Below are 54,139 nucleotides of genomic sequence, written 5' to 3'. Positions count from 1 at the left end.
TCCTGCTTCTGTAAGAAAATCATCTGCAACCAGTCTTTCATGTTTAATCACCAACAATTACAAATTCCAACATGCTGTCTGTTCAAGGGAAACGTGTTCAGAACTACATAACATCTGCACATGCCAGCTGAGGTTCACAGCATGCAGGACCAATCTCATGTACTTTATTGTTGTATTGTCCATGTGTATGTACTGGTGCATACAGCCTCTGTTTATCATGTTTATTTTCTTTTCTTTCTCTTTTACAGAGATGGACTGTAACTAATTGCATTGCAATTGCCTGCTGAATCACAGCCAAAGTAATGCATTTAAAATTCATTTAGGCCAGTAGTCAGTTGACACCATAGAAATATAGGTAGCCTAGAATTTTCTTTTCCATGTAGTTGTATTACTTCAGCAAGACTTTTACACATATTGTAAAATTTTAGCACAATATATTTACTTTAACTCAGGTATGACTTTTGAGTATGGTATACAACACTGCTCTTTTAAATGTTTTTAATATTTAAACTGTTTGAATAGTCTGGGTTTTGTTCTTTGTAAATATTATCCTAAAATGATTTTGTATAAAAGGCATTTCCACAAGCCAGAAACATTCAATTTTATGCTTTTATTTTATATACAATACAAACATTGCAAAGTCACAACTTCAAAAAGTTTTAAAAAATGAATCTTTGATGAGTGCAGCGACAGCTGTTGAGACTAAAAACAGGAGCAATAAGCAAAGCCCATTCACACAAACTTATTACAGAACAAGTCAAACAAATACAAAAGCTATCAACAGCTGCTGCTGTATGTACGTCAGCAAGATCATTGGCAATCGGAGCTTAAGGAATCAGTTTGCGGTGATTTAGGTACAATTTCATTCCGGCACTTGATTAAAACAGAGGAGTGTCCAAAGGTTTTGTCACGTTATTATAAATAAGGCACAAATACATGATAATAATGAACACAGATCTCTTCTCAGGTGCCAGATGTTTAACCTATATGGTTTCAGCTTCACAGTAACAAGTGATGCAAGACTTGTCCACTGTGATTGTGATATCTGATTTCTAGTCAGTACATTCAAACTGTTTCCCAAACACAACTGTACAAGTTAGCATGAAGCATTTGACATATAGTGCTTTACAGGTGTCAACTACGTGGATAGTATACAACACAGTATACAAAACAGTAGGCACTGACTGTAGTGTCACCAGGGCAAGGTCAACAAGCTCTTTAAGTAAACAGCTGTTATTTAAAACTTTAATAATTAATTTGGTAAAATAATATTACAGTAACATCATAGTGGGGCCCTGAAGAAACTAAAATATACAATAAAAAAAATAATAAAAACAGGTACGAATCGTCTCCTGGGATACATGTTTTCAATGCCTCAGTCTCGGAGTAGGACTAGCATGAATGTCAAAGTGTTCCTTCAGCCTCTAACACCGACTCCTGTCCTGTTCAAACGTATTCCTTGCTGCTGGGGGGTCTAGAGATGGGGTACTTCGGCGAGGGTTTCCCCCTTGGGCAGGATGCTGCCAGCATGCCACCTCCAATTACAGCCAGGAAAGCTCCAGCCCATGCGATGAAGATGGCGGAGCCAAACTCATACCTTCAGGAAGAGAAGTTACAGTAGGTCAGAGCAGAGAACATAAAACAAACATGCACGATACATTCATCGGCACTGACAGAACGGCTGGACTCATGCAAATGTCTGGAGGGCAGGACGAGCTTAAATCCAGTATCTTAAATAAACAAGCACATCTAACGTGTTGGAGATATTGTATTCTGCTCGTGTACTTACTTGGTATTGACGGGGGTGAATGGGTCGTAGAAGGCCCGGATGATGTCGTGTGCGTACCAAGAGCAGGCGATAATGGAGCACAAAGCTGTGGGAAAGCAAAGCAGAACGTCACTGAGACTGTCTCGGGGAAAAGAAACAGACAATCGTAAACAAAAACAAGTTTAAGCGGTGTCTTACATCCAATCAGGATAATAATGCCTCCGGTCATTGCAATGCGAGACTTGCGCGTCTTGTCATCTCCTCCACAGTTGGTGCACTTCATTCCCATGCAGGCTACGCCCAGGCCTGCCACCGTTACAATAATGCTGACAATCATGAGGGCGCGGGTTGCCTGGAGGGCACCTGGGTAAGAGGACAAGAAACGGTTAATCCATCAGTTATTGTGACAAGTATTTAAATACTTGTAATAATAAAAATACAGGTAAAGGGTGTGGCAAAACTTGAAAGGCTGCACCAGTTTGGCACAAAAAAAAAAACATTATTTATATTTGAATGATTTATGTGATAACACTTCTATTAAAAGCCTAAACTTATATTGGCTTTAAGCATTGAGAAGTCACAAATTTGAGACAAACAAAGCACTGTAAACAAGCACTGTTCATGCACAACACAGTGGCCTCTGTCTCCTGTGGCTCATCGCCGCTCCCTATAACAACGCACCACAGAAACTGGCTCCAACCGGAAGCCTGAAGGAAAACTAAAGGGGGGTTGGGGAGTAGGTGTGTGGGCTTGTGTGCTTGCATGCAAGTCAGAAACAGGTCTAACCAGGTTTCAAGTTTCATTATAAAAAGAAAGGCACTCCCACTTTCAGGTGTACACAGCCCGCTTTTCAGCAGGTGGACATTTCGTAGCTTCAAACTGCTACCTATAAAAGAAACAACCATCTTTAAAATGTTAACAATGCTCAATGTGGCTTCGACTTAAGAGTAGGACTCAATTGTTCCTAAACTTGAAGTGTGTAAGCAGGTTTTTGAGCAGGTATTTCTGAATAATGAGCCACTATTTGTCTACTTGCTCCATATCTAACCACAGCTTTAATCACACAATGTTTATCAAAGTTGGTTTGTGTTCATGTTTGAAGAGGCGATAAGGCACAATGTGCTGCAGATATTTAATCAGATGTTTTGATAAGCAACTAGGGAGGAAAAAATAAAAAGGAAGAAAATAAGCCATTTTGGAGGAAATGGCCGGTTTGTGAATTTTTAACTCAAAGTTAACAAGTAACTTGCAGCTTGTGAACTCTTTTGAGTGAATAAGGCGAGTCAGGATAAACACACAGGGAGGGGACTTCATAGGAAACATATCCCTGTGTGACATTCTGGCAGTTTGTGCCTGAGGGCAGACTATCAATCAGTTGATTTCCAGACATGCACAGTGAATGAATCCAACCGTCATGCCACCATTGACCCATTTAGCCACTGCTTGATGAGAAGAGATAAGAGCCATAAAGACAGATATAGTGCAAGGACTTTCCTGACAAGGAAGCATAACAACTGTTCCAACTTCTTCATTTAGCTTTAGGCGTTCTTTTTCGAACATTGAGTAACCTCGTCATTTTATTGCATTTCTCTGAACGGCAAATGGCCCTTGACTGCCACATACAATACCCAGGAAGTGGGGCCTATTGTAATTGTGAAGCTCATAGTGCGTTTAATCTTTTTTTGTGAAAGAGTCAACAATTATGGGCCAGAAACTTAGCAAAGTAGTTAATTTGAGGCCTTACACAGGCCAACAGTTTGTGGGGCTGTTGGTATCCAGTTCTGTTGACTAAACAGTGGGTCATACAGGTGTTGTTTAACCTGTAACTACATATGCTGTGTAATGGAAGTCCGACACCTTGGGTCCTTTCCACACATGCAGGAAGAGGGGGGGTAGCCATGCTGAGGACAAGGGCTAATCATTGTCCAAGAAGCCTAAAAGCCATGCACACACTCCCTCCTGGGTTTTTTTTTGTTTTTTTAGTTAATTAAATTAATTCTGGCAGTTAAACATCAAACTACTCTGCTGTACAATTCAGGTGAGGCCTCACAGCTTGCCTTAAACCAAATACCTGCATTGGGGAGAGGTTAATGAGTGACATAAACCGGTTAGGCCGGAGGGGTGGGGGGTTCTGGGAACAGCCAAGAAGTGAGAAAATGGCCGAAAGAGAGAGAAGTTACTTCTTGCTCTCCCAACAGGTGCATGTCTTTTTTTTGTTACATCATTTCCCGCATCGCGTTTTATAGGTCAGTTAAATTAACTGAAACCAGTTTAATTACCAAGAAATAAACGTTTAAGAAATTAACAAATAGGCCCATATGTGATATGTTTAAGGGCCTACTTATTCGGCAGGAAACAAATGTGAGACATTAAAGGCATCACAGCTTTTCAAGGTCTCTCAACCCAACAGGCCTCATTAAATATGACTTAAAAAAATGGAAAAAACAAGAACTTCGACGACACACGCTGTGAGTTACTTACTGTTGAGCTGCAGGATTGAGTCGTAGACTTTGCACTGGATTTGTCCTGTGCTCTGGAAGGCGCAGGACATCCACAGTCCCTCGTACATGGCTATAGCTGTGATGATGTTGTCCCCGACATACGCAGACATCTTCCACTGGGGCAAAATTGTGCCAATTATCAATCCAATTAAACCCAGGAGGGCCAGGGCGAATCCCAAAATCTGCAGACCCTTGTTGGCCATTTCTTCTTCTTCTTCTTCTTCTTTTGTTCTTGAACCGACAAAGACGACGTCCAAATCCCACTCCTCTCAACCTGAAGGCTTTTTAGCTGAAGTTTGCTTTGTTGCTGGTAAAGTCAGCTCCTCTTGCTGTTATATATTTGTTTTCCTGTGCTTTCTGAGAATGAGCTCGCACACAGCGCTGATGGGACACTAAATGAGGTGTCTCGGTGATTCTTCACGCACCTGTTCCTCAGCCGCACCTTGAGTGGGGAGGGAGCGGCGGGAGCGAGCTTTTCTAGGCGGTTTCTGTTGCAGGTGGGCGGGGACGCGCACGCAGTATCGACTCATCAGGCGTCGCGGCAAACACCTGAAGTTTCATGATGTCAGGACTTCCGGGAGCAGGAACAGACCCCCATTAAGTCATATATCTCAGCATGAGAGCTGCAGATAGATAGACATGTGATTTTTTGATAAATCTGAGAATATCATGTGAAGTTAATTTGGTGTATAATGATTTGGTTTGTGTTGTTTATAATACATTATGATACATAAAAAGCATCTGGGGTTAATATTGTAAATGTCCCATTTATAACAAACCAATAAGTATCTTTAAATGTCATATTATTTGATTAAAAAACAAAGTAAAAGTGGACCTTGGGAGTCAGCATTTGTCATATTCCTGGATGTTTAACCACAGGAGAGGCTTGGTAAGCAGATAAAACACAGGAGGATTCAAAACCACAAGACATTCAGCAACAGCTGATCATTGTAATCTCTCTCTGCCACAATCTTATTCACTATTCATGATTTTTAAAACATTGGTAATCAACCTTTTTTTCTTTTTAATATGTCATGCATTTGTGTATACAGTACTACTTTATTTACTTTACATTATTAGATTGTAGACTGCACATTTCTTTCTGAAGTTATTGTTGTTGTTTTTTTACTTTCTAGTTATTATGTAGGCCTAATTCCATATTCCTTTTCTGTTTACTGATCAATTATATATTTGTTTATGTATATATAAATAAATAATAGGGCTGCAACTAATGATTATTTTAATTTCTGATGAATCTGTTGATTATTTTCACACTCAATTGATTAATCTTTCAGTTACCAACAGTCCAAAACCCAAAGAAAGGCAGCAAATCCTCACATTTAAGAAGCTGGAACCAGGAAAAGTTTTAAATTTTATTAATCGATTGTCAAAATAGTCGGCGACTAATTTCCTTTTGGTAGACTAGTTGATTAATCAATCATAGCAGCTCTATTAAGCAATACTGTCATAATATTTTACATTTAAAATAATTATAATGAGAAATGGCTACAAGACAGCACAGTACCATACATTTTGGGCTAATAGATTAGATCAGAACTCAAGCCTGATGTTTAAGTTGACTTCTTGCATTCGTAATTATCCTTAATGTTTGTTGTACACTTTTTTCATGAATAGGTAAAGCAAAAAGGAGATGTTTCCGAAACTTTGTATTAAAGCCAAGACATGAAGCCACTACACCGGCCTACAGTCTGTGAAGGGCTTAACAATATGAGTGTCAAAATGGGAAGTTGAAGTTGTAAGTGGAAGTTGAGTGAAAAATTAAGTTCCATACAACTGAAATAGTATTAATATGAAACAAATAAGGCTGTGTATCACAAGACATTTCACCATCTATTTTCAGGACAATATGAATTTCATAAACATATCTGTGAGTAAGTTGTTGTACTCATTTGAACTGCAGAGTTCGGGGAGGTTTAACCTCACATAAACTTTAAAGGTTTTAACTGAACAATCATCACCTGAACATGGCAGCTAGGAGACGTGAGCCAGGGTACCAGAAGGGATCTGACTTTTTATGGAAATAAGGAAGCCATTTTGATCATTAACTTCTTGTCAGACACATGATTTACATGGTTGCCTTTAGTCAAGTATAACTTCCTGTAAAAGAAAAAAAGTGGTTACTATGTATTTTGTCTTCATCTTGATTTACACGTTTCATGCAAATATCCCATATCATGTTTACATGTGTATGTCTGTCTATTCAAAGCCCAAAGCGGATTCTAAAATTAAACACTAGTCTGATATCACAATCTTATATACCATATATCATTTTGTTGCCATTGTAGTTTTTATATTCAGCATGTACTTGTGTGTGGGGGGCTGCCATGTGCCTGCCTGAGTTACAGGAGACATTAAATGGCTCTCTGTACACTGCGGCTTGGAAAGCAGAGTATGAGTCATCGATGCCTGATACTGTACTGAGTCTAGTGTGAGACTCAAAATGTAAACACACATTGTCCTTTATCATGGCTCATTCCAATACATCTCACTGGTAAACAGATTGGGTTTGTCAGCTCCGGCTCATGATAATTATCTGTAACCCTCACTTCCCCTTTAGATGCTCTTCTGGGCTGGTGTGTTAGACAATGGAAAAAAACAGAACTTCTTTTTTGTCTTTCCTGTAAATAATTATAAACAAATCTTTTCCCTTAAGTTCATATCCTATCTTTATGTATATTATGTCAGCGTGAATAGTAATACAACTATTTAAAAGAAAAACACTTCCCTTGATCCTTTACTATAGTAAACACCTCGAAAGGTGGAGCTCTGAGTAGTAATCCAGGAGGCAGAGACACTGAGTTTTGTTTTCAGAGCACTGCACCCTGAGGGAGAACAGTTTTCAGATGACTTTTTGCTCTGAGTTGTTCACACTCACATCTTTGTTACAAACCATACATGCGTGTCTAATGGCGAAAACTACCTGACTGACCGGTGTCTGTAAGAATCAATTTCGCTTTTGCCTTCATTTTGTCTTGTACAGTCATGTTGTGCACCGGTAACAGCGGCTCCACAGTCACAGTTTGACCTGGTTCAGTGGCCTCACCAGTCAAACAGGTTTTATTGAGCAGCTGGTGGTATCCAAGCAGTTCTTAAGAAATGAAAAAATCTAAACAAGCAATTTACATGCACAAGCACATCTAAACAGGCACAGGCACGTAAATGTCTAAATATATATAAAGTGGTTGTCAGGTTGCGTAAGCACTACGATACTTGCGCAACACTGAGAATTTTTACATTGATACCCACTCTGTGAGTCATCACCGTATACTCTAGGTAAGGCACGGTGAGCGAGGAGTAAATATTTTTATCTTGTCACAATTTTCTCAGCATGTCAAATGAGTCATCTGAAGAGAAACAGATGACACTGAATGGAACAATTTGGATGTGTTTGTTGTGCTTCAGAGGGTGTGTCTACTCTTGGTCAGCTGTCTCAGTTTTTGTATCCACAAAGCTCTTTTACAGAAGCCCTGACAGGCAAACATTTAATGCTTCCCTGTGTTTATGTCTTACAATAAGGTGAATAAAGGTTTTTCAGTCATGTTCCTAAAAAACATTTTCATCTGGGAAACTTTGGGGAAAGTTTTGTAAGGGGAAAGAAAGAGAAATGTTAAAACAAATGTCTGACAAAGGATTTCACCTGGTAAAGATAAAATAAACAAATAAACAAACAAATAAATAAATAAGTAAATAAATAAACTAGGATCTTAGAAAGTTCATCCTGGCAAACCTTTTTTTCATATGTGTTTTTTGAGTCATAAACACAAGAGAGAAAACAATTAAGATCAGACTTAGAAAATAGATCACATTATTTTGTTCCTCCCTCAGTACCTTTCCATATAAATCCCAAGTCAATGACAAAAAATATTTTTAAAGTTTGACTTTATGGCTTACACTGTATTGTTGACCTTAGAGCTGACTAAACCTCTAAAAACAAAGGACCACTTAGAAAATGACAACTTAAAGTTACATTTCACTAAACAAAATAAGTTATTACCTGAAAAAAAAACTTTCCTTTGATATTCTGAGTCCTAATTTTTTGGTGGTTAACCAATTTTTTTTTTCTCTCTGTCTCTGATCAGATGTTTTCCAATTAGGATTTAACCTCGCCATCTGACACATGTGCACTGATGTTACCCTAATGCCTCACTCTAATCCGTTTACCCTCAGTGTGCATGTTGTACCATCATTCCAGGGAGCAGGCTGTAGGAGGAAAGGTTAAATGAGGTTTCATGAAACAAACAGAACTTTGAGGCGCAAGACTGTCATCTGGTGGTTGATGTGAATATAAAGAAAAGCTGACAACACATGCCCATTTTAGCTCTTACTCAGTAAATAAAGCACCATATTTACATGATGTGTATAATTCTGTATGAAAGAACTAGACAGCCGTGTTTGAGGAAAAAGTTTAATTTCAGAAATGATCAAATGAACTCTGAGCTTCAAATTTGTCATGGTCTCAAGGCATTCCTGTGGTTATTTAAGAATCACCAGTTGGTTTATATATAAAGTGTTTGTGAGCTTTACTTACCTGAACATATTTTAAGTATTCTCTTATACCAACAGTGTATGACTGCTGCAATGTTCAAGAATAAAGATTTAACTGGACATCATGTGACTGCATTTGGGGCAGCCTTATGTTTTCCATATTTTCAACCTGGGAAGTGAAATATATCAGATTACGTCAAATAAAAAAGAATAGAATAAAAAAATACACCACTCAATTTAGTACAATTGGTATACAATAGTTCCCAGGTTTTGTTTTGTTTTTGTTTTTTGTTCAGGAGCAACATAAGAAAGAAATCAATTCACGAGTTACAAAAATAACAAAAAAATACAAGCTTTTAATTTAAAAAAAAAGGCCACAAGAAGCAAACGCTGTATACGAGAATTAATAAAGTTTTTCCTTCCTAATTCAATTGTGTTTTTCTGTTCTTTTTTCTCGCCCATTTCTATTGCATTTGCAAATTTGATAAATGTAATTGCAAATGGACACGTGAGAAGAGTGAACACATACTTTTCTTCTGCAGTTCTGAGAGACAGTGGTGGATAAAACTGTTGTCACATGTCAGAAACTATAAATGTAAACTGTCAGCTATGAGACATAATCGACAATGATCTTCCAGTTAGAAGTGTTTGAATTATATCCAAACTGACAAACATTTAATTCCTTGCAGTTTCATTGTTTTTGTATAGAATGGCATGATTATAGCTGCAACTGTTAAATGCTTGAAATGATGCACTTAAAGGGGCAACATGTAGGACCTATAGATGAAAACATACATGAAATAAAATGATCAACAGAATGTGATGAAATAACAGTTTTGACATTTCAACGTATCTATAAAAGTTTGCATGCTAACCTGCTAGCCCCAATCCAAAGCTTCCACTCTGGATCCCTTGGTGCATGGCTAACTGAGCTAACTAGCTAACAGCAGGTGCAGTCAGTAGCAGTTAGTGGTTACTCTGGTAATTTGCTGCCTCCTCTTTGTTTTAAGTATGAATTTGACAGGTGGCCAATTCTTACATATTGCACCTTAAAATCGCAGTTAAGCAGAAAAATTGGCATCTTTGTTTTGTGATGAAGAGATCCATTGAAGCTAACATGCTAACCAGCTAGCCCCAGGCCTACAAAAACCTCTTTCTGCCAGTGGTCCAAAGCTCCTGCACCAGTGGCATAAACACCAACACTCTCCTTGTAGTCTGGCTAGCTGCGTAGCTAACCGAGCTAATAAGCTAACAGTAGCGACAGTCATGGCTGTACAAAAAGAATACAGTTAGCATCAGTTAGCAGTTACTCTGATGATATGCTGTCCCTATGTGTTGGGAGTATGAATTATGGTGATTAGCTCTTGCGTATGGTACATTTGAGATAGAGGTGTTCCAGGTTCAATCAGTCGAGTGATGAGTTATAAATGTCGACATTTGTTTCTGTAATTTCTTTTGTTTGATGAAATATTGAATGGCTTTTGTTAGGCATCATTTTCATATTTGTTACCCACTATAATGTGCACTTCTGGTGACCTTGTTCATCATTTAATCATTGGTTGTACATCCACCTCATCCCGCGTTATTGACATAAACGATTATATAACATATTATATTATCATTTGATTGTAATGAATATATAATTAATGGTGAAAAAACAGTTGAAGCGTGTGTAGTCTGAAGAACATTGGCAGCCAGTGCTTGAGAAACATAATTAAATGCAACACATGCACATAAAACCTCCAAGGTTGTGATTTTCCCACGTTTGTTCAAATTTAGCATGTAGAGGCCTATAATGGAAACATGCGCAGGCTGAGGGTAATTGGTTCCTCCAGCTATCGTGAGAACTATATTTGGTTTAATGCCTTAATCCTTATTTGCTGCATTAAGAAATATAAAGCTCCATTCAGTCTGAGCGCAGACAGCTCATCTCTGTGTGGGTTTACTGAGAATAATCTTATATAAATGCACGAGTCATGCTTCCATGAGATTTTAGATGGCCCAGTAAAGCACAGGGAGGATCAGAGGAGGAAAGAGGGCTGGGTGACCCCGGCTGAGGTTACGTCTCAAAGGGGAACTCGTTGTGAAAGTCAGTGACAGCCCAGGGCACACAATAATCTGCTCAGATCAGATGCTGCTCAACTTCAGCTTGTTCTGGAGGATGACTTGTAGCTTAATTATCCCAGTCTGTGGGACATGAGCCATCATCCATTTACCACGGCTATCACGGAGAGATTGTAATGTCTAATTGACTTCTGGGTAGTGAACTAGAAGTAATTGCTGCTATTCATCCATCTGATACATTTTGGTTAAATAAGCCTGGTTCTTTGAAAAGACAGATGAGTCTTCAGCAGATCAGACAGATGTTAGCTTGTTAATCTAAAACCAGATGATATTGTATAGTGTCTGGGCTGGATATATATATATATTTTTTTCTACATTCATATTTCAGCTTATAATCAGTTCTGCAGATTTACATGAACTTTTTCATACATCATGCTACATTTGGTGGATATGCTGCAAATGTAAAGTTGAGCTGTCACTGTTACTCCGTCATGCTTAACATGAAAATATGTGACAGCTGACCTATCTGTATTTGTGTTCAGAGGGTTTTATTACGACTATAAAGCTTTACTGTCATGGCTGATAGCTAGAGGAGAGATGTGAGGAGGAGTGACAGTACGGCTTTTGTGAAAGGTCATGAGACACATTTGAGTCTAGTTTTAATAAAGGATGACAAAATTAAGATAAGATTACAGCATGTGCAATTACCAACAGAAACTGAATATGACGGAGCAAGAGTTATTGTAGCTACAGGCGTTATAGTGAGATTTGTCTCTAGACAGGCAAGCTTGGTTTATGTGCCCTGTTAACCAAGAGTCAGACAAGTCACGGGATTGGGACTATTTCGAGTCGATATTTTTTGATAAGAAGTTGGGACATCAGAACGCAGGGCGATCTGCAGCTGCGTTTGTGGCAGCCAAACGTGACGCTTCTCTGACCCTAACCAAGTGGTTTTGGTGCCTAAACCTATTCAGAGCATACACACAGCATTGTGACAAGAGAAAAATTGAAAATTGAACCAAAACAAAGTGTCTCTGCATGACACTTGAAAACCTTCTACAATAAAAGCCCCACTGTTTTCACAAATACTGACAGTATACACTGCACTCACTACACATAAATACACCGGTGAGGAGGGGAAAAACAATAATCTGTTCAAACATTAATTTTATTGCACAAGTATTACACAATAATGTGTAATAGGGTACTGCAGAACACTTGGGGGCAGGTCAACACCAATAACCTCCTCTGCAGATCTTCTTCTCATGACTGTCTATTATAGTCTGTTCTTTTCCTCCTCGGTGGCCAACTCAGACTGCGATGGGCCCAAAGAGAACAGACCAAGAGCTGCTGGTGTCTCACATCCCATTAGTCCAATCATAGATCCCAGACACCTGTATGATTCCCGAGCTCACACGGTGCTGTTGAGTGTGATGATGCAGCTGTCTTCCATCATCTCCATGGTTTTTAGCATGTTAATGGGGGGGAAAATGGAAGAATCCTCACAGGAGGGGATCCCCCTCTGGGGCTGATAACTGCCAGTAGGCAGCATGACTAAAAAGCCCATCAGCCCATATTAATTGGACATGACATGACATAATGATAATCATTACAAATGATTGCCTTCAGTACAGAGATAAGGATGTGTTTAGTCTAACTTGGCTTAAAGACTGGAAGCAGAGGGAAACTGCAAGTCCGGCTTTGGTAGAACTGAATAACTACCAAATTGTTCATTTCGCCCCTGTTTACAATGTTGGAGCGCCGGCACTGACTTTGTTGTGTATATTGCATATTTAGTACAGCAAGGTGGGACTGTGAAATGCTTGACGCCGACAGCAGCAGTGATAGGTGGGAATAGCTTGCCCAGTTTTGTTTTTCAATCCTGATCCTGTTTCCCTGCCCAACACACCTGATTCAAACGAATGGCTCGTTATCAGGCCTCAGCAGAGCTTGATGACGAGTCGATCATTTGCCTATTTAGCACAAAAAGCCCACACTGATGTGTCACCTTGGCAGATAACTTAATAGTCTGCTTGTTAAAACACGGTATGAATTTCATACAGGCTGCTAGTGTTGAGTGTCGTAGGGCATCCACTGTGTGTGTGTGTGTGTACAGAGAGATGAAGCTAACATTAGAAAAGCTGCAGTTTTTGTGTTTCTGCTGTAATGTTAGCTGTGTGCTAAAGTACTGTAAAGTACTGTAGGCCATTCCAAGGTTTACATTGGACAAAGTGGATTGATTGATTGGTTTTATTGTATTATTATCAGTAGTAAAAGCTTCATGTGATAATAGACAATCCTAAGAAATTAGCTTTTGTGTTAGTGTTAAAGGTGCAATATGTAAGAAATGAGCACATGTCGAATTCATACGCCAAACAAAGGGGAGCAGCATATCAACGGAGTAGTAAATGTAATTTAAACTTTTTTTTAAAGAACATTTGTAACACAGCATTTGAGTTGTAAGTTTGACTTTGTTTGAACATGATTATTGACTTAGATGTCCAAGTGACTGGAAGAATTTATGGAGATGTATGCACTCCAGATAGCCAACCTTTCTGTTGGCTGCTGCAGTCAAAACATCTCAAAACCAGCACTGCTAAACCCACTATTAAAACTGCTCACATGAAAAGGCACAGCTTATTTGACTACGATTCCTCACACACAGAAAGAAAAAAAAGAGCATCAGGGCAGGTGAGGTCAGCTGGATCAGCCTGCCCGGCTGGGACCTGTGGAGCCACCACCTGTCACCTGTCTCAGCAGGGGCCTCCACTTATTTTAAAAAAACACTGACTTACTTTCTAGAAGTAATCATACTTAAAAATATTTTTTAATTATATCGAGACTACTCATTTATTAAATCCTACACCTCAAAAAGGGAAGAAAAATATGCAAATAACTTGCAGCACCTTGATTCAAGAGGAAACTAATGCTCTGATTATCAACCTGGCTGATTACTGGATCTGATATTCAGCATTTTTCTGATCATCAGAATAGTTTTTTTAGTCAATTGCCAATTAAATAAATGAAATGAGGAAAAAATGCACTGCTGTGACTGCTGCAACCGCCTCTCTGTTTGTAGTCGGTAATAATTGTTGATGCATTAATGTGTTCATCACTTGAATGTTGCCACTGGTAAAGGTAGGTATGATTGTTTAGAATAATTTATTTTATTTTGTATTGGTAATCTAAATCTGCAAAGTAACTAGTAACTAAAGTTGTCAAATAAATCTAGTGGATATTTACCTCCACAATGTAGTGCAGTGGAAGTATGTATGCAAATACAGGTCAGTTCCACATAAAGGTTATCAGTCGATTAGAAATCAAAAATCACATCGGTCCATCCTTTACTAATACAGTATCAGAGACTCTAAAGGACAAGGGGAAAAAGAAGACAACACACCAAAGGGCACTTGCTTACAATCATACAAATATATGTTATTTTATTGAATAATATTCCATAATAAGACATCTCCTTTCAATCCATGTAGGAGTTATTGTAGAAATGTACACAGGTCTGATGACACACATGGAGAGAGGGTGAATCGAGGGCTTGTGTCTCTAGATACTGAGAGGGAGTCATCCCAAATGAGCCATGCGACGTATGCATGCTTTGCAAAAAAAATTCCCACGTCAGTCAAGACAAGTAGCAGTTATTATTGCAGACCACTGGTTCCCTTTGTAGTCCTGCTAATCCTGATTGTAGTTTGTTGACTTTGTTTCCTTTCTTTGCGTGCAGGCTGGTAGTTCTCGTTGCATATTGCTGGTCTTTCCCTGTTTGCTGCTTCCTGAAGTGGTCAAAAAAGCCAGTACCTCGCTGCCACTTGCTTTGGCTCTTATTGTAAGGAGTCCAAATCCCTGCTAACACTCGGGAGGTGCTTGAGGATGCAGGCCTTCTTCTCTGTGGCTCATCGGTGCCAAGGCCCATTTTTATTTATGGCTTTTTTTTTTTGGTCCTTTTTAATTTTTTTTTTTTGTCAGTTTTTCGGAAGACAAGAAGATTGGAGTTAAACCAATGAGAGTAGGAGAGAGAGCGAGAGGTTGTGGGAACTTTCTGGAAGACTTGCGTGACCGTAACTCTGAGACCAGCAAGGTCATTGCTGTGTATGACAGGACACATGTTGGCTTTAGGAGCTGTTGTCCCGCTGTTTTCACTTGAATACGCTGCATCTTTCACAAACACACAACTCAGTCGCACACTGGGATTCAGTTTGGGTGAAGTTCACTCGGGGGGACACATCAGTGTGGATACAGCAGTGCAGACCAAAAGACAAAAACACATCGAGTAAGGAGGAACATTCGGAGAGCAACAACAATTCTTCCTCCGCACGAGGAGTTTGCATTAGAAAGGAAACATGACAAGATAGAACAACTGAAAGACAATAAACAAAATCATCAACACTGACTATTTAAGTACATATCTGAAAAAAAAAATCAACCTGACATAGCACATCAGATACACTATTTGTAGTATTGACAGTAACATACATGTAAACTGGCAGCATTCCCTACATTTCGGCCGTCCAGACGGGTTTTGTTGTCTGGTGGCTTGCTGCTTCGTTGTCGAGAGATCAAGGGAGACATTTTACATCCTTCACATTTTTAGCATTCCTCAAAGAGGCCACCCACTTGAACAGAAAAGAAATGATGCTGCAGCAGCAAAAATACTCTATAAACTACAAAATAAATGGCTTCTGGGTTGTGATGCTTCATATTGGATTTGGAATAATCAAACACAGTGTTGCAGCTGAGACTCAACCTTCCCGAAGTTTCATCCTTTCAATATTTAGTACATGAGAAAAGTGAGTGTGGCACACCATATTGTATTATAATTTAAGGACTGTTTTTTTTTTTTGTTTATTCAATTTATTGTTACATATTTACTGGATAAAATTCAGAAGAATGATCCAATACGAAATATTATCATGTTGGAATTTTGGTTGTGATACATAAAATAATTCAATAGGAAAGCACCAATCAAGTGAAAAAAGTTGCTGCACTTTTACGTGTTGCACATAAAGTATAACAAGGAGTCACAACTACATTTGGAAGCCATTTGGCATGCGTTACCCACAAATCACAGCATGATGTAAACAACTGAACCTCTTAAGAAACTGTAGGAATTCAAACAATAAAGCGGTACACTGTTAAGTTATATGTGAAAATGTGGGCATTGCATCTCAGCACAGTTAATCAGCTTCAAGTGTGATTGGATTGATGATTAGAATTTCTGCCTACAAACCAGACAGCGTTTCTTTGCAGCCCTCATTAGCAACATTACCTTTTAGCAACCACATGCTTCCATTAGAGGGAGCCAGTTATACACAGATTTTCCCCACAAATTGACAAACTGCACGGTGCACATTTCAGTATGCATGTTGGCCGGCACAGCACGTTGTGCCGACTAATATGCAACACGTTGGCACAGCAGTACTTGGAACAAAATACTGACACGGGCTGCAAAGAAGAGCAGCATGTTATATTATACCACTGGAGCGAACTGTGATTTTGGACAGCGATGAGGTTTTGTTTGATCACGAGCATCTGATATGAAGTTGGATCACTCTCTTGATTTTGTGGTAATTCACAAAAGGACCAGAGCATCATTTGAAATTTCTCCATTTTAAACACTTTGATTAAAAAGACAACAGTTGTCAACTATTAAATTAATTGACCACTGTTTTGATAATAATTAAATCGGTTAGGGTAGTTTTTTATGAAAGAAATGTCAAAATTCTCTCATTCTGGCTTCTTAAATGTGAATATTTTCTAGTTTCTTTACTCCTCTGTCATTTTTGGGTTGTAGACGAACAAGACATTTGAGGGAGTCATCTTGGGCTTTTGACATTTTATACACAAAATAGCAAATCCATGAATCGAGAAGATAATCCACAGATTACTCTGCGATGAAAATATTAGTTATCTGCAGTCCAATGCTTAAACAAAACGTAACAAAATCCTAAATACAGATTTTCAGGCAGATCTTAAAATCAAAAGATGAACGGTCTCATGTTGCACACATTAATTTAGGCTAACAGAAGTGGTATTGTTACAGTATTACTGTCATTAAAATGCCTTGCTGGTCCTTGATAATACACCTGGAATCAATCAAATGTTGATGTGGTTTCCCTGGATGTTGGTAGTTTTTTGTGCAATGCAACGGAAGCATTAAACCTCTGCTGCACTGCTCAAACACTGGTGATGTTTTAGCTGCAGTTTTAATATCATTATTGCCTGTTATTCCCACTGGCTCTGATAAAGTCGAGGGATTCCCTGTTTGCTATAATCTCAAACCCTCCAAAGACAGCGAGTTACCTTTGAAATGTTTCAAGCTATGCCCAGTGGTTGTAAGGTGCAACGTGCTTCCGGTTCTCCAGTGATATTTCAGTAGGCCAAGTTTAGGGATGTGGTTTGTGTTATGTACCTGTGCTACCTTTAGCAAAAGGACAGTGTGGCTGTTGATGCTCACACTGTTTGAAACAAGAGGAAAGGGCCAGAGGAAAAACGACTTCCTCCAACTGGACTCTTTGTTGGGTTACAGGTAGAAATCAAACAACAGTCCTCTGAGTTCATTATGAACAAATGGATTTTGCTGTCTCCGGCAGACCTTGGGGGAATTTTTGCACCCATCGCAGGGTGGATGTTCTTCGCTGTTTGTGTTTTATTGAGTCTATCGATCACTGTTTCAATCTCATGCCCTTTTCTTTTTCTCCTTGCCTCTCTGTCTTGTCTTACCTTACTCTTAATCAGAGATGCTTGCACACACACACACACACACACACACACACACACAGGCACACAATAACACACAAACACACACACATACAGAAAGGCAGACCTTAAAAACACTGTAAGTATACACCTACACAGGCAACATAGTGTTGAAAAGAAAGTTAATGGGCTGTAGATACTGAGGGCTGTGGTTTAGGAGATGTGTGTAGGAAAGGGATTACCACTTTAAATCTCTCATGCGTGGGCACACAAACTATATCCGTATTTTCCTTCTCCATGTTACCACCTCGCTTTGCACTATAAATGTAATGTCAATGGACAAAACAGACCACTGTCTGACTTCTTTAAACTACAATGACAAAGATCCTCTTAATACCTCTACTACTCTATGGTTAGCTTTTTTTCTTTTCTTTTTTTGTATCAACCTTTTTCTTCCAGAACGTTTTACATTCAAGAACAGAACTAGTTACACTTACAAGCTGCACAACCAGACTCCTACCTTCTGTTGCTTTCATTGCACTTACATGTCTCTGACCCTGTCGACGTCCTTCATTTTACATTCATCGTCAAAACGCACGCTTCTGTACAGATCTTCCTGGCTTACATTCTGCTTCGTTCTTCACTTCACATTCAACATCAGACGACTTTCAGACAACATTCACTGGTCTTTTCTGTCTACTTACAGTATCACGGTCGGACAACTTACTATGGCGTTCTTCAGTATTACAATATTAAGGACTGGGTGCTTTTTGAGAGAGAAATCTATGGAGGATGTGGGTCTGTATGATGTTTAACGCTATAAAGTCACATTTAAGCCAAGCTGAGGGTTGATTCTACAAGTTTTGTTACTTTTCTGTGTGCTTAAGTGTAACTTTAAAGTAGTTTTGCACGAATTAGTCGATGGATAACCCTAACCCAAAAATTGTTGGTTTCAGCATCAGGCATGTGATGATTTCAAACATCTGAAGATGTCCGTTTGGGCTGTGGTAAACAATAATATTTGGCAGATTAATAGGTAAGGAAAGTAAGAAAAAGTAAGAAAAGAAATGCCATTATTTCTCAACTTGGCACGCAGGGTTCGCTTGCTGTCAGTCACTGACTGTTTCGCACCTCCAAGTGCTTTCCTGTAAAAGAACGGACTTCGGATCAACTTTGAAATGTGAACTGGCATGAACAAGCTCCCAGATGGAATGCACAAATATTGAACACTGTATTACAGCTAAAATAAGCCCACAGCACTGTGTACTACCTGCTGTGCACACACTTTGATATACAGTAGAAGATGGTAACTCGCAGTTGGAAACCATACTAGGCTGCACCAAAATTCACCAGAGAGAGGGAACATCGGCTCTTAAAGTAAAAAATAGACATTTGTAGGCAAAATCTGCTACAAGGACAAAATATCCAAATTTGAACTGAATGATACCCCCCCCTGGGAAAGCCCAGAAAATTAAAGACTTAATGAAAAAAATGCAAAGCCCTCCAAGTAATTTCCTCCATAGACCCCCTGTCATAAATAGCGCACAGTTCCTTACATGCCTCTTTGTCTTACATTAATTATCATATCCACATGCCGCATAAAACCCTGCCAAGAATTTTGCTTAGTTTGCTGCAGAAATTCCTTATCAACATTCCTCAAGAATACACCTGCTAATCCTTCACTCTTTCTAAATAACTGCCTCCACGCACTGACCTCTTTACAATTCATCACCCTATTTCAGACTTACTCTCACCCTCAATGCAGCACATTCATTCAGCCTCTGCTTCACATTCTGTTACCCTCCTGCACATTATGCTACCATTAAAATTAGACACCATCCCGGCGCTTTGAACCTCTCGGAGATTATCTGTGATTTTTAGCGACCATATAATGAGCATTTTTTACAGTTTGCCTTCCACCTCTCTCGGCGTTGCGTTTCCTGACACGGCGAGGGACTCACTGCTGTCTGATTTTGTTGGTGCTCATTCGCTTTGTGGTGACATTTTTTTCACTCAGTGCGTTACCAGAGCAGACAGCTCTCTGCAGCAGCGATCATTGACATGACTACAGCCAATACCCTGACAGCTCCCGTTTAGACTCCCAGCCCAGCGGCAAGAATAAAATATTGGCATTTTACATTTTGCAAACCACTGATACGTTCGCACTTGTATGTGTAATACCTACCATATCGATAATTTTACAGTGTGTCTCAAATCGTGTTCACATTACATGTATATGAGCTGACTTTCATGTCAGGAGTTAGAGATCCTGATGGTGAGGTGGTGGTGGAGTTACAGCTGTGGGAGTAGTGGGGTCTTTTTGTACCTTTATCGGATAGAACAGCTGAAGAAAAACGTGAAGAAAGGGACATTTTGCAGCCTTGTTAATGGCAACAAAACCTAATGTTTTTGATGAAAAGTTGGGACATTTCCAGCTAACCCTAACCAGGTATGTTTAAGCTTAAACATGATCTTTTCCTAACCCTAACCAAATGGGTTTTGTGCCTAAACCTAACCAGAGAATAAGTGTTACATAAAGAAATGTCAAGTTCCAACATATCAGTGGTTTGCAAAAACGTACATTGCCGAAATTCATCTCGATGATTGGGATGCAGAAGTCTCAATTTCTATAAGGTCATTGCATAATTCTTCTAAAAACATTAGTTTCACATACACATACTAAATGAATGTAGTCCCTTCTGTGGGTTCAGCCCCATTAGACTGCCCAAAGATCCCGCTCCCTGCTCTTTTAAGTTACGCGAGGCAGACGTTCCCCCAAGTATCACCTCTTCACAGACACAATGTCATGTCTTGTCTGAAGGACATGGTAGCGGTTACCCACATCGTCTCTATCTATCCTTTGTAGGGGGACTCATTCACACAGAGACTCTAACAGTGCATCCATACCACAGAAGATGTCCACACACAGGGGTTAAAACCCAATCAAATCAAGACACTCACTCAGACAACTACATTTTTGAGGGTGATTCTTCCAAGGTGATTTGATAAAGCTAGCGAGTGGATAAGCTGCCAGACATCCTCAGAATAACAAGTGCTCCAGCTCAGAGGCTCCTCTGGCTTTGATGTTTGGCTTCAAAACCTGGCTTTATGCTGACAGCAGATGCCGAGTGAAGTACACACTACAGCTCCCTTTTCAGGTGACTGAGTTCAGATCCACCTCGGGTTTAAAACGCGACCCACTTGTTCATTTGTAGCCTTTTTAACGAGCTAGTGCAACATAAGAAGTGGTCACCTGGTAGAGAAGAGAGGCTGGAGTGGATCTGGGGCGACGCTCACTCTCTCAAACATTCACACACACTTTTTTCGTATCTTCACTGAGAATCATCTTCTGGCTTGTTGACACAAATATTGCTCAGGCGTTTTTAAGTAAAACTCCAGTATTTAACGCTCTATTTTATGGCTCGTCTTCCCAGGAAGAATAGTTGTTTCATTTCATTGTATTTCATGTGACGCTTACTCTAGCTGTGCCCCTTCTGCTGGAATTCTTCAATCTTCATTATCATTTACCATAAGCATCAGGATCACCATCATTTTTTCAACTTTTATCATCGCCACCCATTTATACAGTATCTGGGCCTCAATTCTTCATCACAGGATCGGTTGAAATATTCACAAGAACAAAAGAAAACAAAATAAGAAAAATCAGTTTCAATGGAATGGACTCCCCTTTAAATGCAGCTGTTATTTTGTCCACACACCTTCTCAAACACTTCTCTTGCTCAGCTGACCTGCCCTGACCCAGGATTCCTGCTGATATCGTTCCTCTCTGAGCTGTTTCATCTCACTTTGAGCTTTAGTTGACCTCAGTGATTAGCTTAGCTGCTCGGCAGATGGTGGGTGGAAAGCTGGCTGAGCCACACTGTCACCAACTTTAGGGCTCAAGAGGGGGGGGGGGCCACGGGTGAGGATTATGATGCCGAGTCAGCGCTGGAAATGCGTGAGTGGTGAATATACAGTACAATAGAGCAGACGGTGGGTAGGCATGTGAGAAAGGACGGAATTGTCAGTTGGACAGAGAAGCTTGAGCATGACAGAGAAATTAAGGAGACTGTGCTTCGGGGGGCAGAGATAGAGACAAACAGCGGGAGGGGGAGTTGGTAGAAGTTCTGGCTGAGGCCCTGGGCTTTCTTTCTTTCTGTGGGGACAGGTGAGGGGGGGACTTCTCTCTCAGGGCGTCTTGGCTGCTGATGGACTGCCGACCCTTTTATCCCTCAGCATCTTATAGTGCACTTCAGGAATGTGGCGGCCAGTGAGGGCCATTCCCTCAACCACCCTCAGTGCATAATGGGCGGCTGTGTTCCCAGTGTCACTGCTGCCCTTTGTCCCACCCTCAGTCTCCTGTGCTATGACGCATCGGCCTTGGGAGCTTCTTTCCGTCCATTCTTCAGGGACGGCGAGTCTGACGTCTTCACTGTCTTCCGAGGAGGACTCACCGGTTCGCTGGCGAGCTCGTGTAGCGATGGCTCCTTATACATCGCAACTGTGTGACAAAGACAGAAGCTTAGTTAAAAATTAAGGAGGTGACTTATTGTGCGTTATTGTGAGTTTTTGTGATTTAATGTGAATTGCTACTGCGACAGTGAAATTTCCCTTGTGGATTAATGAAGTAATCTATCTTTCTATCTGATTTTTAGCTAAGATAAGCTGTTTTGAATTGTGCCAAAGTGACACAAAGGACACAAACCCTCTATAACTTTGGGCAGGAAGTGTGCAGCTCCTTTGGTCTTCTTCACCCGGTTGCCCTTCATGATCTGGCCGTCACGGTTGATACCGATATACCAGGAGCGGCCAGACTGGGTCTGGCGATAGAGCATGGAGGAGTACGTAACGTAGTAGTTCTCAAACACACTCTCCTTGAACTTACACTCCGGAGTGAAGTGCTCCTGAAAAGAAAAATGCATAAAGGGGGGGAGGTGCGTTCATGTTAGCAAACAAAGCAAGAGAAGAAAAATAATGTGCGAATGTCATGAGAAAACTGAGTCTTTGAACATGAACTCCAGTACACGTCAGCAGCAAACACTTGAAGAAAAAAATACATGGACACAAGCATTGAAGTACATTAATTAGGTGACTTTTTCCTGAGGGGAAGGATGGATAGCATTATATCTGGACTTGTGTTTCTTTGAAAGCGTGAACATCATGTTCCCTTGGGACCAGCAAGACAAGGATGCATACTATAGTTCTACATGGAGAAATAGGATTAACATCTTTGCTAAACATAACACGTTCCCAACGGTAAAGAGCAGAGGAGATGAAAAGCACTTACATACCAATACAATAACACATTCAATCTAAAAACATACTGTACATGTAAATAATGACATCAAACTGCAGTGACTAGTCCAGAGGAATCCTAAATTTAGAAGACCGAGTTTCCAAGCTTTGGTTGAACGAGATCCAAAATCACTCAAACATAATAGTACTTGGAACAGGGTGAGGTGACGTCGACTGAATTGGCATACGACAATGTCCGTAGTGAAACATCATCATGAACAATGATATCGTTGAAGGCAGGCTGCAGAAAAGCCGACTTGCTTGAGCAGAAAGAATCCTCACCAGCGCAACGCTGCAGTCGTGGCTGCTTACCACTGTCGCTCGTGCAGCAACTTCCAACTGTATCACCCAGCTGACCAAACTCTGGCTCCCATCAACAGCAAAAGGAGCAGGCCCATCAACTCTCACACCCCTGCCAGGCGAGGGTCCGACACACAACCCCACTCTGGGTTCCGCACCGCAACTTAGTTGGGTTGCTTGAAACAACGTTAGCCGACTAGCTATACTTTCGAAACTGAGCCATGAAAACAATAGCACGAATATCAATGGCAAATTTGAAAATAACGGACTAACAGAGGCCACTGAAGAGAAACACTGTTGCCACAGATGTACAGTAACCAGCAGAAAATAATAAACCTGACTAGGAGTCGTAGTGCGTTGACCATCAACAAAGTTTTTTTTTTGTATTCTCAGTGATGCGGGGTAAAGTCTTATTAGACGTAAGGCTGCAGCTAAAGATCAGTAATCAATAAAAGCCCAAAACCCACACTCAGTTTGCCTGTTTTGTTATATTAGTATAAAGATATTAAGAAAACCAGCAACTAATCCTATTCAAGGAAAGTTTTGTTGTTTTTGCTCGACAAATGCTTGAATGATTATTCTAATATCAAGGTTGTTGCCAATTTATTTGATTAATCAATTGATCGGCCTAATCCATCAATGTTTCAGCGCTTTATTTAGATATGACAACTTAGAACTTTGCTTTATTTAGTTAGCATATGAGTTACAACACAGGGTGGGAAACGTAAAAAACGGGGTAATTGACTGTCTGGTGAAACTGTTTGTGATTATGATGAGGATTAAGTTTGGGAACCACAACATACTATCACTAGCATTCATTCCCCTTTCATTCCCCCGAAGGAGAGTTACCAGTATGTCTTTACTATAGGCTTCTGTCATGTACTGTCAGTTGTTTCGTGACTGGCTAAATTTGAATAGACATTTCAAAATTAAATTAGCTAAACTTGGATGAAATCCAACCGTGTAGCCAGTCGTTGTAAATGATCATGTTCCGGCAGCACTTCCCCTCCGTCTCTGTCCTCAACATAAGGACTACTGAACCCTGCATAATGTCGACTGGTGATATTAACCAATAGCGACAGATATACATCTCTCTTAGTCTCCATCAGGGTCTTGACAGGGTCCTTCCCCTGTCAGAGAGCGAAGCCAATCTGCTGGATTGATTAAGTGAGAGCAGCAGGGCAGAAATGGCTGAGTGGAGAATTCCTCCAAGACTGGGGACGACAGAAGGGGGCCAGAGGATCACAACTTGGCATGGACGAGCTTTAATAAAGAGCCAAAAGTAGATTGAGAAGGTATAAGAGACCTCCAGTTTCACACTTATCACAGATCATCACCTTTCTCCTTCACAGTGAGCCGTCATCCTTTAGCTGAGAGGGCAATTCAGGACTGTGTGCCCTTTCTCCGTCCACTCCTGTCCTGCTGCTCCACCACATTTTTTTTAAAGACATTTTGACTTCCCATCATAAAAAACAAGCCCTTACCCTTAACTCGACAAACTCTCCCACTACCATGACCAACACATCGCAGGGCTATTTTAAGATCCTCTGACAGGTTTGATATCTTCTGCTGTGCTAACACAAAGAGGATGGGATCGATAGATGATCTGCTTCATTCATTATTAATCAGGCCAGAGAGCAAGAGGGGTGGGAAGTGCGGGAGACAGAAGGGGAAAGGCAGGAGAGACAGGAAAAGAGAGGAGAAGATCACTCGGAGAGGACAGAGGGGTTGCTGGGTAATGAAGGAGATTATGAAGAGAGAGGTCTGCTTCTTTGCATCTCCCCCTGGACCAAAGCAGGAACTAGCACCAGCACCCCTCGATCTAACACTCACGCCCCCCTGGATAGAGAGCCCATCACTCCGGCAAAATACCCTTCAGCTCAACCTCTGAAATGACACCCGTGATAACCCCTCTCCCAAGTCATCCTATAATTACCCATCATAATCAGTCCCCTGAAATTAGCCTAATGATAGAACCCACATCTTCTGTATTTCATTCAAGAAGTCTCAAAAGGTCTGGAGGAAAAAGATGACCCAGAGAGAGCAGACACGACAATGAAATAAATGTCCCGAAGATTCAAAGACAGACACTCTGGAGTGATTTGTCATGATAACCTACCACAATGGCCAATATGCCTGCTCCTAACTGACACAAATATGTTGCTGTGATCACTCCCCATCTCCGAAGCTCACCTTGAGGTAACCTCAGCCGAACCACAGAGCGCACCTAGGGCCTGCTGACTTAAGGTATCAGTCAAACCACCAGATTTACCTGCGCAGATGACTAATGGTTGAGGATGTGTTGAGGGTTGCACATTTTTTAAGAGCGATGGGGGAATACTTCCATCTAAATGTGTGGCTGCCCGAACTAGAAATTAAATAAAAACCCCTTTCTTTAACTGTGACTTATTGAGAGACTTGGGTAGCTTCCCTTCCATGTGTCTCAAGCCAAAAATGAATTGAAACGAAAGCAGACGAGAGAGGTAATACGTAGCGTCCGTGCTGAGAATCCCCAAGATGGGAAGAACCTTTTTATGATGCAGAGCAGCACCCCACCCCTCTACCCCACCCGCCCACACACACCACCTCCTTCCTCATCTCTGATTACATCGATTCTACCTGCTTCAGTAAAGCTTAACCCTCCGTGCCGCCATACACTGGGATTGCACTTTCCACCAAATAAAGACAGCGAAGTACTCATAATACTCACTCACAGGGCAGAGTTCCCCTAAATCTACTGTCTTTCCCTGCATTTAATGAGGATATGAGGACAGGAATGAATGTTATGACGAAAAAGCTGAAGTGAAGCCGTGAATAATATTTAATCTCTTGTTTACTTTCATTTCATCATGCATGCACAAGCGTGAAATCATAACTAACGCCCCTGAAAATGTAGCTCCACTTCTGGAATTCAAAACACGTTTTAGCATAAATGACGTGCAATTATTTGCAGTCCCCTGTTTAGACAGCAGGGGTCACAATGTCACACAGGCTCCCCGCATCTATTGACTGTCCCATCAAGCTCCCAGTGTAATCTATGGGAAGCCGGGAAATCTGCCCGGCTGCAGTAATCCCCCCGTATTTCCACAGTGCCGCTGCACCGACCCCGCTCACATGCATGCACACAGACACACGCATGTAATCGGTGCGTGTGAGTGTATGCGACGCAGAACGCCACGTTCTGCAGGCCATGCTGCTGATGTTGTTGACGAGGCCAGATGTAGATGCACTATGACACGCCACGTTACGTAAGTCAATAGGGCATAGACGTGCTTATTAAGAGGGGCTTTACAGAGGATGAGACTGGCAGTTAATACTGTCTAGCACCACACATGTATGGCCCGTCTCTAATGCTTTATGATAGCCCAGGGAGGCATCGTGCTTGCATGACAAGAGCAGAGTGGATAGTAATGTGCAGGGACTGTGCAGTGTTGACTGACAGCTGGAAGGCCCTTGTCAATAAAATGAATCTGAGAAGAGTGGTATCTGACATTCCCTGTTTGACCCTCAGTGACAGAGGTGACACACACACACCCTGCTTTTAATTTTTCCGGGACACAAAAAGCGGTGGTTGATTGTGTATCATCATCATCATCACCGCAGGACTATGTTCTTAAACATCCCAGAGGCAGTTTTGGAAGGAGAGCAATGTTACGAGGTCTATCACGAGTCAATCAGAAAGAATAGGTTTTGCCTTCCCTAAGTGCTCTTAATTGGCTGCCTGGCAAAGTGTCCGTCTTTCTCATTGCATTTCCGCACTTCATCTCGTCTCTCTCCCGCCCGGGCCAATTATTCTCTCCGCTACTTTTTTCTAATGTCCACATTTTATCCTGTCCTGTGATAAAAGCGATGCTATCTCGCCGCCGGTGTTGTCCTGCATCTCAATGCGATCCTTCCATGAAAAGAATAGAAAGGACACGGCTTTTTATCAATAGGTCTCACGCTCTGTCTCTTTCTTTATCCCTCTCCTGTGTCCTTCTGTCTGTCTTTCTCTAGCATTCACAAGTATCACAGGCCGACACAGATCACAAACAATAGTTTTTTTATTGTGTTGCTGTCCTTTGAGTATTTCTTTAATGCATCACTCGGTGCTGTCCCTGCTGTGAGACACGTTCACAACAGCAGATTTAGAGATTTGGGGACCAAAGACAGCCAGCAACCAAATTTCTCACAATGTGACTTTTGCTAAAAGTCATCCACTCTGAATAGCGTGTTTCAGTTCAGGTCAAAGTATTGTTTTTTGTTTTTTAGGTGCCGATAAAAACAATGGAAAATATGTCTTTTTACATAGCAATATATTTATGTTGCAATAAATATTGCAGAAAAACAAAAGAGCCACAATTTCTATGCATGCTAGGTTGGGATGTCCAGGTCCAAGTTTTCTCTGCCCTGATCCTGATCCGAGTCCAAACTAACACTATTAAACTTAACGTTGATTAAATATGTATCTGACTCACTAAAACATCTGAATCAGGAGAAACTTGATTTACAATATACTGAAGGACCTGGTTTAAAACTGTTAAGTTTAACAGTTCATATAAATGAAAGTAAGTGAGAGACGGCAACTCATGAGGTGACAGAAATCAGCAGGAGGAAGGCTGCAAAAAAAAAAAATATTATAATATAAATCTACGTTCATACAGTTATATTTTTTGTGAGGTTAAAATGCTCTTTAAACATGTAGGAGGATCACTCATTATTAATTACTTTTCATCATCTCAGCATAGTGGGCAGAGGGACATTTAACAGTCAATAGCTTTTTGCCTACATTTAAGTTTTGAGGCGCCCCTGAGCTAAGTAAACGATGTATCACTCTGTTGCAAGTTGTTAGACCTCAGCCCACTTCTGGTTGCACAGTTTTGTAACACAGTGATCATCTGTCACAAACAATCTTTGGTCGAGCGCAGACACCAGCTGCAGAGAGTGTTTTAAGCAGAAAACAGACGAGATTAAGTTTGGCCTGATATCAAGTTCCTCACGAAATTAACGTGTTTACAGAATCGGCAACAGCTAAAACGACCTGTCGCTGACCTCATTTGTCATTTTAAGTGGTGAAAGAGACAAACACACTGATTAAAATTGTGAAGCTGCTACTTGAACTTCTTGTACTCTAGCTTGTGCCATTAAGATTACTTGATCACTGGATGTAATCCTGAATGGACAGTTGAAATGAGACCGGATAGTAAAGTCAATACTATACCAATCGCGGCTCGGAGGGGGTGGGACATTAATAAAAGGTTGCATGCTACTGAACTTTCAAAATATTGAACTCATCATTTTGCATAAATGGTTATGATTATTGACAAGTTAGTTCTCGGCTTCAACCAACTATCTTTCTGCATTGTGTATTTGGGGTACAATGGGTGAGTATAAAGCCTTTTGACTCCAGAGGAAGCTGCATGTAATCTGATAATTTGCCTCCAGTGATTCTGCTCAGTGGTTAAGTTGCATTGTGGGTAATGTAGGCACCGGGTTTTGAAAAGGAAGAAGAAAGCATAGACTAAAAAGAGGTGATCTCTGCTGGTTCTGCTGGATCGATTTTGATAATTTGTTTTTTCCTGTCCAAAATGAGACCAACAGTGTTATAGTAGTGCAAAGCCGGTCCAGTGGACTGCTTTTCAAAACCTGGTGCTTACATTACCCATAATGCACTGTCATTGGGCCAATATGTGTTCTTTCTCGCCAGCTTTCTCCCAACAGTAACAAGTTTCCCCTGTTTACTAAGTTATTTTTATGGTTATTGTTCAGCAGTTAAAAAGTAAGTGTTAACATAAAGTGTGGCATTTCAAAGTATGGTTGTGTGGTTGGTGGGGGTCAAGGCAGAGGTGAAAGGTTGTGGAAAGATACTTGCTGCCAGATTTAACAACTTTCACAGGGGCAACCCTGCAGCCTCTCAGTCTGAACTCAGAATCAATCAATGGGTCGCCCAAAAAGACACTAATTTTTCTGTGAAATGCTCAAACTGTAGAGCTGGTGGTGACAGAGGAGAGCAGCACTGCAACACAAGCTGGCTGAGGTGAACAAAAAAACAATACTGTGCAGTTAAAAAAAGGGATTGCAATTTGATAGGTTTCATTTTGATACCAATCCTGTATAATGTGTCCAGGTCAACTCCTCTCATTCTTTGCATTCATTGACCAATCTGACATGCCTCAGAATTGCCCGACAAAACAAAGATAGCATTCACGTGTAGTGACCTTTAAAATAACAGGGAAAAACCATGTCTAAATCTTGATTGGCACACAAAACTCTCTCTGTGAAAACTTGCCTGTCAACAGTCATGTCAGCTTCCTTCAGCACAAGCCATTTTCCCTCTTCCTCTTTCCATCTGTCTATGAGAAGTTTTCCAGAGCACATAGATTATAAAATGGGGCACGAATGAGCCAAGCTCTATTTTTAAATCAGGATCAGCCATTTCCTGTTGTCACCTACAGGTAGTGAGGCTGAGATTTATGTCTAAGACAAGGAAGCAGTGGATCTTCTATGCTTGTTACAGAGCCTTGGCCCCACAACCTGACCACTACGTGTGTGTATGGGCCATAGAGCGAGGAATGCAAGGAAAAACTGTGAGTTGCTCGGGAGAAAACAGCATAATTACTATCAGTAAGCAGCAGAAGAGGCGGTATAGCAGGGGGATGAGAAAATAGCTGGAAGGAAGCGACTAGTCACTCTGTCAGTCACCTCGGCTCTCCTGAGAATGACAGTGATGAGCTTATTTATCGAAAATGGAAACATTGCTCGTCTGTGTCACGCACTCGCTTGGCACCTTCTAAATGTAAAAAGCTAATATAAACATGCTCTTACAGCACAATGATATGTGTAAAGGGCCATATCATGCCACCTGCACTCCCTCCTACACCAGCAAATTAGTACATGAGATACATTATAGGGAACACCATGGGAGTCATAAAATCAGACATGCATGATATTACACAAGAAGACAGCTGTTACATTGCAGTGTGCCCGTATCAACACATTCCTGTAACTGTATGTGTGTGCGAGAGGAGACTCTCTGAAAGAGGTCAGTGTGGGATGCAGCACAGCTATCGACTGGTGCTGAGGAAATCCCTTTTCCTCTCTGTTCACAGAGGCGAGGCACCAAAGTCTACTGCATGCTAATCAGGGGCTCAGGAGATAATAGGAGGTGGCGCATTTGCCATAATTCAAGATTTAACTCTCACATAGGCGGATGATGCTTTCTCTTTTACATCTCATATGCATAAAACCACTTTGGCACATCATTTCCCACACATCCCGTTGAAACCATCACAGAGAAGTGTCCAGAAAACGATGGAGCTATAACATCCCATTTATTCCATTATATACATATACTGCTACCTCTACATACTGTTCTGTACTATAATGTTCTGTTACTATATACTATTTATGGGCAAATGTTCAAATACATACAATCAAACTGAGAGATATCCTCGCTCCAGAGAATGATTGTCTTTTTGAGGTGTAAAGATAAACAGCTATCAGAGCCTACATAAAGCCGTATGACTATTGTGCTGTTATCGCACACAGAACTGAATAACTGGATAACAATGGCAGCCACAACAACGTGTAAATAGTCAGGTGAAAGAAGTATGTCACCGCTGGAAAGATGGCCTTTTCGTGAAACTGGGCTGTCTATCAAAGAAAGATACAAATAATTTTGAGATTGGTACTACATAACCACAGAAAAGAGTTTCAGTGGTACTCCACTTTGCTCTACAAACATAATGAACTGCACCACACCAACCAACCAACCAATAATCTGATGAGTAAAAAACAATATCACATTGCCTCTAAATGGTACGCTGAAAACATTGAAAACATTTTAGCAGCGAAATAGACAATGAACAGTATTGTCGTTCATATTTCTGGTATTTCAGCCTTCATTTTCACAGTACATAAACATACACAACTTTGCAGCGTAATAGTACACTAAAATATGATTTTAGGCAATAAATTGTCTTGATTTATTGTTTGGCAGCACTGCCTAGTTTAGACAGTTTTATCAGAGTTTGATGAGACGCCCCTCATCATTCAAGCTTCCCTGCGAAAAATTGTACAAATTTATGTGATGTGAAGCGTTTTAGCGATATCATCACGCTAAAGCAATTTTACAGCACTGTCCGAGGAGCCGATCAGACTGCACACTGGAACTAAAATCGTCCAGTGAGTGCTCTCACTAGAATCCCTCGTCGTTTCTCGGTTTGATGAAGACAATGCCTCCTGCTAATGTAGCAGCCTGTCTCTCCATTTCAAGTTGTAGATTCTATGTAGGAGTAACTTCACTGAATACAGATTATTTGCACTGAATGAAGCCCTTATGAATAATTGGTTGATATCCTCGGACACTGTATTAGACATTATTGAAATAATGCTAAAGAGCTGATGTAGTGCTTTCCAGCGCTGGCTATATTAAACAAACAAGTTGTCTGTCTGTCGCAAGTATTGTACTTCAGAGTGTTCCCCATCTCTCTTTTCAGCCTCCTGCTAACTGCTCGCACATTTCTGTCTCCTATCTTTGAAATATAATCTATCTAGTTTAACGTACGTTAATGTAACAAATCAATCGGACCGTTCTTTCTTTTACCCGCAACTAAAAACTGATCCAGAATCTTGTTCGCAGTCATTATGTCAATATACTTGCAAGCACGAAACGAGTCGGAGTGTAGAAAGTTGAAGGGCTATAAAAGGTGAAAAAGTACTCATCTGAAATTTAAAACAAAAAGAACATAAGGTGCATACTTGCCATGTTTCCCACCTGCCCTGGACTCAAAATCTGTCAACGGTTCCTGCACTCATGAGACCCCAGATACTCCAACAGTCTCTCCAAAACTAATTGGAATACTCATGCAGGTAGTCTCACAGGTTGTCACCCTATCTCTCACCCCCTGCCTCTCTGGCTCTCACCTTTCTCTCTCAAACATTCGTACACACCTAAACAAGTACAACACACAGCTACTTTTTCCATTGGTCTCTGGAAATCCATCTTTGTTATAATCCTTGTTTTTTTCTTTGAATTTCCTGCCACTTATTGTGCATAAACAGGAACACTTACATGTACAACACAGACACATGCGCCACATACTTTATGATTTATGTTAAAGTAGTAAAATACTGTCCTCGATAGTTAACGTACCATCCATCTTATTCTTATTCCCATTCTATGTACACTATGTGACTAATCTACAGGGTATACTTACCGAGGTATAGAGGTATCCTTCACTATTCATGGCAAGGTACAGGCCTGTCTTTGCCCCCTGGATTGCCACAATCCGCAGTCCCACCGGAATTAAGTTGAACTGTGCTAAATTGGGGAATAAAGTAGGAGAGACGAACGCGACAAAGACAATGAGAGAAATAAAAGAGGAAGTTAAAGAAGATCGTGACAACAAACCACAATGCTGTGTTGCGGCAGAGTCTGTTTTTTCTGTCTTTATTTTATTAGGCTGAATGTCACAATGCAGTGTCACTGCTGCGTGCTATGTCTTTCCAAAGCCCAAAATACAGTGACCTCTCAGAGTTTATGTTGATGTAAACACAACACCATGTCACCTTCACTAGGCTATACACTGCCTCTAAACCTGGAACATAATGGAGATGTCCTGCTGCAAAGGGGCTCAGAGGAAAGACAGTGAAAAGTGGACAGACAGATGCAGCAAGCGGGTTTGTTAGTTTGAGCCTGTTAACAGTAAAAGATTCAACTGATCAAGGTTGTAGGTTGTAGGTTGTTGATTTGTTGATTAAATCGAATAAATTTTTTTAAAATTACAGTCTGAAAAAGGGCTCATGTCTGAGTCTTGAAGGTCAAATACGCAAATATGGATGATCTCAACAGTAGAGGTGGTAATCTCTCGGCTTCTTGTGCATCTTGATGCTTCAAAAATTTCGATTTCCTGCTGACTATTTTTTAAAACAGCATATTTTTGATGCTCAATAATTAAAATAAATACATTTACTTTAAGACTCAAAACTTCAAGAGAGAAACGCGATGCATCCCCCCCAGCCCTACACAACGTGACTTAGATCCAGACAGTGCCCTTGCCTTTTGGGATTTTGTGAAACTTCAAACATTGAGAATCAATATCGGTGATTTGAAACAAAGCGTAGATGGCTTTTAAGGATAAACACATCTGCCATGCCAAGGACGAAAAGATTTGCTTAATTGCTTGACAGGCAGAAGGCAGAAGTGAAATGTGTAGCGCAACTTGGAGCTAATTTGACAGATGAGCTGAGAAATTCCTAACGTTGACTCTTCAGCCACAGGGCCCCTATAGCACAGCGTGACACCGACCGTAGCTCTGTATAGCTCACTGCGTACAGTACAGCATTAACTTTGCAAAGTTGGATTATGGCTCCTCAGTGAGCGTATAAGCTGCTCCATACTTGAGCTATATAATGATGTTTCATGCATTCAGTACACTATGGTTTCTACCTTGTTCCCCTATTGGGTGCTGGAGACTAGACTGTGGATAATTTGATTAGAATTGCACAACGCCACCACAAGCAGACATGTAGGCAGTAGACAGAAACACACACACACTCACAAAATGAGCTGCTTTCATCCCTTGTGCTGTCCATAGTGCCGTCAGGCTGCATCTGCAGGTAGTATCCATGTTGGCTGTATAGCCGGGTAACAATGCCCTTCAGTTGTGGCTCTGCAAGAGAGCACAGGGAAACAACATCGTGTTAGACAGAGGTCGTGAGCAGAAATGACATTCACTGATGTATAGGTCCTGAAAGAGAAAGGGTTAGTCAAATATGTCAGGGTTTTTCAGTCAGTCTTACTGTGGGTAATATTTAACGCTCGAACATGGTTTGTTTGTAATATCTAAAACCCTCGAATAGTCTTTTTTAAAAGCTGATGTCTGTTGGATGGATTGCATTGCAGTTTGCACAAAGGTCCCAGAGGACAAAATCCTGAATTGTTTATTTGTTGGGAATTTGGGTTATCCACTGAGTTTTGTCTAGTGCCATCAAGCAAATTACCATCATCCTCAACTGTTGTTAAGTGTTAATTAGCAAGTGTGAGCGTGCTATCATACTAGACTAAGAGATGGTGATGATGTTAAACATTGCTATTATACTTGCTAGACATTAGCATGTTACGATTGTCATTGTTGCTGCTGCCATTTACTTCAAGAGAGCTGTTAGCATGGCTTTAGACCTTATCACTCGAGCCTGATCGATCCTAATATTGATATATAGGCCTATATACATGTTTTCCGCAATGATCCCTCAAACACTTGTGACAAAGGTATGTAATGGAGGAAGGCTATTTTATCGTTTCACAATAAACATCGTCTTCTAAGGTTCCCAGGTTGCCAAATAACAATGATTTGGGTTAGAATTTTTGGCCGAATACTGATCCAAAGCGTCGGTATTTGCCGACCTGGGAATAAGACTCAAGAATCGACTGTCTTTTTCTGCATTATAATCCCTAAAAAGAACGTTTTCATATATTAAGCAACATGCAGGACGAAAACCGACATATCTGTGACAGGAAAATGTCGGCTGATAATATCGGACAGCTGATATACCTTACATACTGATGTAATGGTATGTAATACCTTACTTAAGGTTCTGCTCATTTATTTCCAGAATTCAAATAACAAAAGCACAAACTGTCTTTTATTAACTACATTTGGAATATATATGAGAAATATCAAAGTTAGAAATATCAAAGTTATGTGGCATCGTTGTAATGACTTTAGGGAGTTTTCCCACGAGGGGCAGAACACACGATGATTGATCTCTGACATCATTACCATAATAGACGAACACTTCACAGTAGAACAAGAGAATGCAGCTATTTCTGTTGTATATGTCTTGTTAGAAGTAAGAGATTGACTCTTGAGAGGAGAAAAGATATAAAAATATATTCAGCGCACAGAAAAAGAGTTTAGGCTTTCAATTTCAATAACAATTTCTTCGTTAATTAGTGAGTTGCCCAAGGTACAGTTTTGGACTAATTCACCTAGCACTGGGGATGTATAACATCAACTGACCAATAAATAAAATGCCTGAACAACTTAAGCCAACCCATCAGTCCACTCCCTTGCTGCCGGTGGTATTTTTAGCCAGAGCTGGGTCCATCACAGGATGAAGTCAAGTGAGAGCGTTGGCCTGTCTCCCGCTAAATAAAAGATATATAATCAAGCGGGCTGGGTGGTGCAGGAGAAGACGGAGGGTGAATAGAGAGGTTGAATGTTTCATGAGCGGAGTCCCTGCAGCCTACTTTGCGTTCATTTAAGAAACAGACAGAACCTTTGCAGCAGCGCTCAGACGTCACCAGTGCCCCCCAATTACTCGAACCACTCTGTGTGTTGTGGAAATCTAAGTTGTCTCCCGAGCTCAACGAGTCGCTGCCTCTGCCTGGCTACTCCGACAGCAGGGAGAACCTTGTACCGCAGGTCCCCTCACTTATAGCTTAAAGCTCAGTGATTTAGCGAAGTGACCAGACTCCTCTGTTGCAGCTTTAATAAGGGAGATGAAACATAGATGAAGAAGCAGTTTGTGACGGAACCTCTGGAGGACCGAGGGCCATCTGGGAGTTCCCCCTCTGCTAAACTTCGCCTATGCCCTCACCCGCTCTCCCCAGGGAAGGACCTAGGGCACTGCGCAATCTGCCTGTCTTCCTCGGACTAGCACAGGGAGCAGGAGAGTGGCAGAAGATGCAGGGATGAGATCTGTAGGACAATTTCCCAAAGGAAGTGTGCCAGGGTGGAGGCATCAGTGAAACTGTGACCTACTCCCATTGTTACATCTGCAGCACTCCCTATCCTCTCTCTTTCAAAGCCGCTTGTCAAAACATTTCAGTGTCTCTACTCCTGCACTTTCTTCTTCTTTCTCCCCTATTCCATTTCATATCCTTTGAGTTATGTACGCTTTCATCCCACCTAATAACTTCATACATCATCCAATCAGAGTCGGGAAGCTGTTCATTACTTGTCCCCACAGATGCAAAACAGAGAGATGAGAGAGAGAGAGAGAAAGAAAGGGAAATGGGAGGATCAGGGAGAGGAGAAGTGAGCAGAGGGACAGTAAGGGAACAGAGCGAATGAGATGACACTGTCATTTCATTAAGAGTGACGGCTGTATGTGCTCAGGAAAAGAGCACATTTAGGCAGGAATTCAATAGACAGCTCGTGCAATATGGCTGCAATCAGAACTCCCATGCTTGGTGTCAGGGGCACTAAAACTAATGTTTCACTTAGAGGGGCTGGCTCTAACTTCAGAATCCCCATCGCAGCGCACAGTATATTCCTCTCCACTGTAATGAAGGGACGCTCCCAGCAAGAAACAGTTGTATTCACAGAACTGAGATTCAGAGATGATGAAACAAAAACAGCTCTGGTGGACTCTTGCCACCTTATTACCATATTGCAACTTTGTACCATTTTAGGCCCAATGTCATATTTTTTAAACTGTCGTGCTCTAGAAGTCAGCGTGCCTTTTATTTTTATGGTAATGTGGGCATAAAGCAAGTGCACTCGTGTTTTGCCCCTGAGACTAAATTATAAAGTTGTTAAAGAAGTTGTGGTCTTTTAGAAATGTGGGGTACGTGTCAATCAGAATGTTCTTGACTTGAATATATTCCAAATTGGCTTAAGAAGGTCGATGATGACTTCTTAAACCTTCAACTGAGTGACTGATTTAATAATGTCAAATCGTTCTTGATTTTGGTTTATTGAGCAAGGTCTACAGGATCATGATTTTATGCCAGAATGGAAGTTATCACTGTACGAAAAAGTTGCTTCCAGTGAATAATTTCCAGTGAGAAACATACTGTCCTCACTTAGGGGCTAATTTGAACGGTGTATGTAGGACTGATAAAGAGCTTTTTACGTGGTGCAACGGCACTTGTGACGCTCGACATCAGTAAAAACCACTGAGCTTGTGCAGGACTTTTGCTGTGTGTTCATTATGGTGTAATTTCATTGAGGGAAAATCAAAAAGAGTCAAATGCCTTGTATGTGTTTACATGTTTGGCCAAAAAAGCCGATTCTGATAGAAGACAAAGTTTTAGCAGTAGACAATGTTTCCGATATGGATGTTGCTGCAAAAAAGCCACATATTTTTCATAATCGGTGAATGAATTATTGTGTTATGACCAAAAATGACAGTTCATCCTTGTGGACCAAATTTTAAGAAGTATGAGACCTCTGACCTTCTGTTGCAATGAATGCTATGAAATGCGTCCAAGATCAACATGCTGTGTAGTGATAAAGTGACTTATGTAATTTATCAACTCAAAAAGATGAATGAGTTCCACTTTAAAATTATTTTTGCACTTTTTTTCTATGTATGCGTTTATCTGCTGTGAAGTTCTGAAGCTTCTTTTTGGCTCTAATAGTTCAGTGCTACGAGGCTTTTAACAACATGCAAATGAACAAAACTGTGCATAATCACAACACTGACTCGACTCAGTGTAATCAAATAGCAGAGATGCTTATTCTGCCAACTGCTCCCCTCTCACAGTCTTGACAGCATCTGTATCTGCATAACGCGTACACACACACACACACTTTCTGCTATTGTTGTTAATGTTGTGTTGATATTAGGAGTGCCTGCATCTAAGTTTCAACAAACATGTCACATTGTTGCCTGAGTAACCTTTCATCAAAATAAGTAAAAGGCAGTACATCACACAGAACACCCTGTACTGAGGATCTGTGTGTACCTTGATATTCGCTCGTCCTTCACCGATTTTACAGGCTTTATAGCATTTTGACAGTAATTAATGTAAAATCTTTTAACACTGCCTTCCATTTATATGTAGAATATTTTATACTGGATGTCTTCCTATATCGTACTTTTTTACCTTCAAATCTGCTGCACGAGTTAAAACAAAGGGGTACATGTGAGATTTTGTTTTGCACCTTAATCAAGCAAATTGCAAGAGACAGTTTTATGAAATGGTGTGAATGTTTAAAAAAACAGACGTTTGTCCTTAGTATTGGCTCAGACTCCAAAAGCACTGGATCCCTAATTTCCTATAATGCAACTGGACGGCGACTTTCATTCGACCTTCCCTGCCTACGTTCCCACAACTTCAGTCTGCAAAAAGATCAGATAACATCAGATAATGTGGTGTTGTCACAGTACTGGAATTTCTCCCTTTGATATAATGCCTTGAAAAATATCAATATTTAGTACCATGTCTGATATCATGGGGAGGGCATAAAATGTTGGATTTTTTTTTTTTTTTTGAAGATAAATATAAGAAGGCTTGTATACTGTGTATACATACATAGCAGCATCTAAGTCAAAGTATTTTCCTGTCAGCTAAGACTCTGCTGTCTGAGATTCCTCAGGCTTGATAGCTCTGAGGGGGATTAGCTCAGATTTGAGAATTACAGATGGCTGTTGGGCCAACAAGAGGACAACACACTTATCAACAACAGTTTACGGGGCCATCTTGTCTGATGCTTCAGTGATGGCGAAATCGGCGCTGTCACCAACCTCGCAAAATTCTTTAAAGTGGTCAGCCTTACGTTCCTAAAGGTGTGTTGCTTAATTTCTTGTTTTTTTTAAATCAACAACTCAAAAGATTGCATGATTTTTCTCCGCGGGTGACAAAGAAGTAGCCGACACTGGTTACTACTTACTGTATTTGTAAAAGTTAGACATGTGAACACATGTCGGGACACACTGCTAAAATAATGTGGGCATATGTGGCCCAGACCACCTCTGATTATGGTCTTCGTGATCATATGTTTATGTATCAAGTGTTTACAATGCACCTCAGGGGCATTCACTCATGTACTAAGAGCTGTCTCCTTGTGATCAGATCACTCAGGACGGATGATAATACCACGTCTGACAGGGGCCTTCGAGTGTGTGAGAGGAGGCGTGGCCATGTGGGCACCGCAGCGGTGTGTGTCAACTCGCTGTCGGAGAGAAGAGAGAGTGATCAAGCTGGTACTGGTGAATGATATACTATAGACTGCAGAATTGATAGGTATGAAAATCAATATTTTTGACGACTCTGATGACATCATCAGGCTTATTTTTTCTTCACAATGCTCCCTCCAGATACACAGACCACATGTGGCCCTTTTAAACATAATGGTTTGCGTGGACGCCACATAAGAGTGAGCACACACTACCAAGCCAACTTTCTTTCCCCTTCATAAGCCCTGGAGAAGCACACTGACAGATCGTGACACACTCTGACAGCAGTCTACCTCTGGTTGGATTAGCAAAGCACACAGAGTTGTTTACATGAGCAAAAAGCCTGTGTTTGTTTCACGAGGATGCGTAGTGTGCACATGTAGTCCCTATTGCTCCACAGGGGTAAACAGAGAAGATGATAACTCGGAAAGCTACTGACTCAAAGGTCATGTTTAGTGATTTGGGTATGTTAGGGCGTACGTGTATTCAAACAGTAAGAGCATATTTTATATGGCAGGGAGCCAAAAGCATTGTTTTATAAGACCATAACCTGAAAAAATCTCAACTCATACTACATTTCCTAAGTGGGCAAAGTATTACATTTTTCACAGGTTTTCTATCTACAAGAAAAAATCTCCTCTCTTGAGCCAATTGGGACTGATAATCATGATAAATCCTACAATATGTATCCTATCAGGTGTGAGACATCTACTGTGAGGTGCATCTGGGCTCCGTTGTTAAAAGAGCAGCAGGGACTGCACGTTATCTTTCAGGGTGAGCACACCTACAGCTGCCTTGCAGAAGTTTCACTAACCATGCCAGAAACACAAACCTGCAGCCTTGACTGTCCTGGGTATTTCCCGCAGAGAGGGGTGTGCAACTGCATTCATCACTCCTGGGACACGTGTGGGATTGAGTGACAGGAAACATTCGCTGATCCAGGTCAGTGGAGTGTGGGTCAGAGAGGGCTCCCTGTCTGTTTATGTACATCAGCGCACAGGGGTTGTCAGCGCACCCGACAACATGTTGACTCATCAGCGGGCCCATTTCCAAGTGACCTCCCCACACGTGAATGGAAACATGACTTGCAGTTGACAAGCGGAAAAGCAAGTGTGTAGAGAGAGTGCCTTAAGGGATGTGGCTTTTTAACAGATACAGTATATACACTCTAAGTCAAATTTTCCTTCGCTAATGCTAAAAAATGCTTGCACTTCCTCTTTTTATTGCAGGAATTGTATGTGTAACTGGTCATCTGATTCTATGAAACAGTCTAGGTAATAAGAAGTCGAAGAAAAGTGAAGTTACGAGGGGTAATTGATGAGTTCATGGCCTAAAGTAGAATGAGAGAAGTAATACAGCTCTATTTTCATGCATGTGCATTTCAACTCTTTGAGTGATTATGCAGAAATTTTGAGGTTAACAACTTTTGTTGTATTTCGGTCTAGAGTAATTGAAAATTGCAAGTCAGCACTGTCTGAGAAAATTGACATTGACAGTGGAGGCCACTGACATGATATAAGCGTGATCTTGACAGATCAACAAATAACATGATGGTAGATTGGCACAGCGCAGGGTATCTCCCAGGAACATGTCCATGCAGTTAACCACAATGAACTCCAAATGTCAGCTTGCTCGGACCTCAAACTCCTTTGTCCTGAAGCAGATTCGGCACAGCATGTCAAGGGACAGTCTTGCCATTTTTTGAGGCAGATCCCGAGAGATTTCTTCTAGCGATTCGGAAGCATGGGCGGGACTTTGGTCCACCACTTCCAACCAGAGAGGGTAGAACAATCAGAATGATGGAAACACAAATAGCCTCCAGCTCCCAAGAAAGCCAAATTTGTGAGATCCGCAGGCAAAGTGATGGCCTACGTTTTCTGGGACGCAAAGCTGCTGGTGGACTACCTGAAGCGTCACGCTATTTCAAAAACCTAATTCGAAGAAATTACAAAAGAAAGAAAATCAGGAAGATTCGATGTAGGAAGCTGGAAGAGGAAGTGCTCTTCCACAAGGACAGCGCAAGCACAAGTCCACAGTGGCAATGGCTGCCATCCATGAATGTGGATTTTGCAGAACCTGTCAAACACCTGCCATATTAACCTTATTTAGCGCCCTCAGACTACTACTTCTTTCCCAAGATGAGGTGAACAATAATGATGATGATGTCGGTGATGTGGACCACTTTCTTTCAATATGCCAACAAGAAGGCTTTACTACCGCTGGACTAAGTGTGTAAATGTTGAAAAATAAATGTTATAGGTTTTCTAAAATTGTTGTGGTGAAATATTTAGGTTGCAATTTTCAGACATAGGTAAACAGATGATTTAGCACAAGTTTTGTAAAAGCAGCAGAGATTATAGCCTCCGAAGCAGTTGGGTTTGCCCCTAATCCAAGCGGTAACCTCTGCATGGTTTACACCGGGATGCCCCTCATCAATTTACATACAGCACTGATAATGATTTTGAAAATCACCTGGGGGAGACTGGAGCCTCATGTTATAGTTCAGCCATTCACACCGCAATTATGTGTGTGTCTGTATAAATGAGGTCAATGCACATAAGAACCCAAGGTAATCACTTCATGCATCATGGCTGCCATCAAGGACACTTAAACCCTTCGCTGCAATGTAATTGCTCTGAAAAATAAGCAGTGGTTGAGGTTTATCGCTAATCAGTGTAGTGTATGGCTCGGTGTTGGTTATCATTACACTAATGTATTTATCTGGCTTGATTTGAGCTCAGTATGTAGCCTGCTGATCTCCCTCCAGCCGAGCTCCTCTTGATAAGGTTGGGAGGTAATTACTGGGGGCCTGCTTGACTGAGCAGCCAAGGGCATTTCTTCTCCTGGTACTGCTCTGACTGAACCAAACAACAGGGGTTTTCCTCGGCTTATATTTTCAGGACTCCCTGACTCTCCCCTCCCTTCTCATCATGCTCTCTTTCACTTTCACCTGCACTCTACATATCTCTCCTGCTCACTCTTCCTGTAATGCATGCATGCATACAGTACACGTGCGTTTGCATGCATGCGTGCACTTATGTGCATGTGTACTGCATATATGCACGAAAGAGGGAGCCTGTCTCTTGTGTAGCGTTTGATTCCGCTTCTAATAAAAGGAGAACATGGTTCCTCCTTTTTTTTTTTCCTTTTCTAAACTGGGCCATGAGCTCTACAGTGCTGCTAGTAATTATCAACCTTCTGGGAAGATATAGAGGGGGAGAGAAGGAGAGGAGCAAGGGAGGAATCAAGTCATGGAAACTGGTTAACAGCGTGGAGGCAATGCTGAGGAATGCTCTGCGTTTGTCCAGAAATAATAGAGGTAAGGATAGCAAGAGCAAGAGAAAAGGGCAGTGATGGAGCGATAGAGCAATACAAAGATACAGAGTGTGACAAGCGTGAGAGGTAGGGAGAGGAGATAGGGGAAGACAGGTTGAAAAAGGATGTTGTGGAGGAAGGAGAAGAGGGATAGCAGGACGGGGGCGAGGTTAAAGATGGAATAGGAATGAATGAGGTGTATCACATCACCTGCAACTCCAACAATGGCCTCTTAATTTAAAATTCAAGGCTTCATAAATCATTCCACGTGACAATGGTAGCAGTTCACATAAGTGCGACAGAGTTATTGCTGCTTATTAATGGTGCTGACACGAGCATGTCAAACACGAGCAGAAGCAAATAGGACTCGCACCGCATCCCTGACACACATTCAATATCCACATATGTGCTTCATTAGCATTATGACGGGAACATATCAGTGACAGTTAACAACATGTTCAGCACAGGAGATTTAGTGTGATGTGGTGCGGCGGCATCCTGCGGCCTCACTGCTTCATTAATAGCATAGTAGCACACAAATGTTGAAATCTTCAATAGGCGTGGGCAGCGTGTTGATTTTGAGATCATGATTGATCTTGATGGCGTCTACAATCTACTTTTCAGGCAAAACTTCCTCTTACATTTGTTTCTAGCTACACACATCTGGACAAACGTGCCACAGGAATGAGTCCTAAAACCCTGAAATAAGCACGTTTGCACCTCCAGTTCCTTTGGTTTATTTTAATGGGTTTATGGTTAAATGCATGAAATAAGGTGTGTGGTTTAACACAAGCTTAAAAGATTTTCGTGTTTTGTTCGACTTATAATACGTCAGTTAATATTCCACGTGTGAATTATAAAGCATTTATGTGTGTTTAAAAGGAAGTTACTAACAAGTGGCTAATTGAGACTGCAGAAGCCGTCGGGGATGTTAATATTTGCATTAAACGTCAAACATGGAGACTCAGACTGAACGTTTTATAGAGTAAGTGGTGCGACTGCGATGTAGATTGTTTATAGAATAATATTAGCTCTTTACTTCTTCACGGTTCAAAAATCATCAAAGTGGTGTTCATTGGGTAAGATTAGCTGGCTGAACAAAACGTGTAAGTATCATAAACTTGTGTTCACCACGGAGCTTATTTTTAATGAAATAATCCAATTGAAAAATCTTATGGCTTATTGTCAAGGGAACCAGGGCAATGCTAACTTTCAGGTTTGTTCACACGCTAATGAATTGTCGGCAGGCTGAGTCTTTCTGAAGACTGCGGGGAAATTCAAATTTGAGAAAAAAAGATCTCAATTTAGATTAGATCTGGATTGTGATAGCCATTCAATAGATTGTGGTTAGGGCTGTGCAGTTAATCAAAAATATAATCAAAATTGCAATATCCAAATAGCAAGAAGCTGCAATTTTGTTTGATAAAGGTAAAATGTGTCAAAACAGCATTTTGATGAGATGTCCTGAACTACAAATCTTGCTCTCCAGATGTAAGAAAACATGCATTTTTTGTACAGACCCCAGCAAATGTCACGTCGTCATGATTTTAATAGCTTTTTTCAGTGAAAATGAAATTCTTTTGACCATGGCGCGCAACCCTAATTGCCACATCTCCAACCCCTTTCTTTCCAATTACTCGACTCTGCTTTTACATGAGCTACATAGAAAAACACTGAGAGCAAGACCACCGAGCCTAACAGCTCCCTAACACACCTCACCTTTCCTTTTTCCCAGGGACCCTCCAGCAAGGACACAAATAGGCACTTTAATATATGCAGAACAAACACAAACATTCCTCTGCACTCCCACAGGGGTCCAGACCTCTGTCAGATCGTGTGATGATCACACAAGTAAACAAACAAGCGAGCTAAACAGCATGGTGACGGACGACGAGGGATTCTGAATTTGAACTTGCATCAATTTGCGTGCTTGAAACACTTGCGTGTCTTTAAATACTACGCTTTTCACACACAGGAGAGGAAAACCGTGAGTATAGACGCTTTGGAGCAGCTTGGCATGGGAGGAGGGAACCCATTGTAGATTTCAGTGTTTGAGAATAAGTTCAGCTGACACAGTTATGATACTCTGCATAGAAAGAAGTACTTGAAGAAATGAATGAAGAGTACGCAAACGTGCACGGCAGTGAGCAAAGCACAAACTAGATGTTTGGGTAAGCACTGTAGGGAAGTTTTTATACGCAGGTGATTTTCTAAATCAGTATATCCTTTGTGTATGTTTTGCTGCCTTGTTATGCATATATGTGTGTAAACTGTGGATTGTGGTTTGGGAATACATTAATAGTTTCATTATATTTCCCACTTACATTTGGTTAACATTTGTATTATTTAGTTTTAATGAACTTTATTGAACATTAACAAGATAGTCAAAAAAAGGCACATTATGAACGTGTTCATAACATTTGTATTTTCAAAATAATGGCAGAGTTAGGGGTGTCATGATTCTCCACATTTACAATGACATTTTTTTTGATGCCGTATCTGTCCTCCATCCGATAAGTCACCTCCACTTCAGTTCTGATTCAGTTGTGAATCAGTTTGGAGCAGATAGAGAACCTTGTCTCGTCTCATTACGATCTTTGCTCCATAATGTCGTCCTCCTACTGTGGATAGGGCTCGACTATTAATGTAACAGAACTAACATCTTAAAGCCATCACGTGTTTTTGAGTTAATGAAACTGCCATTGGGGAGTGCTGCTGCCTGTTGGAGGTTGTTTACATCAGTATTTTGGGTGGGTGGTGTGTGTCAAGTGGTATCCACATGAATGCCGGGACCCAAGGTTTCCCAGGAGAACATTGCATTGTGACGAGATAATCAATGTTAAACACTTCAGCTTTCAGTGGCTTTTATGTTGCGGCTCATCGGTGCCTATATTTTTAATAACACTAATGCAGTCGATTTCAATACCTTAAATAAGCAAATGTAAATGGTACAATAAGAATCAACTCTCATATCAAGGTATACCTTAAAAAGGTATACCGCTGGCCACCGACCAAACCGTGCATAACAATAACTATGTCCCAGTGTCCGGTGTTACCTTTTTAATGACACAAAACCTAGAACCTATAAACCTTACGGGTTTTTACAAGACTGTATTGAAATGTAATCTTCTGATTTAAGCCCTGCCATGTGACATGTGGCATTTGAGTAAAATTAAACAATTTGATTGTATTGATTTGGTGCCTTCTTAATGCATACAGTCTGTAGCCTACATGTGTACACACAGACATATCTTATCAGAGTACTCCCTAGTTCTCCTGCAGTACGCCTCTCATTCAGGCCCCTCTTCCTCTTCACATTCTCTCTCCCCCTCCTTCTCCTTGTCTTCTCATCATTACCTCGATAGGTGTCCTCCATCCTCACTGTCTTTCCCTTGTTAGAGGAAAATTCAATCTGTCCTAGTCAGCTTTAATCAAAGCACCCACAGATTTAATTTAGCAGGTATGTGTTGGAGGTTGAGGTGGTATCTTCAGGACGACGGCAAACAAAAGGGTGTTCTTTGTACACACATCCCTCCGCCGCCCTCACTTTGAATAAGACTTAAGGCCTTTGTCAACAGCCTCTCCACAGCTCAACATCTTTTCACAAGCCAACTCTAAACTCCAACTGCAGTAATACTCATAGAAAAAAAAAGTCCCTGATCCCCCCTGATCCCCTCATGTCCATTGACGTTATTTGCAGAGTGTCTAAAGAGTGCTGGAAACCCAGAGACATAAAGTTAGATAAACCTTCAAAATTAAAATAAATACATCCCTTAATCTCCAATGGGTTTTTTACTTTATACAAGACAAAAAGATTGGAGTGCAAAACTTTCTTGTTTCAATGTGGCTTAATCTGATGTGGACATCTTGGGCAAAGTCGAAGCGAGAAACTAGATCACCTACTTACTCGCATCTGCATCCCCATCCTCGTCGTTTGATACCAATTGGTACCCGATATTTAAGATCCCTCTGATGAAACAAGGGTTGTTCAAAGCTGAAAATCCCCAGAAATCGCATGACCTCAAAAGCAATCAACCACTAATCTTTTGTTTGTCTTATCTAGATGCAGACAAACAGAAAGCTGTTGCTGTTGGAAGTTTCTCAACTTTTGATTAGGGCTGGATGTCGTTTGAACATGAGCGCTGTTACGATGACCTAGTTTCTGATAATACTGATACCAAATAGATCATTTTTCAATACCTTGCTGTGAGAAATACAAAGATGTTTTCTACCAAACCCTGTTTTTCATTTTGTTCTCACATGTAAAACATTTCCAAGAATACATTACATCCACATTAAACTGCAGTTCTCTGTTTAACACTTCATGTTCCTCTGAAGAGAAACTCTGTCCTGCTGTGTGCCTCCGCTGCAAGCAGTTAGCTAAGTTAGTTAGCTGTTAGCAGCCAGTGAGCAGCAGAATCCTGTGGTGTGTGTGGCCGTGACATTTAAGCAGCGCATAGAGAAACTGGCTCTTGTCTTTATCGATCGGCTCTTTTGATCAGGTTCTATTGAGACCACTGATTAAACCTTTTACAACGTATATCGTCCGATAACGATCGGTGCCCAATCAATCGGACCACTCTTAGTAACAATACAGGCTTGGAAATATCTTTTAATTGATATTAAATATTTAAAAGCTCAGCTTATCTGCTTCACTGGGACTGCGGGGAGGTAGTTCGATCAGATCTGGCAAAATTAGGAACCCGCTGACTGTAATTAGATCTAATAAAAATGTTTTTGAATTGTGATTGGTGCATGGCAGTATGTGACATCACCTTCTTCCAACTAAGCCCCGCCCACTCCAAATGAGTCAGTTGTGCTCAAACAAAAAAAAGCAAAACAGAAAACTAATAAGTAATAACCAAAACTGTTCGAACTTTGGCAGAAAATCGTGTGTTCCTAAAGGAGCCCATTGCTCACAATAAGAGACTGGATGTAATAAACATGTTTTCAGGCCCTTTAACCACACACAGCACACAAAACCCTCATATGGCTTAGTAAATAAGGAGCGTATAAACATTATTTCCAGGTGACAGGCTTCTATTTTCAAGCAGCACGCACTGTCATCGACGTGACCCACACACCCGACTTTAACTAAAACACCTGCAACATTCATTAAACAGAAGCAAAATGCTCAGCTCTCAATTAAAAACAACCTACTTTCTAGACAGATTGTTAAACAAGAGAAGAACTTCATGTTGGGAGGAAGCTGTGGCAGTTAATATCCAGCCCCATGGTTTCCCATCTCATGTTCTTCTCCTCATGCCGTCTCTATGACAGACTGATTCACAGCACTTTCCAGTCCCACCCACCTTCCCTTTAATCTCCACTGCTGTCTCTCCCCACTTCTCTTCCTGTATTTCTGATTACTTCTTTATGTGTGTTCACCCCCATAAATGCTACCCGTGCTACATTTTTCCTCTGACACCAGTAATATTTTACATTTCTCTTTAAACTCTCTGTTTACCTGCGCAGACTCTCCCTCCCTTCCCCTCTTTCTCTTTGTCTCTCTCTCTGACCCCTGTCACAGTCAGTAAAGTTCTGATGAGAAGCTACCTAACACTGCATTGTCTGATCAGGTGTTGTTGAGTAAGCGAGTTTGCGGCCCTGATCTCTTGGGGTCAGCTTAATGCTATCCTCTGCTGGATCTCTCCTTGTAACCTGGTCTGCTGCTCGCCAGCCGGGGCCTACATTTGTGCTCCTACTGTCGGGTGGCCCCCCTCGGATGCTTACTCCTACAACATACTACAGTGCGCCTACATGCCAAACAGCCCACTCAATGCTACAAGATGTCTAAGTCTGCATTCTATTTGCATGCATTCGTTTCTAATGACTCAGCTAATGGCGGTGCTATTTTTAATGCATATTTGTATTTTTATGGTGTTATTGCTGCAGGTCGAGAGACATTTGTCATCTTCCACAAGTTAAATTGTTTTTTCTTTGGAACATACACCAGGCTAATTTTGGATTTAAATGACTACTGTGTGTTGTTTTTATTTATTTGTATTCCCTTCACACACGTGCACATTTGATCTAACTTAGGGAAGGTACTAAAGGTGACACACATGGGCAGGCAGCTCGATATCCCGGCCTTTTCAAGTCAGATTCCACCTTGAACAAACGAAGAGGGTGATTATTGATTAATGGCTATACATTAATGAGCTGAATTGATCTGGAAAGAGGGCAGCAGTGGAGATCGCCGACAGTGGGAGAGTTTTTTCTTCGGGCAGACCAGCACTTGAAGGGGTTTCTTGTATAGCAGGGGAATGCACAGGACATGAAATGAGGAGGGGAGAGGCAGGTAAAGTCAGGCAGATTCTGTGGTTAGTCATGGATCTCATCCAGTGTGAGCTTTGTACCAACCGCATGTATAAGCAGCAGGGTTTATGTCCATCGCTATCATTCCAGTAGCCCGTTGCTTTATAGCAGTAGTAAATATAGCTTATGTGTGCTGGTGTGATGCTAATATGACAGCTGACAAAAACTCTCCTCTTCAAAAAAAACAGAGCTGTTGGAGAATCTACAGAATCCTGTGATGGCGGTGCTGTGAGGGGAAATTGTAGAAATGCATTTCCTGGTAACAAGATATTAACCTGTTACTAAAGATATGCTCTTGTGTTGCATAAATGTGGAGACTTAATCTCTCATTTCTAAGCCTTTAGCAGACCTGGAGGACTTTATTAGTTTAAATATATATATATCTATATCTATATCTATATCTATATATCTATATCTTTATATATAAATAACAGATTTTTCTTTCTTTTCGCTCAAATAAAAAAAAATAACAGTAACACTCCTTACCTGTGTTTAAAACATTGACTATATAAAATATTAACAGAGATTCCTGGTCTGAAAAGTGAAAGGCTTCTAGTTACAGGTGAAGTGAAGTTCTGAGTCTTCTTCAATACATCTTGATGTTCATTTTGCAAACAAACGTCCCTTTTAGAGTAAATTAGACCATAAAGCAGGGTATGCTTTGGGACGTGGCTACCTTGTGATTGACAGGTCACTACCACAGCATTTCTTCGGGTTCTCAGTCAGATCTAATCAGGATATCCTCCCCAGCTCCACTGTCTCGTCCAAATGTGGTCACTTTTGACTCCAAAGAACCAAGATGATGAAGGGTTGTATTGCCAAACTCAAGGCCTTAATACAGTGGTCCACAAACCAATGGGTAACTTCATAGTAGGCTTACACTTGGTTTTTGCCTGTACAGGGTTGAGGGTTATTTATTTTTCAGGGTTAGAAATCTACTGTACTGTATATACTGTACATTGTGATGACGTCAAAGCTTATTAAATTGCTTTTCTGGGCTCAAGGGCTTTAAATATGAACCCTCCATGAATCAAAATTCAAAATAGAAAGAGTCATAATTGATGGTGTTTGCAGTTCGAGGTGTCCTGTCAACAGTTGTACAAAGGTGTCTTTTTTAATGGTGGTCTATGGGGAAAATGCTCTTAGGGTCACAGGGGAGTTTTTTTTATGCAATACCGTGAGATGCCACTGGGAAAAATTGGAAGCAAGGTTGAAAGGCCATTACCAGATCTAAATAGGAGATTAATGTATTTTAGCAATTAAACATCAGCATTTTACCATTGCCATGCTAGCATTAGCATTGGGCATTTCATACAGCCTAATGGAGCTGCGTGCACGGCTGTAGACTCTTGTTTTTTTACTTTAATTTGTAAAAAAGCAGTAAAGCTTAAGACGATTATAAATGCAATTAATTAAGAACCACGAGGAAATGTTTTACAACGTTATGTCCTTCTCCACGCTTGTACACATAGATACATGCACAGACAAACGCAACATAGACATTCACAAATAGGGGAACCCAGGTGTTCAAACCCCAAAGTGAACGATGTCACACAGAGCCTTATAGCTATAACAGGATACAGTATATCTCATACATCTAAATATATCAGAACACACCAGAATTTAATTTTCTCACGAAACCATAATGGTAATAACTGTAATGATATGTGAGCATAGAGCACTTTCATTTATGTACACAATGAATCCCTTTTGGCACAGCAAGATCAGAAAAAAACATCTGGTATTGTTATGTAAACAACTTACAGCCCGTTTCATAAAAGGACGGGATCATCCAGGCTACACAGAACAAATGCGAAATAATAGTTCAGTTGACTTTATCCAAGAAATAAAGCTTTGTGACCACACTTTGTTATTATTGTTATGTCACATTTGCCCTGGAGGTTTTGGTACTACAGAAATGCATATGATTGACTACACTGCCAGCAGGACGATATTCCTCTTTAACAACAAACGCTTAAATGTATTGAGCCAGTAACTCTTTATAAGTCCACTACCTAATCCAACCACAAAGCTCTCTGAATGAGCGAGGCACATTTTATCTACAGACAAACTTCATGCGATTTGAATTGGAGGCTTTCTGCAAATGTTTTACAATAAATACTGTACAGTTTCTTATCTACAGCACATCAGTCTTTTGGCCATGCAGTGGACTTCAAAGTTTTTGAATTACAATGCTGTCTGAAGCACAGCAGACATATGTGAGCAGACTGGTGCAGAATGAAATGAAAGTCCTCATCAAGCACAAAGCTCTGCTCATCGCTCATCATTCTCACGTTCAATCTGCTTAGATGCAGTCTTTAGCTCCAGGGGGGGAAAACACTCGCAATTCACTGTTTCTTCCCCAATCAGCCATGAAAGTATGTGGCCTCTTTATGAAGGATGTTTGTTCAGCGACATTTCTGTAATATGCATAATTTAACTTAAGCATACTACACTCGCTAATTGTGCATGAATAAGGCAAAACATTTCTAAGTCATGAATTAAATAATTCAGGAGTCTACCAGTCAGGAGAAAAGAATACTGCACACATAAATGAAGATATTACATCATTCTCTCTCCCGAATTAATGCAATAGTGCATTTAGAAAAAAAGCAATTATGAAAATACATCCAGAGGTTCACATATTACAAAATTAAACAATAAAGCTCACTTTCCGCTAAATGTTGAACGTAGCAAGACATTGTATAATTTATGAATAGGAATGTGTTACAAGAATATAACAACACACACTTCACCCACAAGCACGACATCAAGGAGATTGTGTACTAATTTGTGTTGTAGCACATTTTCTTGCACATTGCTAAGAGAGAAGGTGGTGTTGGCAACACATCACATAATTCTCCATTCAGAGCCTCAGTTTTGGAAGTTGTGCGTTTCAAAGAGAAAGTACATCAGAGAACCTGAGTTACCCAGCACAGGAACATTTTTTACACAGATTCAGTTGTGTTGCACATGTGGGTGTCAAGACATCGCTTCTTTGAGATTGAACGGTGAAATGTTTAAATGCATGAGGCTGATGTGACACTGGACCATAGGCCACTCGAGCAGAATGTGTCTTTTTATTCGTTTGTGATAAAAATGCCAGAAATGTTATTATTTTAATTTTAAAAAATGACATCCAGTCACAAAAATGACCCAACACTACTCAAAGAAGTAGTTGATTCATCCAAACCACTTCAGTTTAATTAAATGTGGAATTGTGTGTCACTCACTGGATTCTGCATAGATTCAATTAATAAATCCAAAATAGAAATCTATATCCTACCTAGTCAGCACGATGGTAGGTTTGTGAATTTACATTTTGATGATTGTCCTCTCAAGTGTAATCGTATGCAATCACGTGTATTGCATTGAATTCCCCAATCTGCATATGTGCAAGAAGAGAGAGTCAAGTGCACACAACTGCAGATGTTTGGGGGGGCTAATTTTACAATGTATTGTTTCTGCAGTTTTCTGCATAATTATATGTCAGGGGGTGCAAAAGTTCCATCACGAGTATGTAAAGTCATTTGAGCTGAGTTATGCATTTATTCAACAACTTGTTTTATTTTCACTCTGCAGAGCTGAGAGCAGCAGCAGCCACTGGTCAGTATGACAAAGAATTGAAGCTGCAAGAGCTGGCTGCCTTCAAAACACATGTGAAACTATAAGCTTTTATGAGCTACGATGGCAACAAATGTTTCATTGATCACTGTGAATCAAACAGACATAAACACTAGCTGGGTGATTCCTTGTCCCTAATGGAAAGGTGTTTTGATACAACGTTGATATACAGGAAATAAAAGAGAACTGAATTATATGAAAAAAACACTCTGGCAACCTAAATACACTACTTAAACTAAGAAATTATTCTATACTGACATTACAATTATACATCTTGACAGCATGACAACAAATTCATCTGATTTTATAATAAAGGTTATTATTTATGTTTGATTAATTGTGAAAATGTAAAACGTATTCACTCCATTCTCATAAAAGTAAAAACATGCATTTGCTCAGCTTTCATTTGCAGCCAAATATCCCAACATCTGAGCGAGAAAAGGGGCCAGCGGAGGAAGATGAAAGTGATAGCAGTCACTCACCCGGTCTCTTCTCGTTTCGACCTTTTCGACCCCCGCATAGTCGTACTTTGGAGATCAGAACCAGGATCTGTTTCTGGCACAAGGACTTGTTGCTCTTAGGACAGGGCTTGCGCTTGTTGGCTACCGGTCGGTTGGCTTGGTCGTCCTTGACCGCCCGTTTCTGTCTGATGAGAGAGCTGGCGAGAGCTGCCATCTTCCCCCCCTCTCACCTTTGGGAGGGGGGTGTCTTCCTTCCCAGTAACCCCTTTGCTTGGCTTGGCTTTTTTTTTGCTTTCCTCCCCAAAAAAATAAATAAATTAAATTAAAAAAAACTAGAGTAGGACGGACGCTTCAGAGAAGCCCCCACAGGGGAGATCAGAGCGTCTAAGTGGGTTAACAGGGAAGAGTTTAGTTTGAGGGTTCCCTTGGAGAGGGGAGAACAGGAAGAGATCCAAGTTCACCTGCAGTCCAATGTAAAGCCTCCACTCTAACCAGAAATAGAGATCTGACACTAACGGAGCACATAAAAAAAAGAAGTGCCACAGTCACATTTTCATTTTCAGAAAAAACAACAACAGAAAAGACCCAAGGTTAGACTGGGTGACTTTTAAAGAGGTGAAGATGGAGACATATCTCTACCCCTCTTCCCCACTCACCTTTCACAGCCTCAAGGGCCAAGTTCAAAAGATTATATTGCAAAAAAGAAACTAACCTAGACAGTACCAAAGAGAGCGAGCTCAATGTATCTCACATATAAAAACACTTTTACTGAGGAAAAGTGAAATCATTTTGAATGCTAGGAAGCTCTTAAAAGCGGCAGAGAAATCAAACTGTCTGTCACCATTTGTGCGGTCCACGGAGGTCCAACTTTGCCTCCCATTTAAACGTGGCAGCGTGGAATAATGAGCTGAGAGTCCGTGCGGTAATCCAGCCGACTTAAATCCAGAGGTGGAACAGCAGGCGGGACGCTGACGGTCTTTGCGGGAATGAAGCCGGGAACGGAGCAGAGACATGGACACAGACAGACAGAGATTCCTCCTCTCTGCCTCCGATGGCACGCTCCTTTCCCACAGTCCTCACCGAGCCCCCCCTCCCTCCTCCTCCTCCTCCTCCTCCTCCACCACCACCACCTCCTCCCCCCCCTCCTCCTCCTCCTCCTCCTCCTCCCATCCAAAGTCAGCGAGTGGTTGTGAGAGTATGTGTGCGTGAATTCCAGCAGCCACCATCAGTAGAGGTGACATTCATGAGAGAGAGGGAGAGGAAAAACAGAGAGAGAGAGAGAGGGAGACAGGAGGGAGGGAGGGAGGGTAAGGGGCTGTGATGTGTGAGAATGAGCTCGACTGGGAAAAAGGGAGGGAAAATGTGGGAGAGAGAGGGGCAACAGCCAC

General features: G+C 41.0%; 2 protein-coding genes across 2 annotated transcripts; both read right to left on the bottom strand.

The window, feature by feature from the left end:
- Positions 1-595: 595 nt before the first annotated feature.
- Positions 596-4,732, bottom strand: cldn7b (claudin 7b). The gene is made up of 4 exons (XM_084374576.1): positions 4,250-4,732; positions 1,967-2,131; positions 1,790-1,874; positions 596-1,597 (listed from the first exon to the last, which is right to left on the bottom strand). Exons 1-4 carry the CDS (start codon positions 4,470-4,472, stop codon positions 1,447-1,449), a joined length of 624 nt encoding a protein of 207 aa, XP_084230702.1. The 5' UTR covers positions 4,473-4,732; the 3' UTR covers positions 596-1,446.
- Positions 4,733-14,441: 9,709 nt separating this feature from the next.
- On the bottom strand, positions 14,442-53,803 carry fgf11b (fibroblast growth factor 11b). Its single transcript, XM_084372913.1, has 5 exons — positions 52,773-53,803; positions 33,684-33,794; positions 32,340-32,443; positions 22,253-22,451; positions 14,442-22,048 (listed from the first exon to the last, which is right to left on the bottom strand). The coding sequence occupies exons 1-5, from the start codon at positions 52,963-52,965 to the stop codon at positions 21,912-21,914; spliced, it is 744 nt and encodes a 247-aa protein (XP_084229039.1). The 5' UTR covers positions 52,966-53,803; the 3' UTR covers positions 14,442-21,911.
- Between the last annotated feature and the right edge of the window lie 336 nt (positions 53,804-54,139).

This window comes from Pagrus pagrus, assembly GCF_965226575.1.
Source record: "Pagrus pagrus genome assembly, chromosome: 14".
NCBI lineage: Eukaryota > Metazoa > Chordata > Actinopteri > Spariformes > Sparidae > Pagrus > Pagrus pagrus.
The sequence above is the reverse complement of the archived record's forward strand: the minus strand, read 5'-3'. Positions and strand labels throughout refer to the sequence as shown.

Excerpts from the sequence above, each read along its gene's own strand:
- cldn7b (XM_084374576.1), bottom strand. The coding sequence starts at position 4,472 with ATGGCCAACAAGGGTCTGCAGATTTTGGGATTCGCCCTGGCCCTCCTG. Across the intron at positions 2,132-4,249 it reads CTCAATCCTGCAGCTCAACA|GTGCCCTCCAGGCAACCCGC; the intron begins GTAAGTAACTCA and ends CCTCTTACCCAG. Across the intron at positions 1,598-1,789 it reads TTCACCCCCGTCAATACCAA|GTATGAGTTTGGCTCCGCCA; the intron begins GTAAGTACACGA and ends CTCTTCCTGAAG.
- fgf11b (XM_084372913.1), bottom strand. The coding sequence starts at position 52,965 with ATGGCAGCTCTCGCCAGCTCTCTCATCAGACAGAAACGGGCGGTCAAG. Across the intron at positions 33,795-52,772 it reads TCGAAACGAGAAGAGACCGG|AGCCACAACTGAAGGGCATT; the intron begins GTGAGTGACTGC and ends GCTCTCTTGCAG. Across the intron at positions 22,049-22,252 it reads CCTGCCCAAAGTTATAGAGG|TTGCGATGTATAAGGAGCCA; the intron begins GTTTGTGTCCTT and ends TTTGTCACACAG.